Raw genomic sequence first — 72089 nt, forward strand, 5'->3', positions numbered from 1 at the left:
AAGGTGCGTGCGTGTGTGCGTGCGAGCGAGTCTGTGTGTGTGTGTGTGTGTGTGTGTGTGGTTGCCCTTCATCTTTTTGTTTTTGAGACAGCGACTATCATTGAACCTGGAGCTTTCTGATTCAAACAGACCCGGCTACCAGCAAACCCCAGGGCTGCCCTGTGCTGTCTCCTCAGGTCTGGGATTACAGGCCTCTCCTACAGTACCTGCTTCCTAAATGGTGCTGGAGACTGACCTCGGGCCCTCCTACCTCACACAGGGGTGAACACTTTACCAACTAAGCCGTCCCCCGTCCCTTAGAGAACACTTCTTCTGTTCCTTTTTGTTTGTTTAATGGCGTCACTTTACTTAACATTGTTTTCACATGTCATTCCTTCCAGGGAATCTGGAGTCCTCAGAAGATCCCTAACCCCGATTATTTTGAGGATGACCACCCATTCCTTCTGACTTCTTTCAGTGCTCTGGGCTTAGAGCTTTGGTCCATGACTCCCAACATCTACTTTGATAATTTTATCATCTGTTCAGAAAAGGAGGTGGCAGATCGCTGGGCTGCAGATGGCTGGGAACTGAAGATAATGGTGGCAAATGCTAACGAGGTACAGCAGTGACTCGGGACGCGCACAGATGCAGTGGCCACTGAAGGCCAAGGAGATGGACTTGCACTCATTCTACAGACTGTCCAGATTGAACTCAGCATGCACCTGAGTCCAAGTCCTCATTTCACTTGTTAAATTATGAAAGCTCTAATGAGATTCAAAGCCTACTTGTGGCTTACAGCAATAAGAAATACTTCTTTGCCGGGGTGGTGGTGGCACATGCCTTTAATCCCAGCACTCGGGAGGCAGAGGCAGGTGGATCTCTGTGAGTTCGAGGCCAGCCTGGTCTACAGAGTGAGTTCCAGGAAAGGCGCAAAGCTACACAGAGAAACCCTGTCTCGAAAAACAAAACAAAACAAGAAATACTTCTTTGTGTTTTGATGTTGGCAGTGCAAGCCTAAGTTTTAACATTAAACTATACACATTTCAAGTATTTTCAATTAGAGAAATACCAAGAACTCTAAATTCCACGCCATTGTTCATCTCTAGTGCGGTGTTGTGCATGGCAGGCTAGCTGGCCTGTGAGCCTCCAGAAACTGTCTCCACCTCCCACTGCACCATGGGGGCTCTGGTTATTGATGCGGGCCACTGCATCCAGCATTTTCTGCAGGTGCTGGGAATGGAGCTGCATGTTAGACACCTTTATCTGCTGAACCATTCACCCACCCCATTTGGTTCCTTTAGACACATGATTATCACAAGTAAAATATATTGTGACCTCAGACTTTATGTTAGTAAAATAAAACTCATGCACAAGGGCTGCTTGTGGAATTGTTCATATGAAAAGAAAAAGGAAAAACAATAATCCCTGGGTGATTTTACTAGTAAGTTCTTTAAATAACAGAACATATTATCAAAGGGGTCTTTTTCTTCTTTTTCATTTTTGGTGTAGATGTGTAGTATAGTGGTGTGTGTGTGTGTGTGTGTGTGTGTGTGTGTGTGTGTGTGTGTGATTAAAATGTACATAGTCTGTATTTCTCAGTGGAAGTTTGTAAAGGTTCTGTGCTGGTTTCTCCCACAGCCTGGTGTGCTCAAACAGCTAACCACAGCAGCAGAGGAGCGTCCATGGCTCTGGCTCATGTACCTTGTGATGGCTGGGTTGCCCATAGCATTAGTTACTTCATTTTGTTGGCCAAGAAAAGTAAAGGTAAAGAAAACATACTTTTTCCAACTTGGTTTTTCAGACTTGCTTGTGTTCCAGAGTTGTAAGAATCAGGCAGTGTAATGAAGCCAATGTAGATGCAATAAATTCATTTTCCTGTAAGACTTAATGAAAGTTTATTATGTACCTTGTCAGTTAGTGAAAAAAAAAGGTAGATAAACGTTATGATGAAGAGGACACACATTGTCCACTAATTTCAGTAATTAGTGTCTGTGCACTAAAAAAAAATAAATAAATTTAAAATAGCGCTTTGCTTTTAGTAAAAACATTTTGTTAAACCACCACAGAAAAAATATGAAGACATGGGTCCTAAGACAACTGACGTATGTAAACCGCAGACCAAGGCAGCTCTGGAACAAGGGGTAGAGGAAGAGAAGGCCCCGGAGAAGCCAGAAGATTTGGAAGAGGAAAAGAAGCCCAGCGACGGTGACATCGTCCTCGTTGAAAAGGGTGAGGTTGTGCTGTGACCTGTGACAGATACTGTCCTGCTGGCGCTGACAGATGACTGCCAGCCCTGCACATCTGAACCACCAAGAGCAGGTGGCTGGCAGTGTGGACCAGCAGTCCTCTGAGAGAGGGACGGCCCTTGAGCAGCCCTGTCTCCACTGCTTGTCCCCAGCCCCAGCCTGCTGTGCTTCTGAGACTCCTTGACTCTGAGAGTAGAGATGAGCTACTGTTTACACACAATTGCTGTGTGACCAGACGTACCCTCACCCCAGCTGGGGCACCTACAGTACCACAAGGTTCCCCCAAGTCTAGCTAGTGCATTACTGGGGTTCTTAACAGGCACATGGGTGACTCAAAGGCAGTGTACATGTGTGTGCATGTGTATGTCATGGACCACACATGGAAGTCAGAGGACAACTTGCAGGACTAAGTTCTTTAAAAAGAGTGTGTGTGTGTGTGTGTGTGTGTGTGTGTGTGTGTGTGTGAGTGAGAGAGAGAGAGAGAGACAGAGACAGAGACAGAGACAGAGACAGAGACAGAGACGGGTGTTTGTGAATTCTTTAGGCTGTAAGTTCTCAGAGTCTTTGTAACCTTATTTTAGAAGGCAGTTTCGAATTTCCCCACTGTCCACACTATGCATGTGGACATGCGTGTGGAAGGCAGAGGTGACATGTACCACCTTCTATTTCCTCAAACCTAATTTTTGGTAAAGTGAGTTTTTACTTTATACACTCTCAAGACATGCTCTCTTTTTTGTGTGAGGTGTCCTCCTCCTCTCTGTCCGCCCCTCCCCCCTCTCCACTTCCTGTCTTCTCATAATGACAGTGGCAAAGTTGGAGATTTGGCTAAAGACAATCCCCAGGAGAATCAGTGGATGAAAAGGCGGATGGCAAGGCCTGCAGGGTACAAGATAATTCAGACAGCAAGCTGGGGACGCTGGGGTCACCTCAGTGAAGACGTGTCACTGAGACATGCCTACTAGACAGCTGAGAATTATTTGGGCTTTGTATATTATATAATAGTAATTTTAGAAACTTGTCCTTTGCTTCAAAAAGATGATTCATTTATAAGTATTTACAATTAGCTAGGTTTATTCTTTTCAGTTTGAAGGGTAGAAGCTGCTTTTTAATTGTAGAATTAAATTAATTTCCTTTAATTGTTCTTAAAACTTTTCAGTAGCAAAATCCTAACTCATGGGGTCTCTGGCTTTATTGAAATCTGTATTCTAGTGGAGGAAGTTGGTGAGCCGGAAGAGAAGAGTGAAGGACGAGAAACCATAGAAGGGCAGGAGGAAATGAGCAAACTGAGTAAATCTGGATCAGAGGACGAGGTAAGCCTCGTGACAGGAACAAGCTTCCACCATGCTCCCCATTTCCTTGACTAACTAAATGCCTCCTGACATTTGAAAACAAACTGATAGAGAAGGCAGAAAACGGCTGTGACATGTTGTCATCTTGACATGTGGTGGAGGAGCACTCCACCTGAGCCGCACACGATGGAAAACCAGCACTGGTAAAAAGGACCCTAACTCTCTAGGTAAAGATGGACGGACGAGGTCACGAGCGCTTAAAAGGCAGCCCTCCTGCTGAAAAACCTGTTGTCCCAGTCCACCCTCCAGTCTTTCCGTTTCTTGTGTGCCTTTGTCAGTAAGCTAAACTATGTTTGAGTCACATGATTTGGTGGGATGACTCAGTGTGCTGCTGCAGAACTGTGAAGTGACTCCAGCTGCATACTGCCATGCATGCTTCTTGTTCTTAAAGTTTGATGTTAGCCACAAACACATTCTGAAAAGTAAAGAAAGGAAGCTGTGAAGACACTGCGCTTTTTTCCTCTCCTAACTTTTCTGGAAGCTTTTATTCCAGAAGTTCTGATCTCTGTAAAGCTAGCTCAGGGTTCATTACTCACAGAAGCAGTGTGTGAGCAGTTTAATCCCTCAGCGGGAATCACACAACTATTTCCTATGCGATTGAGACCGTGTTCTGAGTCATAAATAAAACACTGCAGGAGCAGGCAGAAGTGGCCTTTGCCACATGCTTATTTGATAAGAAGGGTTATTTTGAAAATGTCATCAGGCCAGCTGTAAATAAATAAGACATCAAGGCAGCTTCATGAAGTACAGGAGCCTGTGTAACACAGCATTGGATGGCTAGAGCACACATTTGAAAGAATGAGAAATAAGCGTACTACTGCCGACTAGTTAAGGACATGTGAAAGGAAACCTTTCCTCGTTCACTGTTTTCCAGATGAAAGAAGCTGACGAAAGCACAGGGTCTGGAGACGCACCAGTGAAGTCATTACGCAAGCGGAGGGTACGGAAGGACTGACGTGTGTCAAGTACTCCAAACCCCTGAGATAGAGAGCTGGCATTCTAAAGTTAATGTGCCCAAAAGACAGTGAATCCATCTGCACAAACTCTTTCTAAATATCTAGCAATGTTACTTTTTCAGATACTTCTTTCTTTCTTTTTTGGGGGGGAAAGTAACTTTGAAGTTAACTGGTCTTTGAATTTAGAATAAAGGAAAAGTGGCACATTCCATGAGATCCAAGAGATTAATATCCTTAGAAGTTACAGCTTTAATAGTTGGAGGATAGGTTTGGTATTGTAGAGCAAAATCACGTGTAGCCATCACACCTGCTATTGGAAATGTCAACTATTGGACTTTCCGTTTAAATAGCTATGGAGGAAGATACAGGTTAGTTTTATAAAATTCAAGTATGTTCTGTTGTACAGACTGAAGGTAACCAAGCTCCTGGATGATCGTTTGATGCTGTTGGATGTGACCACATTCACCTTGCCTGTATCACACTGTAGTTAGGGTCAGTTCACACAGAGATTCCTTGACAAGGTGCTGTGTTTGTAAGTAAACTGCAAAAACTGTGGGTTTGGTGCCCCGGGTTTTGGCACCAAATGTAAGTAAACAAACTGCAAAAACTCTGGGTTTGGTGTCCTGGGTTTCAGCACTAAAATGTTAGTAAATTGATGGCTGAAACTCCAAGGAGACAGTTCAGCCCTAGAGGGCGAGGTATCCCGGACACCTCGAGCTACTCAGAACAAGAGCTCTGCCAGGGGGGTCCCCCCCTCTCAGAAAGAGCTCTGCCTGAAGGTGTCTGGACCTGGAGCTGTTCAGCACAGCTGTGATGGCTGGGTCTGCAAAGAAACAGCCCAACCTTGGAAAAGAAGGTTTTCTGACTTCTCGGGAGAGTCAGGCCTGGAATTGCTTCAGCAAGGAAGGGTATCCTAACTCTTCTGGAAAGTCAGGATATACCTGGTGTGATGGGGAATGGTCTCCCCGCAGGACACAGCAATCCTGCTCCTCTCCTGGAGAGCCACAATCTCTGGCTCATGTTACCAGCTCTTTCTCGCTTTGTCCACTACGGGACATCCCAGCAAGGTTCTTCTGCTCAGCTCCCCCTGCTCAGTCCACTATGGGACGCCCCAGCAAGGTTCTTCTGCTCAGCTCCCCTTGCTCAGTCCACTATGGACCGTCCCAGCAAGGTTCTTCTGCTCAGCTCCCCCTTGCTCAGTCCACTATGGGGACTGCCCCAGCAAGGTTCTTCTGCTCAGCTCCCCCTTGCTCAGTCCACTATGGGAATGCCCCAGTAAGGTTCTTCTGCTCCAGCTTCCCCCCTGCTCAGTCCCACTATGGGGACGTCCCAGCAAGGTTCTTTCTGCTGCAGCTCCCCCTTGCCCTCAGTCCACCATGGGATGTCCCATGCAAGGCCTCTTCTGCTCAGCTCCCCCTGCTCAGTCCACTATGGGACGTCCCAGCAAGGTTCTTCTGCTCAGCTCCCCCTGCTCAGTCCACTATGGGACTGTCCCAGCAAGGTTCTTCTGCTCAGCTCCCCTGCTCAGTCCACTATAGGACATCCCAGCAAGGTTCTTCTGCTCAGCTCCCCCTTGCTCAGTCCACTATGGGACGTCCCAGCAAGGTTCTTCTGCTCAGCTCCCCCTGCTCAGTCCACTATGGGACGTCCCAGCAAGGTTCTTCTGCTCAGCTCCCCCTGCTCAGTCCACTATGGGACGTCCCAGCAAGGTTCTTCTGCTCAGCTCCCCCTGCTCAGTCCACTATGGGACGTCCCAGCAAGGTTCTTCTGCTCAGCTCCCCCTTGCTCAGTCCACTATGGGACATCCCAGCAAGGTTCTTCTGCTCAGCTCCCCCTTGCTCAGTCCACTATGGACATCCCAGCAAGGTTCTTCTGCTCACCAGTCAATGAAGGTCTTCACCCAATACTCTTTTGAGAAAGAGGTTTATTTGGGAAGGAGGAGTCCAGGAGAGTAGCTGCCTCTACCAGAGTGGAGAGAACAGCTCACAACTGACCCAGCAGGGCGGTTTATATAGGATGTCTAGGGGCGGAGTCAACTGTGATTGGTTAGTTTATTTTCTGCCCAGGGATTGGCCAGTTTTGTGAGCAAGGGGCAGAGATGGCCCTGATTTCAGTGCCAAACTGTGTTTCTTTCACTGGCCTTTCTTGGCTTTTTGACACTATCTCTAAGGCCAGAGCACATTTCTTTCACTGACTCTGATTCTAGGGGCCAAGAGTGTTATTTTGGTACTAGTTTCAGAGTCAGGGCATATTTCTTGGGTTCTGGGTTTGGGGATAAAGTGCTCATTTCTCTGGCTCAGGTCCCAAACACAGAATGTGTTTCTTTTCCTGGCCCTGGGCCCTAGGTCCAGGATTCTACTGTCCTGCTCTGTGATTGGTTGATTTCACAAGTCAGTTGGACAGGAACAGAGATGGCTCTGATCTAAGCTAAACTGTGTTTCTCTCACTGGCTTTATCTGAGCCATCTTTCCCTAATTCTGGGCTCCAGGGTCAGGGTGGGTTTCTCTAGCCAGCCCCTTTCCCTACAGTGTTGACAGGCATGTCAACTGAACAAATGGTTAAGGGTCACTAATGCAATCACTGGGTAACATGCAAGCATATTCTACATGTGAACACAAGATAAGAGGCTTGTCAAAACCAAATAATGTACAGATTTTTGTTGAAGCTTTTGTAGCCACTTCATGCCCGAATGGCTTATCTCAGTCACAAAACTGTGTGCACACACTGCTCTTGAAAATAAAATTTAAATATTTTTCTCATTTAGTTTTTTTTTTGTTTGTTTGTTTTGTTTTGTTTTTTCAAAAAGGGTTTCTTCTGTGTAGCTATGACCATCCTGGAACTCACTCTGTAGACCAGGCTGTCCTCAAATTCACACCTTTTATGGGTTGGGGTTTGTTTTGTAGACATGCACACCCCACCTTTCAACAGCTCCCTTGGATAGATAGGTATGTTCAGAACTCACACACTGGAACTCCACCTTAGCTTTATTTACCTAAAGGAGACTGAGCAGAGCCAGTAAGACTGTTTACATCTTTCAGAGAGTTGTGAAAGTAGAGTGACTTTTCCCCATGGCCATGTTCTAACATTCATAAACTCTTCATAAACTCTTGGGTGGACTTTTTGTTTGTTTGTTTCTGGTTTTAGAGACAGGGTGGGTTTCTCTATGTAGCTTTGCACCTTTCCTGGAACTCACTTTGGAGCCCAGGCTGGCCTCAAACTCACAGAGATCTGCCTGGCTCTGCCTCCTGAGTGCTGGGATTAAAGGCATGAACCACCACCACCAGGCTTTTGGGTGGACTTTTAACATGTGTGCAGTTCCCCTGGAGACCCAGAGAGAGCATTGGATGTCTTGGAACTGGAGTTACAGGAGGTCATGAGCTTCCATGTTGGTCCTGGGAACTGAACGTGGGTCCTCTGCAAGAGCAGCTCATGCTTAATGGCTGAGCCAGCTTTCCAGCCTCTGCTTCTTTTCCTTGAAAATACTCTTCAGTGGGGCTCACTTCATTGACCCTTTCTCTGGGATGACATCAGTGTCGTTAGTGTCAGTCTCCATTGGAGGGACACAGTGGAAGCATTAGTGTGAGATGAGCTGCTGTGGTGGATGCAGTGCACCAGAGAATCTAGAATTCTCAAAACAGCTTCACTGGGTCAAGGGGGTGGTGCTGGGGGTAAAAGTGCATGCCATGTGGGCAAGTGACTTGAGACCAATCCAAGGATCTAAAAGTGCAAAGAGGAGAGATCTATGTCCTCTGAAGAAGCACACTCATGAGTGTGTGTTTACACATGAGTGTAAAATAATTTTGTCTACAGTAGAAACTGTTCAGAACGGTCAACATATAACTCACACTCTGGACACCTGCCTGTGAGGTTCTTGCTTAGATTTTCGCTGTATGTTTTACATTTAGCAAGATGTAAAGATGAGGTATTAGCTGACTTAGACAATTTCTCTAAATCTGTTATATAAATAATTTATATAAAACATATTTCAAACCATCTCAATCATTTATTCCCAAATCATATAGGTCTTATCCTTTCCTATAGTATGATGAGGTTAGGAGATGAAGCTGACTTCCTTTTTCTACTGCTGTGATAAGACATGGCCAAGGAAATTTACAAAAGAGTTTAATTTGGGTTTAGGGTTTCTGAGGATCACAGGCCATGATTTCAGGGCAAAGGCATGGCACCAGGATCAGCTGAAGTAGGAGGCAGAGAGTATACTGGGAATGGCACACATCTCAGGGTTTCTATTGCTGCGACAAAACACCACAACCAAAAAGCAAGTTGGGAAGGGAAAGGTTTACTCGGCTTACACGTCAGCATTGCTGTTCATCACTGAAGCAAGTCAGGACAGGAACTCAAACAGGGCAGGATCCTGGATTCAGAAACTGATTCGGAGGCCATGGAGGGGTGCTGCTTACTGGCTTGCTTTACCTGGCTTGCTCAGCCTGCTTTCCTATGGAACCCAGGACCAGCAGCCCAGGGATGGCACCACCCACCATGGGCAGGGCCCTCCCTCATTGATCACTGAGAAAATGCCTTACAGCTGGATCTCACAGAGACATTTCCTCAGCAGAGGCTCCTTCCTCTGATGACTCTAGCTTGTGTCAAGTTGACACACAGAACCAGCCAGCGCAGCACAAGTCTTTTGAAACCTCAAATCCCACTTCCCTGTGACACACCTCCTAATCCTTCCCAAACAGTTCCACCATCTGAGGACCAAGTATTCAAAAATGTATGCTTTTGGGGGCTGTTCTCATTCAAACCACCACAGAAACCATCTCCCCTTGACAGGTTAGACGAAGCAAGCTGATGGGAGAAAACATACACTTAGAAACATATTTAAAGACTTTTTTAGTTATGCATATTTCTGCATGGGATAACAAGTACCTGGGAACGCCCTGGAGCTATGGCTACAGGAGATTGTGAGATCCCATGCAAGTGCTGGGAACTTTGCAAGAATGGTGTGAGCTTAGCCACTAAGCCTTTTTTTTCTCCACCCCCTTTGGAAACATTGAGTCTGTCTCTAAGACCCTAGTGCACAGAACAGTAAGGGCAGTCCTGAAAATGATAGGCTAGGCACTAGGACAACTAGAAAACCATCTTTATAGTAACAGACATTTGATGAATCGTCTGGAAACCTTAAAACAAGATAAACACTGTTGAACTGATCACGTTGTGTGACTCCAGTCCTAGTCCTTTCCCTATGTCATAAGACAAACTCTGAGCTGAGTATGATGGCACATGCCTAAAATATCAGCACTTGGGAGACAGACATAGGGGTATCTCTGTGCATTTGAGGCCACTCTGGTCTACACAGTGAGTTCTAGACCAGCCAGGGCTACATTGAGAGACCTTGTCATAGAGTCAACGTAAGTCTTTGTTATAGTAAACTTGTCATTTAAATTCCATTAATCTCTGATTTTAGTGGAGTTAATTGTAGTTTGTTTTCTAGATGAAGTAGCTAAGAGGCAATGATATTCTTTTGTCCATGTCTTAAACAGCTGTCCATGTAACAGTCTCTCTTTACAAGCAAGCTTAAGAATAAAAATAACCTCTTATCATCGGAGCCATGTCTCCCCGGCCTGCCTGTTCCCAAATTCCCATCAACCACTTCTCAAATTACCATACTGAGGCTTATATTAATTATGTTTGGCTGATTGCTCAGGCTTATTACTAACTAGCTCTTACATTTAAATTAACCCATCTCTATTTCTCTATGTATTGCCACATGGCCGTGACTTTACCGGTCCTCTGGCATCTTGCTTCTTGGGTAGATGGCTCAAGTCTCCCCGACTCTGCCCCTCCTCATCCAAATCCTCAGTTTGATTGTTCCACCTAACCTTATCCTGCCTGGCTATTGGTCAAACAGCTTTATTAATAACTAATGAGAGTGATGTACATTCACAGCATACAAACTCTGAGACTTGGTGGTGGTCGTCTTGGTTAGGACAGCATTGAGAAGGTCCTGGTGACAATCAGGAGTGGCATTAACTCAAGGTTAACTTGAAGCACCATTGGGCAAAGGAAAGCTTACGGCTAAAGAATTAAGACCCACTTCTCCTTACTTCTGACCAATTAATCTTAGGTCCCAAAATTCTACTCTCACTTTTTTCTTTTGGCTTTCTGAGATACAGTTTCTCTGTGTAGCCCTGGCTGTCCCGGAACTCACTTTATAGACCAGGTTGGCCTTGAACTCACAGAGATCCGCCTGCCTCTGCCTCCCAAGTGCTGGGATTAAAGGTGTGCGCCACCACTGCCACTGTACTCTGACTTTTATGCTATGAAAGAACCACATATTAAAGGGGGAGAACTGGCCAAGAATAAAGGTGGGGTGTTGAGACCTGTGGAAGGAGGTCCCCAAGTGATATCAGCTACTTCTATATCACAAGAGTTTGTTCCTTTAAGGACAGTTCCAGAAGAAAAGTCAATCTCTGTACAAGTAAGTCCACCACTTTGACACCAAAACTCACTTGGCAGCCCACCCTAACCTCCCAGGTAAGCTTTCATATGTACTTGCTCTTTATCCCATTTATCACTAATTCTCATAGATTCTGACGCAGAAACAAACTGCCCCAATGTGTACCCCTATATAAATCATAACATTTTATAAAATCTGAAAAATGCCAAGTTCTGAAGCATCTGGCCCTAGAAGTTCCAAATAAAGGATTGTGGTGTACAGTATTCTACTGTAAATAGTGGGCAGCAGGAATATAAGTCAAATGCTGGGTGGGATGGTAGTGTCAATATTAAAGGATGCTCTTCTTTGGGACCTGGTGGGGAGGTGTAACCATCTATCTGGCTGCCATAATGAAATAATTACAGCCTAGGTGGCTTCTAAACAAAATAAAAATAAAAACCATTTCTCACAGTCCTGAAAACAAGATAAGGCCAAGGCACCTGTGCAGCTGGGTTCTAACACGGGCCCTCCTCCCAAGTTCTGACTGTGGGCTTTTCCTGGGTCCTTAAGTGGCGAGAGGCTTCTCTGGGGTCTATTTATAATCCCACATGTGAAAGCTCCACCTTCATCATGTGCTTATCTCCGCAGTGTGTGTGCTAGGATTTCAGTGTCTGCAGAGGCAGCATGCTGCTTCCCCTCAGTCATGCTCACCGACGTGGAGAGCTAGAAAGGACAGAGAAAAAGCTGTTCTAATGCCATTGGCAGCTGATGGGTGTCGAGACTGTGGCAACTGCTAAGAAAGCTCTCGGCTACTAGTATAGCAAAGACAGCCATCGGTGAGCTGGAGGATCGGGGATGGAGACACACTAAGCAGAGGCATCGGTAAGGGAATTGTTGCTAAAGTCACTGCTGAAGGCCGGCCAAGGTGGTCACCTGTGGTAGGTGAGGGACTCTGAGCTGATTTAGCAGAATTCTTCTGGACTAGGCAAATGATACGATTAGTTGAAAACTCAGAAGGTCTGTTGGCCATTGAACCGAGGAAAGTCTGGGTCAGAAATAGACACTATGTGGTTTCCCACCTATATTTTGCGTGTGGTGCCCAAGTGTGTTCACATGACAGTGTGTGCCTGCATGTGGAAAAGCCCCAGGTCAATGTTTGGTGGCTGCCTCTGCCACTCTCCTCCTAATTTAGGGGACAGGTCTCTCACTGAACCTAGAGCCCATCTATTGGCTAGACTGGCTGGCTTGAGAGCTCTAGGGGGCCACCGTCTCTGCCCACAGTCCCATCCCCAAGGCTAGGGTTACAGACATGCTGATCATGTATGTCCAGCTTTTAGGAAGATGCTGGGATCCACACTCAGGTCTCCATGCTTATTCACACTTACCCTTTTTTGCTGTTTCACTAATTATGGTTTACTTATTTGCCTGTTTTGAAAATGCTTTCTAAAGAAAGAGGAAGAGCCAGGCAGTGGTGGCAAACACCTTTAATCTCAACACTCAGGAGGCAGAGGCAGGTGGATCTCTGTGAGTTCAAGGCCAGCCTGGTCTACAGAGGGGGTTCTAGCAGTCAGGACTATACAGAGAAACCTGTCTCAAAAAAAAAAAAAAAAAAAAAAAAAAAAGCCAAAAACAAAACAAAGAAAAGAAAAAGAAAGGTATGGAGTTGGATGAGCAGGAGGTGGAGGATCTGAGGGACATGGGAGGGGAAACTGATCATAATATATTGAAGGAGTTTTCAATTTAAAAACTATCACAAAAAAAGGGGTGGGGGGCTGGAGAGATGGCTCAGAGGTTAAGAGCACCGACTGTTCTTCCAGAGGTCCTGAGTTCAATTCCCAGCAACCACATGGTGGCTCACAACCATCTGTAATAAGATCTTCTGTGTATATAATAAATAAGTCTTTAAAAAAAAAAAAAAACCCTATGGAAAAAGACAAATTTCTCTGGTACTTCTTGCACCCAAGGGAGCTGCCCTCCAACCCATGGCCCTGCTCTGGCAACAGCATCCCCAGAGCTGTCTTCCAAGCATCAGTTGGTTCCCAGGTAGTCCGCCAGGAAGTCAAGTCCTAGGGAAAGAACAGGTCAAGGCTAGAAGAGAGCTTGACTGTCCAACACAGGCCAAGAGCAGACAACCACCTGAGCTTGGTCCCCAGAACCCACATGGTGGAAGGAGACGACAGACTCCTGCAGATTGACCTCTGACCTCTGTGCAGTCAAACAGATGGAATAAATGTAAACTAGGTAAAAGGCTTCAGGTTTGTTTGAGAAAGTTATACTAGCAAAAGGAAAAAGAAAACAAAAAACTTGAGGTTGACTTAAAAAAATGGGCAACAAGTGAGCTGGTTTCACAGCCTGAGGGGTGGAGGTGTGTGTGTGTGGGGGGGGATAACTTCCGAGAGGGGACGCACAGGAGTTGTTGAGAAAGGAAAACCTTTATCAGAGTCAGGGCCCACAGCAAGGGACTTGTCTCCAAGTAGCATTCCACAATTGCCTCAAATCTGAGGATGTATTTCTACCCCACTTTCCATACTGAGAACTTTTCCTTGGCCACCCTGTCCCATAATACTCTAGATGGGGAAGAGTAAGAACAGATTAAACCCAGGGACCTCAAGAGAGATCTTGGATTTTGAGCTTAATGTTTAACTGGATAGTGGGTGCTGGAATGCATTTCTGTGAGAGTAGTTCCAGATACTTTGTAGCAAAAGATTAAGCTGGGGGCTGGAGAGATGGCTCAGAGGTTAAGAGCACTGGCTGTTCTTCCAGAGGTCCTGAGTTCAATTCCCAGCAACCACACATGGTGGCTCACAACCATCTGTAATGAGATCTGGTGCCCTCTTCTAGCCTGCAGGCCAAACACTCACTGTATACATAATAAATAAATAATTTTTTTTTTTTAAAAAGATCAAGCTGGGGCTGGGGCTGCTAGTGACAAGTCTGTCACCTCCTACCACAGGGCTAAGCTGTAGCCACATGTCTTCCCAGGCAAGAAATCATTTATTGGCCATCCCAGGCTTTGGATGTAAAGAGGCCTGGGCAGAGCCCACCACACCTAGACTGCACACTCGCATGCCCTTTCCTGCAAATGGAACAGTGCAACTGGTGATGCAGAAGCCATGGCTAAAAAACGACTGAACCTCCTATACAGCAGGGCCAGCTAGCCTGGGGACAAGAAGGTGAGGAGCCTAGCCCAAACACAGCTCCCTCCCTGGAACTTTAACTAGAGTAACCTCCTGCACACTGTTAATAAAATTAAAAGGTTACTGCTGTCACAGTCTTGGATGTTTAAGTAAGATACACTATTACACTGTGGCACTGCAAACCCTGGCTACCCACTGCACGTTTACTTAGCAGCCGTATCAAAACACACAACCTCTGAAACAGCTTTTTATTAAACAGCAAAGCAGAACTCTTTTTGAACACAACTTTAAATATCTGTAAAGCAGTCACAAAGGGGTTGCAAAATATCTGCAATGTGAGGATTACATGTCATACAGCTAATGTCACTAATACATTAGATGATTCCACAAGTCAACACAGCCCAATCTAAGAGCCATCAGCTGCATTAGTGGATCTTTCCTATTATAACATTTGATATCAATTCCTTTATCAAACAGAAGCTACAAACTAAATTTTTTAAAACTGTTAAAAAGAAATGACTAAAATTCTGCAAGTGTTGAGTTTACAGAAATTCTGGGAAAACAACTGAGATAAAATACTAAGGTTAACAATTATCACATATACAAAACTCTCTTATATTCATGATTCTGATACTAATATACTCTCAATTTTGCAAAAGTTCATCTCCTGGGTACAAACAAACCTTGAGACCAAACTCTTAACCGGTCTCTCTGACATGTGGCTTACTTAATCCGCTTATGTCAGACTTAGTCCCCTTTCACACTGTCCCAAAAGTGCAGCTGTGAGCCAGAGCTAACACACATCTGGAGGGAAAACATGGAGTTGGTTACTTCTGTTTATCCAGTTTCCTATTTCTTTCCTCAAGGTTTTCTATTTCTCACATACATGTGACCAGCACTTTTATCTTTTCAACACCAAATGGGCTATTTTGTGCAAAAGGGAGTTTTTAGCTTCTCAATATGACAATTTACATTTCAAAGAAAACCCTTCATTTTTTTATAGCTTCAATCTATTTTCAATTGATTACAGAGAAACCAGCAATCCTATCTTATAACTAAGTATCACAAATGGCAAGCCTTAGCTAAGAAAGTGTCTTATTTTGGTTAAGTGTCAACAATTACAGTTCAGGTTAATCTGGTAGTGACATCTACTGAAGTTACTGTCAGGGAGATGGGGAGGGAGAGGCACAAGATGGTGGGCAAGGTACAGAGGCTGTGCATTCAGTACATGGTTTTGGTCACTTTTTCACAACATGGTTATTTTCTTGTATATTTTACTAGATAGGCATATGCTAAAAGACAGTGCTAAACATATATATATATACATATATATATATATGCAAATTGGCAAAACATTCATCTTCAAGTTTCTTCATAAATATCTGTAATTCTAATTATAAAGTCTCTACATTTGCACATTTTCATAGACTAACTTAATACATAGAATGTTAAGGATGTTTCCTGTTAAGCAGTTAATATTACCTAGATCTGGCATTCTCTTTATAAAGACTCAAGGAAGCAAAGGGAGATACTGTAACTTTTGGCTCACACCCAAGCTTTAAGGAACAAAGCAGCCACTCGGCAGGAGGGGAGGCGAGCCTTTACTTCCTTCTGCTCTTCGTATCCGTTGTCTGGAAAACACTAGAAGCAGACATGAGGTTTTCTATGTATTGTCCAAGAACTTGATTTTCCGATTTTAGCTTCAGGTTTTCTTCCTTAACTGCATCTACTCTTGCCGAAAGATCTGTATATAAAAAACAAAACCAAAAATACAATTATCAATAAAATCATGGCAGTGATTCCATGTTATGAAATGCAAGATTCAGTCTTAACCTCTGAGCCATCTCTCCAGGGCCAAGATTCAGTCTTACAAGACTGAGACCAGGCTGAGGGTGTGGCCCAATGGTGCAGCCCTTGCTGACACATGTGACACCTGGATTTGGCCCAGAGCACTGCCAATTATTTATAAATACAATTCGTAAATTTTCTGTTTTTCAATTCAGATTATGGGGGTAAATGCTTAAGTAAAAACAATTTACTGAGGACAAAGATGGTGACTGTTGACAGCATTTCCCATGGGACTCAGTCTGTTGAGCATTTATGTTAACTCTTACAGAGGTTAGGAAACATTGTGTTGATAAAGTGTCCATGTCCAACCACATGAAACTACAATGTCTTTACTGGAAATAATCCGCAGCTTAACGCAACTGGATTCCTACACTGGGCGTGAGATCCAAGCAGTAGTCAAACATCAGTTAAAAATTCAAAAGATGCAGGTCTTAATAAACAAGTGAAAATGATCTCCATCCATACATTTAACCAGTGTATAATGACCAACAGAAGCAGGCACCATCCTACAGCAACAGTGAACACAGTTACATGTGGGCACACGTGCATTCGGTAACATGGGCACCCAGGTGGATCGGGAGTAAACATTAAGCATATCAATACACAATATGCCATACTTTTTCTGGAGAAAAAGCAAACTGGTTAATGGTCACGAAAGCAGATGGGAAGTGTTTATTAGAGCTAACTCTTGCTCTCCGAGGAACTGAAGAGATGGGCCCACAGACACGTAACTAGAGCAGGAGAAATGAAGCAGAAGGAAAGCAACAGCCTGTTGACTGCTACTGTCAAGGGAGAAGCTGGTGCTCATTCTGTGCCCCAAACAAAAAAATAATACTTAATGGCATTAAACACCAAAAGACAGGTCGGTGTGAGTGTTAATTTTATGGAAGGAAGGTAGGAAATGAAAACCAATCTATGGTCAGTCTGAATCTCTGGAGGTAATGAATGCTTTTTTCCATTTTAACAGAGCTTTCCTGAAGCAGGCTTAGTAACACACTGCCACATGTAGAGTTCTCAGGCTAAGCCAGCATCCTGCTGACACCTTGAAAAGGATGTGTCAGAGCAGTGACTGATCCTACCGAGGCAAATCTGTCCTTCAGTCCACCAGCCAAGGCTGTAGACAACAGAAAGAGAGAAAACAACTGAGGCCAGAAACATGGCTCACTGGGTAAAGACAACAGCAACCCAAACCTGATGACCCGAGTTCAGTCCCAAGATCCACATGCTGGAAGGAGAGAATGTTCCCACACGTCAGCTGCTGACTTCCACAAGAGGGTCCTGGCACATACACCCGTCCACACATACAAATAACAGTCATTTTTTCTTTTTACAAAATAACAAAACCAAAAACCAGAAACCCCTAACTATTCCATGGACTTTGACGCTAAATGGATGTCATTCAGGAGAACTACAAAGTGTAACCTAACCTTCAAGCGTGTGCTGGAGTTCCAACACCTGATTGATAAGCCGAGTCTTTTCTTCCAGTTCCACCTGATTCTCAGCATCCACTGCTGTAAGAAAAAGTGTTCAATTTCTTACTAATAAACACTGTACCAGTTTTGGCATGCAGCACTTAACATTCTGCAGAACATTTCATAACCATTGTCTTAAGAACTGTGTATACAGAGCCTCTACTCCAGGGCAGGCAGGGCATTAAGCTAAACTTGCCATACAGTTTCAGAATGGAAGCTACCGAGTGTGCTTTCTAAAGTCAACAGGAAAGTAGCCACACTTAAACCTTCTCTGTGTTACAGCCCTGGCTGTCCTGGAACTCTCTCTGTAGCCCAGGCTGGTCTCAAACTCTCTTTGTAGACCAGGCTGTCCTCGAACTTGGAGATCCACCTGCCTCTGCCTCCCAAGTGCTGGGACTAAAGGCGTGCGTTGTCACCACCTAGACCTTCTAAAGACTGTCTACTCTTTCCACTGCTTAATAAAGCAGAACCATACAGAAAGCAGAGTCCACAGAAAAGGATCTTACCATCCATGTCAGCGTTCATCATCTTGGGCAACAGACTTTCAGCTCTTGAATGCACACTCTTTGATGAATGGTCTGCAACAAAAGAAACAGACCTAACAGTAAGATATAAGCTTGTTTTTCAAAAGACAAAGTAGTTCAAGGATGTGAACCAGAGGACCCCTCCCATGCCTTACTGCTTTGAAGTGCACATGGGTAGATAAGCAAAGGACACACACAGTACATACTTTAAAAAAAGACTCAGAATCACTGTGGATCTTTTACAGAGAGGAGGAAGGTAAATACATAAAAACCCTTCAGAGACAGAATGCCCAGTGTGCAAATGTAAAAGCAGACTCTCAGGCAGCTCCCAGGATGAAAGCTACTGAGCACTACTAAAGAGCTGTCAAATTAAGCATGCTCCCAAGCAGCACAGAAAGCCTGCTTTCTCATGTCTTCTACCTCAGTTTTACAGAGATTCTCTGCACGTCAGAGAAAGTGGATTACTAGATATTGTTTCAAAACTGTTTTTAAAGTTATTCAAGCTATTATAGTATTTGAAGATCAACCAAACAAACGTATGACAATGTAAGGAAACTACACTGCACGGTAATTTAAAAAATATTCCTCTCCATTTAAACAACGTTCAATTTTTAAACTGACATAAAGCTGTCTTGTGTGTATGTATGTCTGTGTACACATGTATGTGCATGCCTGTGTGCACGTGTGGGGGCCAAAGGTCAACTCTGGGTGTCTCCCTTAGTCCCTTTCCACCTTATTTTTGAAGCCAGATTTTGGTTGAAGCTGGAACTCACCAATTCCATTAGATGGTTTTAGAGCAAGCTCCAGAGGTCCTACCTCCATCTCCCAAGCACTGGGGTAGCATACACACTGCCACGCCTGTGATTTGTGGGGTCACTGAACAATGACACACATGTCACACACACACACACACACACACACACACACACACACACACACACACACAACCTTCTAGTTATTTTGTGACTTACCAGCTGCCCTGGCTCTGAAAATGACATGATTCTCTGAGATTCTCTATGTCAGAGCTTTAAAAACTTTTCTTTGAAAATCACAGGAAATCCCAGTGCCTGTGTATACGTATCTTGTTAGTGAATGAGAGTCTGTAACCTTCTATACTTTAAATCCAGGAAGTGGAAAGGGTAAAGAGAGTAAGGCTTAGGGATATGACAAACCGCAGGCCAGGATTAATTTAAACTACTGATACATGCTCACACCGTTCCTTCTAAGACCTCCTCTCAAGAAGATATTTATTTAGCACAGTGATTAAAAACACAGATTTGGATGATCACTACTTAAACCCTCACTCTGTAGTACAGGCTCTGAAATTTAAAAATCTCAGTCACAGTGTCCTTACTCATAAAATGGAGCTAATAATTATACATCTCTTGGGTTTGTTCTGGGAATTTAATGAGTTCAAATCTGTGTATTTCGTAAGCAAGCAATAGATGGTAACATAGAGGGTACCCTCTCATCTCTACGCTCTTGTTTGGACCACAGAAGAAACTTCAGAAAAACCATGTGGCCAAATGCCTCATATTAGAACTCAGGGCCAAAAATGAGAGTGGCCTAATCCACATCAGGGTGGTTACCCAGTGTCAAGGCTACAGTCATGTCCAGTCTGTGTGTGTGTGTGTGTGTGTCCGTCCATCGTCGGTGTCCGTCGGCCATTCCACCTCAGCCCGGCTTAACGTCTCAGATGTGAGTTTGACATTTCCCTAACATCCATCCAAACTCCAGCACGAGACTTTCTGCATGGGCAACTTACGTCTCTCAGCTGTTACCCACTCACCAGGACGCTGGTGTTCTTAAAGATTAAGAGTCCAATGCACTAAACATTTCACATACATAGTTTTATCAAAACAGAAGAAAACTGCAATTCACAGATGTGGATACTAAACCGTTTCACAGCCAAGACATAATTAAGGTCCTAATCTGAGTTTGTCAAATGTTTTGAAAAAATCGACTCCTTTGGCATTTCCACAAACTAAACAACCAAAGATGAATTTCATTTAGTCCAAGCTGCATCACTCGAGTGTGATGGTTCTCTCTGTCCATGTTCTGCTTTGACATATTTGGGGTCTCAAATTCTATAGAAACCAAGCAACTACGTGGCCAATAAGTATTTCTGATTTAACTGGATCTCCAGAGAGTTAGCTGCATCCAGTTTAACTAGTGGCGCACACAGACACCAGGAATCCCACGCACAGCTTTGAGTCTCGGAAACAGATAACGGTTCGGGGACATCTGTCTTATGGCTATTACACCGTCAGAGTCGGGCAGTCTAACAGAAGAACGTGTGTTTTCTCCTTCCCAAACCTTACTCCCCAATATTTGCTCCACAGGATGCTTGAGAAAAGCTGACAAAGAAACAAACCCGGGCGCAAGCAAAGATGTCCCCCTCCCCCCCCCGTCAGGCGTGGGCCACCACCCCAGAAATCCAACCCTAGCGTTCGGGAGGCTGAGGCAGGAGGACTGCGGCGAGCTGAAGGGTAGATCAGGCTGCAGGGCGTCGTCCCCCAGCACCTGGGTCCCACCGCACCGCCACAGCGTCGCGTCCCGCACCGCCACAGCGTCGCGTCCCGCACCGCCACAGCGTCGCGTCCCGCACCGCCAGGCTCTTCCCACGGAGCCCGCAGCGTGCGGCCGGGAAGGCGGCTGCGCAGGGCTCGGCGGGGCGTCGGGCCTCGCGGCCCCGCGATCGAGTGCCCGGGCCACCGCCCCGCTCCCCGCCCCGCCCCGCCGGCAGGGCCCGGCGGTCCCCAGACCCACGCTGCCCCGGGCCGCCTCACCTTGCGTCGGAGGCGCCGGGAGGGGGCGGGATGCGGAGGACGCCTCAGGCCGCGGCTCTCCGACCAACTGACAGCGGCAGCCCCGCCCTTCCCGCCCACCGAGCGTGCGCCGAGCGAGGAGGCGGCCTCCCACCAATCCGAACTCGAGATTGCACGCCTGCGCGCTGGCCGCCGGCCGCCCCGACAGGCCGCGGCGGAGCAGCGGGGTCCACCTTTGCCCTAACAAAAGGGCATTGACGCCCAATCAGGACTGCTGGGCGTGTCCTGGGCAGGCAGCGACCAATCACCACGCGGAAGGGATGACGTACCCAAGAAAGCGGCCCCCGCTGAGCGGCTTTTGTCTCGCCCGGATCCTGATGAGTGCGGTTCGAAGTCATGCTGGGTAAAACCAGTATTCTGGAAATTGATACAGCCGGACTCTGGGCGGCAGACATCCGATCACATTCAAAACAGAGTGAGCAGAACAGTACAGGCTGCCGTCCCTCCTTTCCAAAAGCACATTTTCCTTTTTTTTTTAATTTCTAAAATCAGAAAACGCAAGAAGCGTACACCATTAATGGATGTTTCTCTTAGTACCCCACCCAATCCTGGCGATATTTAAGTTTTCAGTTCGCCTGGCCACTTCATGATGCCTTAGATCAGCATTCTCCTGGTCTCATTCGATCTCACAGAAAACCTGAGACTAAGAGGCCCGACTCTGAGGTGCCACATGGTCTTCTCATTCTAACCTCACTTTGACCACCGACTGTTTCCCGACCTGCAAAGCGTTCTTGCTTTGACTTTAACAAAACCTGAGCTGTAGAGGTGCGCTTACATATACACATATGATTTTATTTTTAATTTTCTTTTTATGTAACATTTTTAATTGCGTGAATATGTGGCTGTGTGTGTGTGTGTGTGTGTGTGTGTGTGTGTGTGCGCGCGCGCGCGCGCGCGCGCGCGCAGTTGCCACACATGCCAGAAGAGGGAATCAGTCAGATCCCTGAACTGGGATTACAGGAGGTTGTCAACCAGCTGATGTGGATGCTGAGAACCCAGCTCAGTGTCCTATGCAAGAGCATTAAGTGCTCTTAACTGCTGAGCCATTTCTACAACCCCCAGGATTTTGTGAGCAGTGGTGCTAAACTCAAGTTCTCTACAAGATGGACAGTTCATAACCATCTCTTCAGACCCCAAAATGGTCTCTTGCCAGAAAAGACACATCAATAAAGTTAAAATAACTTACATAATTGGAATCATACAAATTATTTTCTCTACCCACTGAGAAATTAAGTTTGAAATCAGTAGGAGAAAGATATTTTGAAATTCCTAAATAATTGGAATCAAAATATACACTTCAAACAAACTGAGTCACAGGGACAGTCATGAGAAAATATGTCAATTAAGTTTAAATATGAACATATCAAACGTATTTCATGTGAACAACCAACATATTAATTTTAAGTGTAAACATCAAAATTGGTGGATGCAGCTGGAGGAATGCTTGGGGACTTCGTTACTATTACAGGCTCACTTACACAGTCTAAGTATTGTGTGTGTGTGTTTCCTGATGGTGAACTAAAGGCTTCAGGAAAGCTAAGCATGTGCTCTACCACTGAGTTACAAAGATTATTTTCAAGAAATGGTAAAATTTAAACTCAAGGAAGATTTGTGCAGAAAGAGAGAGGAGAATATTATAAATTACAACATCAGGGATGAAAGCCAGGGTCTCACCGTTGGGCCAGTAGATGTTAAAGGTGATATGCTATGTCAGTCTTAGCAGCAGGGTGCAGAACTTGGATAAAACTGACAGTTCTTTGAAAGAAAATGCAACACAAAAGCTCACAGGAACAGATGACATCCAGAGCCTCTGTCTCTATTTCAAATTCTCAATTATCTGTTCCCACAAAGGATATCCCAGATCCAGGAGGATCTGTGGTAACATTTTCCAAATATTTTAATAAAATTCAATTTTATCCAGACTCTCCCAGGAAACAGGAAAGACCAGCCTTCCTCTAAGAGCTGACATGGAAGATACAAAGCAGAGCAGACACAAAAGGCCTTGAGAAATGATCTGGAAATCCTGCAGGTAGACAGCCGGAACCCCTGGGGTTCTTGCCATGCATTCTAGGAGATTAAGGTCTAAAGCTGTAAACTCTGCAAGTCCATGAAGTACTAAGGATCTAGAGTGGACAAAACAGTTTGGTGAAGATAGCAGAGGGCATACCTTACATTACTTCAATGCTTATTTTTAAGCTAAACCATTAGGATCAATATGCTGGTATAAAGATGGTCACACAGATAAACAAAACAGGACAGGGTCAAGAAGAAGGCCACACATTGACTCATATAGCCAACTGATTTTCACAGTGGTACCAAAGGAGTTTCATCAAGAGAGACGTGTCTTCAACAGCAGTGTTGAACAACTAGATATGAATATTGGGGGATAAGCCTTAACTCCGACCTCACAGCATACACAAAGTGTCAATTCAAAATGGACATAGTCTAAAATGAAAGGACAGAAGAAGACAGAGAAATCTTTATTAGCTTTGTATCGGCAAATACTTTTTAAGTCATAAAAAATATAAAAAATTAACTTGACAAAAACTAAAATATTAGCTCTTTGGAAACATACTAATGGGAAGATGGAAATGAAAGCTCACAAATTTGAAAATGTTTGATTCTGTCATTTAACATACAGCTGAGTTCACAATGGAAAGCCCAAAACACAGCTGTTACCCGGTCATGTGTTATATGAGAAAGAAATTATTCCAAATCAAGTCCAGAAGTTCCAAGACCATTGTCATCGGGCTAAAGAGCTGGCTGAGCAGTAAGGAGCACTGGCTTCTCTTGCAGAGGACCCAGGTTCAGTTCCCAGCACCCACATGGAGGTTCACAAGTACCCATGATTCCAGCTTCAGGGGCTCCAATACTAGCTCCTGTCCTCCATGGGCATTTCATGCAGGTGGTGTACATGCATACATTCAAGCAAAATAGTCATATACAAAAATAATTAAGGGGCTGGGGGATGGCTCAGAGGATGGCTCCTGAGTTCAAGTCTCAGCAACCACATGGTGACTCACAACCATCTATAAGGAGATCTGTCACCCCCTTTATGCAGGCAGAACTCTGTATACATAATAAATTAATATTTTTTTAAAAAATAATTAATTTTAAAAAAATCACCTTGACCTTCTAGCCTGATACATTCTTACAATGCACACAAAGACTTGCCATAAGTAGAGGGATCCTAACCACGCTGGACGTTTTAAGGTGGAATATGCTAGAGGGTGGCATTTTGGTGCTTTTAAGTGCAGCCAGGTGTGTCCTCTGATACTTTAAACTCATGAGTTCCCAACCCATGCTTCATCTCGTTTCTCAATAAGAACTCACGTTTTCTTTTTTGCTAATTCTTTTTTTCTCTTGCAAGGTTAGTAAATTCACAGGAGAGTGAGCACTGTCTTGAATTCAGTGACTGAAGACTGTATACTGCTTGCTGAAACTTGGTTTCAAAACCAGACTTAATAGTATATTCTGGAATAGAGTACTATGCTTAGCAGTGAGCCATATTGCCGGTTGGTAAATTAAGTTAGTTATGTGTACTTCTCTTGGGTTTGGCTAATTTGATGATTTTTTTTCATTTATTTTTCAGGGCAAGTATGATGGTTGCCACTGTATTTTTTTAGAGAGCTTTTCAAAGAATTAAAGATTTCAAGATCTACCTGGCATTAAACTTTGAACTTTAGTGGGGGAAAAAAGAAAATAATATATAGTTATGTTGATTTTTCCTCACAAGTGTTTTCTAATCAGATTTTCTTCCAAATTAGTTTATACCTCTATTGGTATAAGAAACACAACATGTTTCTTTATAATGTAAAATATAAAAATAACATAATTGTGGTGATATATGGTGTACACTAATAAAATTTGCCTAAAGATCAGAGGACAGAGCAAGCCACTAGATTAAACACAGAGGCCAAGCAGTGGTGGTATACACCTTTAATCCTAGCACTCGGGAGGCAGAGATCTGTCTGGATCTCTGTGAGTTCAAAGCCACCCTGGACTACATGAGATTGACTCAGTCTAGGAGAGAAACAGAGCCAGGCAGTGGTGGCACACACTTTTAATCCCAGTACTGTGAAGCACACACGCCTTTAATCCCAGGGATTAAATGATGGGCAGAGTAAGGTATATAAGGCCTGAGGAGACAGAGCTAGAAGGCTTTTTGGCTGAGGAAGCTCATTCAGCTAGAGGCTTTTCAGGATAAGGAGTCCTAGAGGGAAGAGGTGTCTGTGGCTTGTTCCTTTGTCTGTCTGATCTTTCAGCATTTACCCCAATTTCTGGTTCGGGTTTTTTATTAAAAGACCTATTAGAAATTCATGTTACACATAATTAGACCTTCATTTGCAGATGTGGCTGCTTAGGAAAAGCCAAATTCATTAATTATTTCAAAGGCTATTATTGCAAAAGTGTCAATGTAGGTATGCAAATAATTTGGAAAAACCTAATAAAAAGTGCAACAAAACTGCTATGGTGTTGTATCCCTATAATTCCACAGAGGGAGGCACAGGCAAGAAACTGGCTCCAAGTTCAAGGCCAGCCTGGGCTATAGAATAGGTTCTGGGCCAGCCTGGGCTATGGAGTAGGGTCTGGGCCAGCCTGGGCTATGGAGTAGGGTCCAGGCCAGCCTGGAAGCCTGAGTATATTTTTTTTAGCAGGTTATCTTCCACTGTTCACAATTTCATGACTCAGTCCTTCTCACAATTACACATGCACATCAATATACATCATGAATCATTTCAGGAGAGTAACACATTCCACTGAGTTTTATAGAAATAATCTGGCTTTAAAGTCAAGATTAATCATTTGAATATAGTAGCATTAAGAAAATTCTGGCTGTTCTGTTTTGTTTTGTTGGTGGCGCACACCTTTAATCCAAGCACTCAGGAGGCAGAGGCAGTTAGATCTCTGTGAGTTTGAGGCTAGCCTGGTCTACATAGTGAATTGTAGCATAGTCAGGGCTACAAAGAGAAACCTTGTCTCTAAAGAAAAAAAAAAAGGAAAAAATAAATTTCTGGGTTTTTGTTTTGTTTTGGTTTTTCCAGACAGGGTTTCTCTGTGTAGCTTTGCGCCTTTCCTGGAACTCACGTTGTAGATCAGGCTGGCCTGGAACTCACAGAGATCCACCTGCCCCTGCCTCCCGAGTGTTGAGATTATAGGCGTGTGCCACCACCGCCCAGCAAATTTCTGTTTTGTAGTAAGTATAAACTATGGCCAGGTGGTGGTGGCATACGCCTTTAATCCCAGCACTAGGGAGGCAAAAGCGGGGGAATCTCTGAGTTTGAGGCTAGCCTGGTCTATGGAGCGAAGGAGTTCCAGGAAGGCCAAAGCTGCACAGAGAAACCTTGTCTCAAAAAACAAATAAAACGTAGGAAGCGATGCTTTGAAGAGGACAGAGAAGCCAGGGTTACAATTTTGTAACAGAATGGTCCCCAGAGGGCAGCAAAGCTCTAAAATGCTACATGGTTTTCTTCAAATTGCCCTAATTCTGGTAGCTGTCTGTTATCCCAGTAACCCTTTATGATAAAAGGGGTCCGTTTGGGGGCTTTCCTCGTTTTCTGTCAGGATCTGGGATCTTAAAGCACTTGCAAGCTGGTGCATGTCTTGTTTTATGGATGCTGACAGGTGGTGAGATGCCTGGGTCAGAGTCTCAGCCTCCTCCACTCACACCCACCCCTGCATAAACTTCATTCTGTGTCGCTTTCCCCCGAGTCTCAGGGTGTGGGGAAGCTGCAATAGTGTCTACATATGCACCATGCTGTGGTGCAGGGGCAGAGCACTGACATTGGATATCTATTGCTTCTAGAGAAAGCGAAGCAAGCTTTTTCTGGGCCAGGGCGGTATTACCTGGCCACTCCAAAAACACAGTCCATCCAATCCAGGAAAGTGGCTCATATTCTTGGCATGGCCACAGAAAATACAGTGACCCCCTCCCCAGGGTCCATGGCAGCAGCTCTCTCAGGAACCTCCTACCCAAGTTGTCTTCACTTCTGTGGCAAATTCCTGCTCCCCACCTCTCCACCCCACTATATAAATATCTCTAGGGAAATATCTCCAAATGTCTCAGAAAGCCCGGGTGGGTTCCTTCAGGTTCAAAAGGGAAGAAAAGTCCACTAGCTGGAGGCTGAAAAAGTCTCAGCAGAAGTCAGAACACTTGAGGAATGTCTGCAGTACAAATGGGGCATTTTGTGGCTTACACCAGACCTTTCTTTTTCACAGTTTAACCTAACTTCTCCACAGTTCCTCGTAAGAACGAGGGCTGGGGAGAGAGCTCAGGTGATCATTCACCATGGTGCCGATTTTAATTCCCTTTTCAGGGAGGTGAAGATGACCAAGTCTCCTGGGTTTGCTGGTCAGTCTAACTGAACTGCTGAGTCCCAGCCAGCGAGAGACCCTGTCTCAAAAACACCAGATAGGATAGGCATCCTGAGGAATGACTCCCAAGGTTGACCTGTGGCCTCTACCAACACATGTGCACATGCAACAACAACAACAACACACACACACACACACACACACACACATACATACACACACACACATACATACACACACATACACACTCATGGGGTGGAGGGAAGTAAAGAAAAACCTACATGTGATTTGCTTTAAAATAAAGCAAAACTGACTAAATTGATAATTTCTCGGATAACTACATTGGTCATAGGGAAGCAGGGCCAGGCCCCCTCTGCTTGTCCCAACAAAGGCAAAAGGTTCTGGAAAGCCACTAGGAGGCCAAGGCTGGTCTAATAGCCAGTGGCAACTAGTTTAAGTCAGTTCAAGGGACCTTAAGCTATAGGAAAAATCATTCCTGACGTTTACGCAGAACCAGGTGTGTCTCTGATTCATCCTGACAACAGCCATGAACTCTGGGTTTTCCTGTAACAACATGATGTAGATTACAAACAAGCTCACCGGGAAGATCTTAGCCCATTTCCAGGACACACATTCATTCACTGGAGCTCCTTCATTCATTCACAGATGTCAAAGGACATCTGCGTGGGTCTTTTTGTTCCTGCTGTTCATTTCTTTGGCACACTGTCTTTCCATCCAAAGAGTTTTGTGCCAAAATAAATGTTAATAGATATTTCCTAACAGACCTCAAAGGCCACCATCCAATCAGCATTTTAACATTTCATATCTTTATGGTGTGAAAGACCTCTAATGTCCCCTTAGTATCACATTAGAGAATGACAGCCCCGGCCTCAGGCAGACACGTGCCGTAATCCCAGGGCTGGGGAGACGCAGATTCAGGACCCGCATAGACCAAATCTCAAGACCCTGTCTTAAAAGAAGCTTGTTGGCCTTTGCTGTGCTGTGAGGGTTTGACTACAGAAACAGAATCCTGGTTTTGTACTGTGTGTTGGCAGGGAAGAGGAACAATGAACAGGAGGGAAAGGCTTGCTGAGTACCCACTGGAGCTGAGCGGAAATGCCCTGCATTTGATTTCTTGTATTCCTTGAGGGCAGCAACCGCGTTCTGTCCACAAATGGCGCTCCAGTGCCCAGCACCGTGCCTAGATGCAGGTCCGTAAACTCTGGCTGTCTGTCCTGGGGTCCTCACTCTTCTGTGTTGACAGAAGAGATAGATGTGTTTGCCATGAAAGGACAGCACTCGGTGGCCATAGCGTCTTTTCACCTCAGAGTTCAAACTGCTTTCTACCAAATACCTCACTGCTTCTCATCACACTGGCAGAGGCAGAGGGCTCCAACGGTAGTGACTCTGAGGTGGCGGCTCCCCACACATCATAGCGCATTCTTGGAACGGCACCTAGAGTGCCAACCAGTAGCACTTCCTGATGATGTACGTTTCTGACGACTATGAGAAGATAAACCCACAAATGGCAGATCCTATGACTTCCACGTGGGGGCCCCAGTTAGCAGAATTTAGAGAAGGCGGCTCATTAGTCTCCTTGAGATGGTACACTAGTGACCTCTAGTGATGAAACCGATTCAAAATAGGTTTCTCCTTCACACAGAAAAATCACTTACTGCTCCATAATTTATTATATCCTTAGTGACATTTTCTGCTTCTTAAATGACCTTACCGATACACGGTGATTTGTGTATCTTTGTAGTCAAAAACATGGTTTTGACATTTCTTATAGAGTATCTTAGCTGAAGAGTTGTCAAAAAGGTTTGTAGGGTTTGGGGTTTTATGTTTGTTTCCGTCCTATGTAGGGAAGAAGGTCAGAGGAATAAAGTCCCTGACTTCCTCTGCAAGATTGATGCTGAAATGCCTTAGGGTCTAACGATTCTTCCACTGTGGCTCCCACTGGCCAGCCACTGTAAGAGAAATGACCTTACTTACACATTGCCACTGTCCTTCCCTGGTGACCATTGTACGTGGGGGTGGAGCACAAATCTGTTTCCCTAACTCACATAGCCTCTGGTAGACAGACTGGCATTCTTCTGGACAGAGCCAGAAGGACTGTGTATGCCTGTGGGTCTGCACCCATGACCCCACTTCTTGAGCCTGCACATGACATCATACTGGCAGAGACTTCAAAGGGAGGATGTTTGAAGAAGCTGAGTGTATTCTGAATTTGGAAGGATGTAAACATCCTTTTCAGCATGTCTAGAGGACCAACTAAGTAAATGGACAGTAAATTCTTTGGAATCCTCTCAAGCTTATATTCCTTCCCCCTTTGAATCTGAACAGGTTTGGATTACTTCCTCCCATGGACTTGCTCTGGGTGAAACTCATAAACAAGAAGAAAGAACTTGCCAGAGGCCATTGTCCTGAAAAGGCCATGTTTGGGGGCTCTGATTGACAGCTCAACAATCAGGCAACAACAGCATCCAATCCTGGCCGTATATAGGCCATCATGGAGGCCCATATAGCTTCAGATGACTTTAGCCAGGACTCCAGCCACCCGAGAGCCCCACAAGGGAATGGCCAGCTAACCAGCTCCTGGATCTCAGAACTCCACCAGCAATGGAGTTGCTTTATAACAGTGTGGGAACCCATGCTATTATACATACAATAGTATGTTGCTACACGGAAGTGGTATTCAGGACAAAAAAAAAAAGTTTATTTATTAAGGAATTTCCTCTCATTCTGTAAGCATACCAAATGAAAAATGCAGAATAAAGTACCTCTCTCAAACATTGGCATAATCTGTTGATCTAATCGTAGGCATTAATAGCTGTTAATATAAGAAAGCACAGCGGTCTGGTCCGAATGAACAGACACTGTAAGTGAAATGAGTATGTCATCCCTCCTAAGATGGGCTCATCACTTTGGGGGCTTCATGCAGCTTCTACAGTGGGTTTTGGGCACAGCTATCACATCCTTTTCAACAAGCTCTCACCAAACAAATCTCAAAGACAGGAAAAGATTCAAGTGACTTGGCTGTTGCCAGAGGGTGCTGTGTAACCAGAACCCTCATTGCCTCCAGCTGACCCCACTGAAGGGCTTACTTCCCACTTGTACTGGAGAGGGACTAGAAGATGCTGGTAGTACAGCATGCCATGCAATTTGTTGTCAGCTGGATGGGGGAACTGATGTTTGGAAGGGCTGAGTAACTTCCCAACATTAGTTGCCACAGCTAGCTGAAGCAGTATTTGCTCCCAAGGACTTCAGCTCCAGCACTTGTAACTATTACCATTACTCAGTGCTTTCCCCTGGGAAAGGCATAGCCTGTGACCAAACGATGGCAATGGAAACATTACTGACAGAGTGACGTGAATGTCTAAAGCACTTACTTGCCATGATTTAAACCAGCACTTTAAAAAAATAAAGTTAAAACTCTCTCTCAAAATTACTGCTCTCCAATTAGTCAAGTGTTTCCTTATCCCTAAGACCAGATAACATCACTACCTTAGGATACCTGTGGTCTCCACAAATATCCTGCATGTCAGATATTTACATCATGATTCATAACAATAGCAAAATTACAGTTATGAAGTAGCTATGAAATGATGTTATGGTTGGGGGTCACCACAACAGGAGGAGCTGTACTGAAGGGCTGTAGCATTGGGAAGGCTGAGAACCACTGACTTGGGCGGTGTTCAGCAAGCATGCCAGAGAGACAAAATGTTGGTGTCAGGACTTATACCCATTACTTTCCCCTCTGCTATGACCACACACCTGATAAGAAACAACTTATGAGAATAAGAGTTGATTTCAGCTTTCAGTTCAAGGGGAAGCCCATCATGGTGAGAAGGGAGGCAGCTGATCCCATTATATCTTTGGAGAGTGAACAGAGAGCAGGGCTGGACTATGAAAACTCCAGATCCAGCCCTAGTGATCCTGAGCCTTTTCCAGCCAGGACCCACCTCTTAACGGTTGCATAATGGTCCAAAACAGCACCACAGCTGGAGACCAAGGGTTCAAACACATGAGCCTGAGGAAGCAACTTTACATCCAAACCACAACAGGTATAAAATCCCTTAAGAGGAGGGCTGAGGGCCCATGGGTGTGAGAGGAGAGAGAATGTGGAGACAAGGCCACAGAGGGCAGCTGAGAGAGTCTAAGGGGTCAGAGCAAAGGCCAAGGAGAGTGGCCAGTCCTCTGTGAAGTGAGGGGGTGGGGCTGAGGCATTTCCCACACTTACAATGAGTTATTCACCAGTCTCCATTAGGAGGAGACCAAATGGGGTGAAATATTGTCCTTAAAAGAAATGCAGGCCAAGCCTGAGACACAGCCATCAAGCCAGATGATCTGAGTTCAATCCTGAGAGACCCACATAGTGGGAGAAGTGATTTCCAAAAGGTTGTTTTGTTTGTTTGTTTGTTTTTAAGATTTACATATTTATTATGTATACAGTGTTCTGCCTGCATGTCTGCATGCAGGCCAGAAGAGGGCACCAGATCTCATTACGGATGGTTGTGAGCCACCATGTGGATGCTGGAAATTGAACTCAGGACTTCTGGAAGAACAGCCAGTGCTCTTAACTGCTGAGCCATCTCTCCAGCCCAACTTCCAAAAGTTTTACTCTGTCCTCCACACATGTGCCACATGCATGTGTGTGTGCGTGCGCATGCACACACACACAGGAGCACATGTGCACATGCACATAAAAATAAATAGTAAGTGTTAAAACATGTAGAAGAAGGTTTAGGGAAAGCAAGCAAAATGACAACTCACTTCTACACCACTACTTTCTCTGAGTCTCAGTATCTGATATGAAGATGTTATAGTCATAATCTTAACAAGAGTTCTGTTTTTGATCCATGTTGTAATGGTTTGTATATAGTATCTCCCCTGAAAGGCTCATGTGCTGAAGGCTTGGTCCACAGCTGACAGATCCAATCAATAAACAGTGATCAAATCATGAGGGCTCTGACTTCATCATTAGATTAGGCCATTAGGGTACTAAACTTGAAAGCAGTATTAGGATAGGGGCCTGACTGGGACAATTGAGCCACTGGGGTGAGGCGCTGACGATGTCCCATCCCACTTGTCTTGCTGTCTGCTTCCACAACTACACGGTGAGCAGCTTCTCCTGGTTCTCCCTGCTGTGGTGCCTCTGCTCTGCCACAGGCCCAGAAGCAATGGAGGCAGCTGACAGTAGACCAAGGTCCCTGAACTGTGACTCTAATTGAGTCTTTCTTCTTCAGACTTTACCATATGACAGGGTTGAGTTGTAAACTCCTAACTCCTGAGGGAATTAGGATAACACTGTGGGGATCCAGCCACCCAGCCTTCTTCCTCCACTCTAGGCCTGAGGCTCAACCCAGATATCTTGAATTGACCTGCTGTTCTCAAGGGCCTGGTACAAAAAAAGCTCATTAAGTATCTGTTAAGTGTGAGCCTGAATAAAGGACTATCGTACTGGTCCCTGTTGACCACCTGCCTTCTCCTTGTGGGAGAGAAACCTGGAGGCTAACCTACAGAGATGCAAACAGAAGAGCTGAACAGTTAAGGACAGCAGGTTAGAATCTCTACACACTTCTTCAAAATACAGTCTTAAAATTATAAAACATTATTTTATACATGGAAATCACATTAACAAAATTAAAGAGGTGCCAGGCAGTGGTGGTGCACACCTTTAATACCAGATGGTCATCATGTAAGTATTGGTGCTTCAAATGCTTCTCAAAGTCAGCCCACAGGTTAGAATTGATTCCTTGCTTCCATAAATTAGTTTTTACTTTTTTTAAGTATTGTACAGCAGTCACTAAGAACAAGAATTAATAAATGGGATCTCATGAAACTGAAAATCTTCTGAACAGCAAAGGAAACTGAAAGGCCATTGTAAGGGAAACAAGCCCCCCCCCCTACTAGCTCTGCTAATTGCAGATTCAGTGGGAAATACTGCACTCTGCCCCCACGCCCCATATCAGAAAAGTTATCCCACCATGCTGTGCTAACAGGATGCTTGCCAATTAACCCCTGGGGTTGTGTTTTCAAGATAAATTGCTTGAGAAGAATGCTTGCCAAATAACCCCTGGGGTTGTGTTTGCAAGATAAATTGCTTGAGAAGAATGCTTGCCAAATAACCCCTGGGGTTGTGTTTGCAAGATAAATTGCTTGAGAAGAATGCTTGCCAAATAACCCCTTGCTAGATAAGCTTGGAATTCGTTTACCTACCCAGACTCTGAGAAAGACCGTGGAGACATCTGGCGTCTAGGTGTCTACACTCTTGGTGACCCCACTCCCCTGCCCTGGTAGAACTGCCTCATAAAAGGCCTGTGAGCCTTAAACTCGGGGTCACCAGCTACTCCTCGCGCTGGTGCCCCACAAGCTCGTGCTAAAATAAAGCTTCATTTGTGACCCGATATCGGAGTGAAGCTCTCTGTTTTGTACACCGACCCTAACATTTGGAGGTCCCACCGAGATTGGTAAGGATGGTGGTGAGTCGGCAGGGAAGCAGGTGTTCAAGCGGCCCATGAGGACCCTTGGACGGTGGGGGACAGACGTGTCCTGAACCCACAGGCTACAGCTCTGGAGGACGCTCTGGAGTGTGGGGACCCTGAGACAGGGGCCCCGTCTGATTCCCTTTTGTCTAGGAGATTTTTCAGACGGCCTGGGCCAATAGACAATCTTTTGGCTTCATTTTCCCTACCATTTTGCCAGCTTGTCTTGTTTGTGTGTTGTGTCTCTATCTTTGTGTCCTTTTGTGTCGGTTTCTACTTGTTTGGAATGGGATAGTCGGCTGCCTAGTCTGCCTCCACCCCTTTGTCCCTAACCCTCTCTCATTGGTCGGCAGTGACGGACCGTGCGTTGAACCTGGCGGTTCAGGTGAGGAAGGGAAAGTGGCAGACTTTCTGTTCATCTGAATGGCCCACCTTCGGAGTCGGGTGGCCGGTAGATGGTACTTTTGATCTTAATATAATCAGAGCAGTCAAACAAAAGATTTTCATTCCAGGTTCGCACGGACACCCGGACCAGCAGGCCTACATTTGGGTATGGGAGGATCTAGTGACTGACCCTCCTAAGTGGGTCCGACCCTTCCTGACTGCTCCTATAGCACCTTCACTCACTTCTGCTCTGATTCTCGCGACAAAACCTTCCCAATCGACTCCATTACCGACTGCATCCCCTCCTCAACCCCCCTTACCTGAATCCCAGAATGACCTCATTTCATTTGCCTTAGACTGCCCACCACTGCCACGACCGCCTCCCTATCGGCCCGAACCATGACCTCCGGCAGAGATTGGGCCCGAGTCTGTCTTGGTCTCTCTGTCGGGTCCAGCACAGGGAACCCACCAGAGGAGAGCAAGGCCCACGGATGAGGCACCCCTGGCTATCACACTGCCTTTGCGCCCCATTGGGGGAACGGTCGATGATGGGGCCGGGGGTGACATGCCCGCTCTCCAATACTGGCCCTTTTCCTCCTCTGATTTATATAACTGGAAAAATAATAACCCTCCATTTTCTGAGGACCCCTCCAGATTAACAGGTCTCTTAGATTCCATCATGTATTCTCACCAACCTACTTGGGATGATTGCCAGCAGCTCCTGGGGATCCTCTTCACTACGGAAGAGAGAGAGCACATTCTCCTGGAAGCCAGGAAACTAGTCCCCGGGCCAGATGGGCGACCGACTCAACTCCCCACCCTGATTGATGAGCGCTTCCCACTAAGACGACCAACCTGGGACCCAAATACCCCGGAAGGTAGGGAGCATCTGTCCCTCTATCGCCAGACTCTAATGGCGGGTCTCCGTGCAGCGGCCAGAAGGCCCACTAATTTGGCTAAGGTAGGTGAGGTTCTCCAAGGGCCTGACGAAACCCCCTCTGCCTTCCTTGAAAGGCTCATGGAAGCATACAGGAGGTATACGCCTTTCGATCCACAGTCTGAAGAACAGAAGAGGGCAGTAGCAATGGCCTTTATAGGACAGTCAGCTGCAGACATAAGATGCAAGTTACAGAGATTAGATGGTTTGCAGGGACTGAGTTTGAGAGATTTAGTCAAGGAAGCAGAAAAGGTTTATTATAAAAGAGAAACTGCAGAGGAAAAAGAAGCCAGGTTAGAAAAAGAGAGTGAAGAAAAGGAAAGACAAAGAGAGAAGCGGCAAAATCGAAATTTATCACAGATCCTGGCAGTGGCAGTGAAAGACAACTCAGGGCCTCGAGGCAAAGGAGGTCGCCCGCCTTTAAAGCCCAACCAATGTGCATCCTGCAAGGAAGAGGGTCATTGGGCCCGAGAGTGCCCCAAAAAACAGAGAGGACGAGGCCGGTCAGTCTTGGCCCTTGAGGACTGAGGAATTCAGGGTTCAGAACCCCTCCCTGAGGTAACCTTTGAAGTGGAGGGGACCCCAGTCGACTTTGAAGTAGATACGGGAGCAGTCTTTTCAGCAATACAACAACCACTCGGGCCACTATCTTCCCGCAAGTCTCTAGTCCAAGGGGCCAATGGGAGTAGAGAGAGACCCTGGACCACTCAGAGAACAGTCAACTTGGGGAAAGGTACTGTGCAACATTCTTTTCTGGTCCTCCCTGACTTTCCCGCGCCTCTCCTGGGGAGGGATCTCCTGACAAAATTAGGAGCCCAAATAACTTTCACCGCCCAAGGACCTGAATTAAAGTTTGCCCATCCCATGGTCAGGGACCTCCGCCTCCTCACTCTAGAACTCCCAGGAACAGAGGAATATCGGCTGTATGGGACCATCATCCCCGCGGCCCAACTGACCATGGTCCCCATAGGATTGGGAAATGAAGAATGGATCCGCAGGTTCCTGGAGGCTTGGGCAGAGATGGGGGCACCTGGACTGGCAGTAGAACAGCCACCCGTTGTGGTCACCTTAAAACCCACAGCAGTTCCGGCTCAGGTAAGACAATACCCCCTCAGCCGAGAGGCCAGAGAGGGCATCAAACCCCACATAGAACAATTCCTAGAACTTGGCATACTAAGACCATGCCAATCAGATTGGAATACTCTGCTCCTGCCAGTAAGGAAGCTGGGAACTAATGATTATAGACCCATCCAAGACCTATGGGAAGTAAACACTCGAGTAATGGACATACACCCCACAGTGCCCAACCCCTACAACCTTCTAAGTACACTGCCCCCAGAACGAAATTGGTACACAGTTCTAGACCTGAAGGATGCTTTCTTTTGCCTGCCCCTTCACCTGGACTCTCAGAAACTTTTTGCCTTTGAATGGTCAGACCCCGAGAAGGGAAGAATGGGGCAGTTAACTTGGACCAGGATCCCACAGGGATTCAAGAACTCTCCAACCATCTTTGATGAGGCCTTGCATCGGGACCTCCGGGAGTTCCGAGAGACAACCCCCGAGGTCACTCTCCTCCAATACATTGATGACCTCCTACTGGCTACTAACAACCGAGATGCCTATAGGCGGGGGACAGAGAAACTACTGGGTACCTTGGCAAAATTGGGATATAGAGCATCCGCCAAGAAGGCACAAATTTGCCAGAACCGAGTCGCCTTTCTCGGCTACTCTCTTGAAGGAGGGAAAAGATGGCTGACAGACGCCCGAAAGAAAACGGTGGCCAACATCCCTGCCCCATTGGATCGCCGTCAACTGCGGGAGTTCCTAGGTGCGGCAGGGTTCTGTCACCTATGGATCCCAGGATTCGCCGCCATAACTGAGCCGTTCTCCCCCTTACTCAAGGAAAAGAACTCCTTTGTCTGGCAAAAGGAACACCAGACAGCGTTTGAGACGCTGAAGAAGGCACTCCTGTCGGCACCTGCCCACGCCCTTCCTGATGTGAGTAAGCCCTTCACTCTGTATCTCCACGAGAAAAAGGGGGTGGCGGTTGGTGTACTAGTGCAAGCTCTCGGACCTTGGAAAAGGCCCGTCGCCTACTTATCCAAACTACTCGACCCAGTGGCTAGAGGGTGGCCCACTTGCCTACAGGCAGTGGCAGCAGCGGCTACTCTGGTGAGAGACGCGGACAAATTGACTCTGGGGGCAGCACCTGACCATCATTGCTCCCCATGCGCTGGAGAGCATTGTTCGCCAGCCACCCGAAAGATGGCTGAGCAATGCCCGGGCCACCTATTACCAGACAACGCTACTAGACCGAGACCACATCACATTTGGGCCCCCGTCCCTTTTAAATCCGGCCACTCTCCTTCCAATCTCCTCGGAGGAGGATGAGAATGAATTAGCCCATAACTGTGAGGCCATCCTAGTTGAAAAGACCGGGGTCCGAAAGGACCTAACAGACCAGCCTGTAGCCCATTCTGATCTGATATGGTATACGGATGGCAGCAGCTTCCTGAGTGAGGGGCAGAGGAAAGCGGGAACAGCCGTAGTGGACAAAAATCAGGTAATTTGTCCTAGTAGCCTCCCGGAAGGAACTTCAGCCCAGAAAGCAGAATTGACCGCGCTCACGCGAGCTCTCACCATGGCTGCAGGGAAACGGGCCACAATCTATACTGACAGCCGGTATGCGTTCACAACAGCGCATGTGCATGGGGCAATATATCGAAAAAGGGGGCTACTAACATCGGCCAGAAGAGAAATTAAAAATAAAAGAAAAATTGAGGCCCTATTGGAGGCTGTAATGTTGCCCCGAGAGCTGGCCATCATACACTGCCCTGGGCACCAAAAAGGGGACTCCCCAGTGGCCTCGGGAAACAGGAAGGCCAATCAAGAGGCAAAGGAGGCTGCCCTCTGGGATCCAAGGAGCCTGGCCATTCACGCCTCAACTCTGGAGGATCCAGCTCCTAAAGAGGCTCCACCCCCAGAACTTCTGAAAGACACTCTGGAAAGGATCCACAAATTAACCCATCTGGGCAGCAGAAAATTGATCCAGCTGACTACAGAAGATAAGACTCTCTCCCCATCTGAGAAGAAACAAATGGCAGAGAAGGTGGTAGCTGCTTGCCGGGCCTGCCAGCAGGTAAATGCATATCCTGGGAAACTGGTCCCCGGAAAAAGACTATGAGGAACCCGCCCTGGCCAGCATTGGGAAGTAGACTTCACTGAGGTAAAGCCAGCTAAGTATGGCCTAAAGTACCTGCTAGTGTTTGTAGATACCTTTACAGGATGGGTAGAAGCCTACCCCACCAAAAAGGAGACTGCAGCAATAGTCACTAAAAAAATCCTGGAAGAAATCTTCCCAAGATTTGGACTGCCTCAGGTAATTGGGTCAGATAATGGCCCAGCATTCATGGCCCAGGTAAGTCAGGGACTGACAAAAATACTGGGGATGGATTGGAAGCTGCATTGTGCATACAGACCCCAGAGCTCTGGACAGGTAGAATGAACCAACAGGACCATTAAGGAGACCTTAACCAAATTGACCATGGAGACTGGCTCTAGAGATTGGACGATGCTCCTACCGTATGCCCTCTTTAGAGCTAGAAATACCCCTTCCTTCATGGGTCTTACCCCCTTTGAACTGCTCTTTGGGTGTGCACCCCCAGTTAAGAACCTAACCATCCAGCAAGGAGAAATCATGCCTTCCCCTCTGTCTGACAGGCTGCAAGCTTTAGCATCTGTCCAACATACACTGTGGAAGCAGCTGTCCGCGGCGTACCAACCCGGCGGGGACAGCGCTGCCCATCAGTTCCACGTGGGGGACTTCGTATACATCCGCAGACACCAGCATCAGACTTTGGAACCCCGGTGGAAGGGACCATACCAAGTCCTGCTGACCACCCCGACGGCAGTCAAGGTGGACGGGATTGCTGCCTGGATTCATGGCTCCCATCTCAAACCTGCCCCTGTCCCTGACCTGGAGGCTGATCTGGACTGGACTGTGGAGCGGACTGAGCATCCCCTCAAGCTCTGCATTAGGTGCAGAAGCCAGCCAGACAAACCCCCACCGGCCACAACCACAAACTTGGCAAATGATATCTGGGACGGGAAATGTGGTATGGACAGTGTCTAGCTCAAGCCACCCGTTGGGAGCTTGGTGGCCAACTCTCCAACCAGACATCTGCCAATTGGTAGCCGGACTAGATACCTGGGACCTACCGGAACAGGAACCTGGTAGCGTCCTTCCCCTAACAGTTAGAGGGGGAATGTTTAATGATTTGCTGACCAGGGGAAGGATTCAGGGATGTGCCACCCCCTGAGGAGGTGTCTCCTTAACTATTTACCTTTCTATGTATGCCCCCGAGATGGTAGAAAAAGAGGGGGGATTCATAGGTGCAGGGGACCAGAATCCCTATACTGTAAGGCTTGGGGGTGCAAAACCACTGGAACCACATACTGGAAACCTAGCTCTAGTTGGGATTGGATCTGGGTAGGCCGAAATATCACTCATCCTGAACCAGCTAGCTGCCCTTTTGGCCCCCACAATCCCTGTCCCCCTGGGAACCTTGAATCGTAGGGTAGACATGTCATTGGATGCCAGAGCACCCCTTTATGCAATGTGCTAAACATAACTTTCACCACTGAAGGGAAAAAGTCCACATCCTTAGCCGACTGGTATAGGGGCCGAACCTGGGGTCTGAGATTCTATGCCCATGGAGATGATTTCGGGCTCCTCTTTAAGATAAGGTTAAATAAGGATAGTATGCTAACACGCACAGCTGTTGGCCCAAACACAGTCCTTATGGACCAAAAGGGATTCCCACCTAAGGTCTATCAACAAACGGTCCAACCTCACACCCCTACGTCCCAGACCCTCCAACCCGAGGTCCACCCCTCGCCACAGGATATCCCAGACCCTCCAGTGAATCTCTCATCCCCGGGGTCAGGAGAGAGACTCGTGGACTTAATAAGAGGAGGATACCAGGCTTTAAATTCGACCTACCCCAATCTCACTAAGTCCTGTTGGCTCTGTCTTCAAGCTAGCCCCCCTTACTATGAGGGAATGGCTATAGATGAAAAATTCACTTACAATACCTCGACTAGCTGTAATTGGGGGACAAAACACATGTTAACTTTACCTGAAGTGACTGGCTTGGGAACTTGTCTGGGACACCCCACTGCTTCAGAGAGAAATCTCTGCACCCAAACAGAAAGCATCACCTCCACAGATCAGTCTCTTTTCCTTGTCCCAGCCCCTGGTCTTTACTGGGCATGCAACACAGGACTCACCCCATGTGTCTCGGTTGCTAATTTCAACCAGTCCCGAGACTTTTGCATCCTTGTCCGAGTCTATCCAAGGCTAGTCTATTACCCAGCTGAAGAGTTCGAGGAGCATTTTGCGGGCAGGACTCGGTTCCCCAGAGAACCTGTCAGTGTCACCCTAGCCATGTTGCTAGGAGCAGGAGCGCTAGCCGGGGTAGGAACCAGAGCAGCAGCATTAATTGAAGGCCCTAGGCAGTTGGGGATCCTAGAAGTGGCAGCAGTCCAACAAGACCTGAGAGCAATTGAGACCTCCATTATAGCCCTAGAGAAGTCTTTAACTTCGTTATCGGAAGTGGTCCTGCAAAATAGATGAGGACTGGACTTACTGTTCTTAAAGGAAGGTGGTCTGTGCGCTGCCCTGAAGGAAAACTGTTGCTTCTACACGGATCATACAGGTGTGGTAAGGGAATCGATGACTAAACTTAGAGAAAGATTAGATGCCAGAGAAAAGAACTTATGAGGCACTCAAAGCTGGCTTGAGGGATGGTATAATCAATCCCCATGGCTAACTACATTATTGTCAGCCCTCACAGGACCACTTGTTGTATTAATTCTTATCCTCATGATTGGACCATTTATCCTCAATCGAATCTCGGCTTTCGTACGATCCCAGGTAAAAGGGGTTAAGATGATGGTCCTGAGACAACGATACCAGCCGGTATCTGGCAGTGACCTTTAGGATTAAAGGCCGGCACAAGAGAAAGGGTGGAATGAAAGGCCATTGTAAGGGAAACAAGGCCCCCCCACTAGCTCTGCTAATTGCAGATTCAGTGGGAAATATTGCACTCTGCCCCCACGTCCCATATCAGAAAAGTTAGCCCACCATGCTGTGCTAACAGGATGCTTGCCAAATAACCCCTGGGGTTGTGTTTGCAAGATAAATTGCTTGAGAAGAATGCTTGCCAAATAACCCCTTGCTAGATAAGCTTGGAATTCGTTTACCTACCCAGACATCTGGCGTCTAGGTGTCTACACTCTGGGTGACCCCACTCCCCTGCCCTGGTAGAACTGTCTCATAAAAGGCCTGTGAGCCTTAAACTCGGGGTCACCAGCTACTCCTTGCACTGGTGCCCCACGAGCTCGTGCTAAAATAAAGCTTCATTTGTGACCTGATATCGGAGTGAAGCTCTCTGTTTTGTACGCTGACCCTAACTGAAACTACCATTCAGACAAGGTGACAGAATTGGAAAAGACTTTTTACCAACTTCACATCCAATATAGGGCTAATATCTAAAATATATAAACAACTCAAAAAAAAAAAAAAAAAAAAACAACCAAAAAACTGGACATCAAGAAAACAAGGAACCCAATTTAAAAACAGGGTACAGAACTAAGCAGAGAATTCTCAGAAGAGGAAACTCAAATGACTCTTAAAGAAATGTTCAACATCCTTAGTCATCATGGAAATGTAAATCAAAAATATTTTGAAATTTCATCTCACACCAATCAGAATGGCCAAGATCAATAAAACAAATGACAGCTCATGGTGGTAAGGATGTGGAGTAAGAAGAGCACTCCTCCATTGCTGGTGGGAGTGCAAACTTGTACCATCACTAGGAATTCTGTGAGTGCTCTTCAGGAAACTGGGAATGTTCAATACCTCAAGATCCACCTATACTCAAAGGACTCTACATCCTACTACAGAGACACCTGCTGAACAGTGTTCATAGCTGCTCTATTCATACCCAGAAATTGGAAACAACCTAGAGGTCTATCAACAAATGAATGAATAAAGAAAATATGATACATTTTATACAACAGAATATTACTCAGCCATTAAAATAATGAAATTGCTGGGCGGTGGTGGCACACGCCTTTAATCCCAGCATTCAGGAGACAAAGGCAGGCGGATCTCTGTGAGTTTGAGGCCAGCCTGGTCTACAGAGTGAGATCCAGGACAGACACCAAAACTACACAGAGAAACTCTGTCTCAAAAAACAAAAAACAAAAAAAACAAGAAAGAATGAAATTCTCAGGTAAATGGATGGAACAAGAAAAAAATCATCCTGAGTGAGGTCACTCAGTTGCAGAAAGACAAATATGGTGTGTAGGAACTTTTATGTGGATGTCAGCTGTTAAGTCATTGATAAACAAGCTATGGTCTTTATAACCACAGAGGTTAGGAAGAGAAGAAGGGTCTGGGGACAGGGGGATTGATCTCCCTAGGGAAGGAAAATAGAATACATAGTTATGGATGGATAGGGGCCACTGTAACAAAAGGATCAAACAGGGAGAGGAAGGGAAGAGGGGTAGAGGAAGGAATATGGAAGAGGCAGCTAAAACTAAAGGCCATGTGAGAATTTATAAGGAAACATAATACAACAGAAGCTTCCTAAACTATATACATACATTGCTGTGCCCAGGTCACAAGACCCCCAAGCAAGACCACCACAGAGCTATTATCTGATGCAAGCACAGAGGTTTTTATTAACAAAACAAGCAAGCTTGGTCCACAGTCCAGCATTCAACACAGCAGTTGAGGAGAACGGCCCAGAGCATTTACTTTAAGGGGTTTATATAGGAAAAGTTTACATGCAGCTTGGGATTGGACAAGGGAGCTAGGGGTGAGGTCAGCATAAGGTTACTAATTGCTAACATTCAGGGTATCTATAGAGACATACATTTTTACTCCCTGTATCCTGCTTTTGTTGACACATTCGGATCTATTGTTGCAGTCCTGCTCTCCTCTGAGGTCAACTTCTGGTCAGTTGAGCCCATTACTCCCCATGTCTTGTTTTGCCAAGTCCAGGATACATAGATTTATTGTCTCCGCCTTATAAGTTCAACTTCTGTTCACTTCCAAAACTGCTGGTCAGCAAATACCTTTGGAGGAGGGGAGAAGGAAGTGTCTCTCAAGATGGCTACTGATTTTTCCCTTTCAATATGAAGCAGATCTAAGTGAAATCGCCAAATAACAAGAGAGATAGAGCCCCATCTAGACATCTCATCACTAAATGAAGCTTCCAGTACCAGGACTGGTACTGCTAACTGAGCTGTGGCCAAAGGGGTTCCATGGAAACCTCCAAACAACCCAGGTTATTGTCAAGGTGTAGGGCCCTGGCCCCCCATTTTGGGTAACTGTTGCCTTGCTTGCTCACCTTGACCAGATGTCCTCCCTATGCTAATTCCCTGCCAGTTTCCTTCTTCCTGAAAGCTCATTGGAGGCTCTTTGTTCCTGTATCCTGTGTTTGGTATAAACAGCCTAGATGCAAGAATGTAGAACATCAATAGTGAACTTCTGCCCTCCAGGGTTCCTCCATTGTGCAGTAAGTCTGTATTTAAGGTTTCCTCCCTCCTTCAATAAACGACATTCGGCATCCTGCTGAGGCAAATGACCCGCTGTCTCTTGTCTCTGTTTTTTGATCCACAGTCCCTCACTCCAACATGGTGAACAATGGTGATAGTGTGGGTGTTACTGCTACATCAAGGCTGTTGGTTGCTCTATGTGTCATATCCAGAGTCCCTCAAAGACCACCAAGAGACCAAATCCAATGCAAAAGCAAAGAGTCTTTTTACTATGATTTAACTTGGGACTCTCTATCCATCTGATACAGCAGCAGAGCAGGAGAGACCCCAATTAGCAATGGGGCAGGTGTAAGGATTATGTCCTTAATTATGTCACCAGCCTGGGACAGTGTCCCAGTCTAAAAAGCAGGCTTGCTCTCTCTATGTCCATTCTTTCTGCACTCTCTCCTGTATTGTCTTCCCTCCACATGGTCTCTCTGTCTCTTGGTCTCTCTCTCTCTCTCTCTTTCTCTCTCTCTCTCTCTCAATAAAGCTCAAGAAAGGTAACCATGGCTTGTGACTCTTCCAGCACTCTCTTCTGTTGGCATGGCTGCTGTGGGTGGGGGCCAGCCACGAGCACCGCCACTTAACCAACATTTGGTGCCATTCAGACTCAGATAGACCATCAAGGACCTGCTGTAACCTTGCTACTTGCCGCCTCCTGCCCCATTCAGGGAGATAGCAAGACTGCGAGACCGTGAGCGCGTCCCTCAACTCTACTGGACTCCCACACAGCTACCACTACTGCTACTGCCATGATTCATCACCACAGTGAGTGAGTCCACCATTCTCTCGGCTGTAGTCTGAGCTATATTCTTTGCGACAGACACCCCAGGGGTTGTCCTCGGGCTGTGCTGACAATGGCAGGCCTATTTTCACTCCTGATGAGGGGATAAATGTTATCTTGAGTCCACTGTGGACCAACTGCAGCATAGCTGCAGCCCTTCCCATCCCTTGACAAAGAGGATGGGTAACTTGAGCTGATTCTTAGATCTCTCTCCACTCTTTGGGGATGCCCGAGATTGGAGTCTGATCCAGATTTGTTATTTTAATTTTTTATTTTTCTCTCAGCTACAGCCATGGGACAAAGGGGTGGATACATTTACCACCTACATTGGTGATAGGGGCAGGTACCAGTAAATCTGGCCACATAATAGCATCGCGGGAACTTCTGCCAGCCAATGAGCAAATAAAAAGTTACTTTATCTCCAAGCTTTCTGCTAAAGCTCTAAACCCTTCTCCCTCCCCATTTCTGCGTCTGCCAAGTGCAGTCTTTTCTGTCTGACTTCCACCGGCAGTGGGCGGGCTCAAATGGGCGGGCTTGGGCGGCTTCTACTGACTCTAGCCCTAACTCACCTTAACTCCACCCACTCATTCTCAAACTGCCTTGGGAGACACAGACGGATCTGGAAGCAGCTAAGATCCATACAAATAAGTTTACATAGTCAGGATGGCTCCTAAGCCAAAAATCAGCTTATAGCCTCAGACAAGTCTTCCAAAAGGATCGGTTTACAGTCTGCCTCCTGGCAGATCTTCCAAAAGCTGTCCTTAAGCCATCAATCATCAGGAAAAAAAATTCAGGACACGAAGTAAAATCTGTCCCTTGTTCCCCAGACCTCCCCAACTAAAACTTAAACATCTGGATAGCAAGGCTCCTGACCCCACAGGCAAAAGAGTCAGCTGTGGCATTTAAGGTGTGCCAGGGAAGAGATAAAAGCACAAAAACAAAATTGCCAAGTGCTGGCACTCGCTGACTCCCAAAAGTTGTTGGGTCCCTGTTTTAAGTGAGGAAAAAGGCCACAGGCTAGTGAATGCCCTGCCAGGCCATCAACAGCCTTGTTAAAAGTGCTACCTAGAAAGATAACCAGTCAGCTGACTGCCCCCAGGCACCAAGACCCATGGGTACATTAAGCTAAGACCTCCAGCAGACCTAGGCTTGACTACAGTCATGGCAGGGAACCCAGAACACAGCAGGGAAGCGATCTGTTTCTTTCCTTCTGGACACCAAAACCACTGACTCAGTCCTGGGAGTTTTGGGGTGTCACCTCTCCTTTCTCTATTGTCAGATATGGAGGACAGTCTTACCTACCTCACCAGATTTAATTGTACTTTCAAAGTTACTTAATAGAAAAAGATTTCCAGCTAAGATAAGAGCTCATTGTCTCACTCCAGATCTACTGCCCATGTTTCTCACATGCATACAGACAGGGCCCTGATCTTTGCCTTATCCCTAATTCCAAAAAGTAAATTCTCATACACCACAAGCTTTTCTCTTCCCAGTTCCCTGTTCTAACTCACTGTTCAGCCAATGATACAGGACCACCACAGAACCGGAGTTCAGAGATCATCAAGTAAGAAACTGTAACAGCTAAAAGGTATTTACACCCACAGACCCCAAAGCATCTGGGTGCTACAAAAAAGACTTTAATGTAAACATCTATTACTGTAAGATGCTTTTAACAATTGATTACCTCTCTCCTGGATGCTAAACTAGTAAAGGAAACAGGCGCTTTAAAATAATCTGTCTCTGATAAAGCTTAACATGTTTCAAAATCCATCTGGACAGGCCGGATGTACATCAGATAAATGTCAACATAAAATAATGATTCTTTTCTCTCTAAGCTTTTTTCTATGTCACCAGCATCTTGTCAGACAGAAGGTTCCCAGCCACAGCCAAGAGGGATACATGTTTCCAGGGCAAACGGATGGCTGACAGTATCCCACAACGCCTGTCTACCCCTAAAGACTCTACTTCCCCATTCCTCCAAGAGCCAACCGACACCCAATAGTCAGCTGGAAGCAGTTTTTGAGAGAAACGATGCCCCTATTTCCATCTACCTGCTTTTTTTAATAAGAGAAAGTCTGAGATGTAAGGATTATGTCTTTAATTATGTCATCAGCCTGTGACAGCGTCCCAGCCTAAAAAGCAGGTGTGCTCTCTCTGTGCCTTCCCTTTCCACATTCTTCTTCTGTATTCTCTTCCCTCCACATGGTCTCTCTCTCTCTCTCTCTCTCTCTCTCTCTCTCTCTCTCTCTCACTCACACACACACACACACACACACACACACACACACACACTCTATCTCAATAAAACTCTAGAAAGGTAACCATGGCTTGTGATTCTTCCACAACTGCAATATCCGTCGGCATGGCCACCACTTAACCAACAGCAGGGTGTTTATAGGGAGTAGAGCAAAGGGGTGAAGCAAGGGGGTTTGGGGGTCTATTGGCTATGTAGGAGCAGACTCAGGTTTGATGCTTTTCTTTCATCTGGAGGTGCTTTCCTTAGTTTACAGCTGCAAGAAAACTCTTTTCTCTTTTAGCAGTTGTTGTGGCTACTACATGTTTTCTTTATCCTGACCTTGCTGGCTGTAACTTTTCATTGGCATCTGTTACTGTATGAGGACATCTGGTGGTGTTTTTCTATAACCAGAGCTAGACTCAAGGTTGGGGGCTCAAGGGCATATTATGCTGTGCCAGGGGCCTACATTCTGTTGGGTATTTTTCATAGCCTGTCATGACTGCAGAATAGTCAAGTCAGGGCTCTGGGAAGGAACTTGGGTTCCTTACCACACAAACTGACAGTAGAGCCCTATGTAACTCATTGAGCATGGAGAAGTGGAGCTGGTGCCTACCTAGAGCCTTCTCTCCTAAGACTAATGTTCATGGTACTGGAATGTACTCTGCACTTTACCAAGGAGAAAGGTACAGTGGTGACCTGCCTGCAAGATAAGCTTGTGCAGCAGTAGCACAAATCTTGTGGGAATAACCAACCAATAAATGATTTGTGTTAAGGCCCACTCTGTGAGATAAAACCCATACACAACAATGCTTGGGTGGCCAAGAACTGAGACTAGATAGGCTGGGGACCTAGGGTAAAACCAAAGACTACTGTTCTGTTCTAGGAGTGTAGCAATAAAATGACTCCCAATGACATTCTGCTAGACTCACAGATCAGTGCCTTCCTTGCTCAGCCATCATAAGAGAAACTTACTCCTGCAGCAGATGGCAGCAAATACAGAGACCTTCAGCCAGTCAATATGCAGGCAGAGAGAGACCTTGGAACACTCAGCCCTAAAGGGGATGTTGCCATCAAATCCCACCCCTCAAGGCTCAGGGAACTAACTCTGTGCAAGAGGAGGTAGGAAGAGTGTAAGAGCCAACTCCCCAGCCCCATGCACTCACTTCTTAGTAAATGTTTCTCATTATCAACATTTATCTAAGAGACACATGACTAGCTAACAAAACATGCATTTACTTCAGATATTTGCTTTTGTGACTTCCTTCCTTTTGTGATGAGTTTTGTTTTTGTTTGTTTGTTTTCAATATGGTAACAAGTTATCTGCATTTCTAAAGAAGCCAACAGATTTCCTAGTTGTCAACAGAACCCAGGACCTCCAGGGAAATTGACCAGATGAGTCATCATTCTGCAAGACCTGCCTGGGTGTTTCTGCCTGTCTTAGAGGGTGTTTGGTTGGTTAGTTGGTTTTTGTTGTTGTTGTTGTTGTTGTTTTGTTTTTCAAGACAGGATTTCTCTGTGTCACCATGGCTATCTGGGAACTTGCTCTGTAGACCAGGTTGGCCTTGAACTCATAGAGATTCACCTGCCTCTGCCTCCCAAATGCTAGAATTAAAGGTATGTGCCACCACCACCTGGTAAAAGTTTAATTTAAGAAAACAAACAAACAAAAAACACTAAAAAGAACCTCCAGAATATAGTCATGGGAATATGGCAGCATCTGCTAGCTATGAATTCACCTACTTTCTCTCCATCAAATGATTACACATTAGGGAAAAATGATAATGTCCCAAATTACAAAGTGGACTAATAAAAGTATTAGAATTTATGTTAGTTTTAAAATAACATGATGTACAAGAATTGTTCTTGGAGAATCACTTTGAAATATAGGCTCACCCTGGGCAATTCTCTAGACATTCACTGGCTGGGAAATTGACTCTTTTGAGATCAACAGTCAGATAGATATACATCAGAATCATTTCTGTGAAAGGGCTCAAAGCAAGAACAGAAACCCACCATGCAGGTACTATTTAAGGGGCTTCACAGCAGCAGGGAGGGCAAGCCATTCAGTATTTCAAAAGAATTTTAAAGTGATAAGAAACATGGTTTAAAAAAAATTCTTGCAATTGTTCTTTTAGGCAAATAAAGCTTTCTGAATACTTAGCATGACCTTGATGGTGGTGCTGGGGGTGCCCAAGCTAAATGTTAACATGGAAGAGAGAATAATTGCAGAGCCCTTGTCTGCCAAGAGGTAGGGATGGCCCTGAGCAGGGGCAGGAAGAGCATAAGCTACTCCTAACTGCTTCCACAGCAAAAGGAGTCACACATGCACACTCAGGTGGAAAGGGAGAGAGGAAGCTCTATGGATCCTACTCCCTTTATGTCTCACTGTTAAGGGTTCATAATGAATACCAGACTCTGGTAGCAAAACACCACTTTCTCTGCTGGGTGGTGGTGACACACACCTTTAATCCCAGCACTCAGGAGGCAAAGGCAGGTGGATCTCTGTGAGTTCAAGGCCAGCATGGTCTACAAAGTGAGATCCAGGACAGCCAGGGCTACACAGAAAAACCCTGTCTCAGTTAGGGTTTCTACTGATATGATGAAATACCATGACCAAAAAGCAAGTTGGGGAGGAAAGGGTTTATTAGGCTTACTCTTCAGCATTGCTGTTCATCACTGAAGGAAGTCAGGACAGGAACTCAAACAGGGCAGGAACCTGGAGGTAAGAGCTGATAGAGAGGCCATGGAGGGGTGCTCTTACTGGCTTGCTTCCCCTGGTTTGCTTGGCCTGCTTTCTTATAGAACCCGCGACCACCAGTCCAGGCATGGCTACACCCACCATGGCAGGGCCCTCCCTCATTGATCACCAAATGAGAAAATACCTTACAGCTGGATCTCATGGAGGCATTTGCTCAACTGAGATTCTTTCCTCTCTGATGACTAGCTTCAAGCTGACACACAAAAACAGCCATACAAATCCTGTCTCAAAAAACCAAAAATAAAGAATAAAACCACATGGCTTTCTGGAAAAACTTTTAGCGTGACTCATATTCTCTCTCTCCCCCTCCCTCCCTCCTTCTCCTTCCCCCTCTCTCCTCTCTCCCTCTCCCCTCTCTCTTTCTCTCTCTACCCATCTCTCCCTTCATCCCTTCCTCCAGCTTCCCATCCAGGACCCAGAAGCAAGGTTAGGGGATGTGTTGAAGTAAATAAAACCTCTAGGGTTTCTCCCCTGGGCGGGGGGGGGGGGGGGGGGGGGATGTATCACCATTGGTGATTCTGAGTAAATCAACATGAAAAGAACTCCAACCTCTGCTTTTGTTCATTGTTGCGAATCTAGTGAAGAGAAAAAGACCCTGTTGCTGTGAGGAGACTGACCACGGTTTTGTCTTTTAAAGGAAGAGCCAAAAACATTAATACTTACCTTCTGGTGAGAAAATGAGGGGTGTTCCAGATTACTAAAAGTATTTAGATGCTGCCACAGCAGTCCATTTCTTAAGCTTGTTTGTTAGGCTAAATTTTAAAAATTGTGTAGCTCGATTGTTTCAGTAGGACTTCTATGACTGAAGCTATTTCTTTGGAGAAAGGATGTAAGAAAGCATAGTGATGCATCAGAGACCCTGAGCTGGGCACCGTCAGTGCTGCTGGCAGCCAGCTAACCCCTTCTTAAATGCCTTGTGCTGAGTCTCTAAGACATGTTTTCCCAGACCTGGGAGAAATTCCTAATGCCACCATCCATATTATCTTCAGCTTAGAGGGACAGATGTCTCACTTATGGTGATACCACCATTCATACTCAGAGAGACTCAGATGCTAGTTGAGCACACTGAGACTTTCTGCCATGCTAAATGTGATGAATATACTCATTTGTTTTGGAGGAAGACAGCATGTTCCTCCTTAGAACAGATGGCCTTTCTGACACCCTTAAAGGTATCTGGATATCTCCATACATGGCATACAACTTGACACACTATGCCAAAAAAATGGAAAAACTGTAGCCCTAACCAGTCCCTGACAGCCTTAGCCAATTAGAATATACTAATATCCACTTGCTTAAGCCAATCACATCTGAAATGACCTAACTGCCCTAGGAACTCCCATTGGCTATGCTTAAAAGGAGCCTGGTGATCTCGGGTCATTGGTTGCCTTTGTGTGGGATGGCCAGCCCCAGCATGCTGGAAGCTTTCTTGAGATAATAAATGCTCTGGCTGGAATGATGGTCTTTTGTGGAACTTCTCTGGACACTAACACTGACATCACTGTCTACATTATGTGCTGAGACAGCATCTCTCACTCAAGCTGAAGACCACTGACTAGGTAAGACTAGCTAGCCAGCAAGCCCCAAGAACCATACTGTCTGGGGTTACAGACACATGCTGCTTTGCCTTGTCTGGTGCTTTTTTTTTTCTTTTTTCTTTTGTAGACAGTCTCACTATGTAGTCCAGGAACTCACTCTGTAGACCAGGCTGGCTTTAAACTCACTGGGATCTGCCTGCCTCCCTCCTGAGAGCTGGGATTAAGGCTACACTACCATGCCAGACCCATGGCTGGGTTTTTTACATCACTGCATGGGATCAGAATTCAGATCCTCATATTTGCATAGTGTATTGGTTATTTTCTGTTACTGTGGTAAAGCACTGAACAAAAGCAACTCAAAAAGGGGTTTATTTGGCTTATACTTCCACTTCACAGTCTATCATTGAGGGGAGTCAGGGCAGAAATTCAAGGAAGGAACTTGAAGCAGAAACCACAGAAGAATGCTGCTTACTGACATGTTCTCCGTGGATTGTGCAGCTTGCTGACCCACCCAAGGAGAGCACCAACCCACCACCTACGGGGAGCACCACCCACAGTGGTCTGAACCCTCCCACATCAATCATTAGTCAAGGAAAATGTTTCCGCAGACTTGCCCACAGACCAATCCGATGGAGGCAGTTCCTCAATTGAGGTCTGCTCTTCTCAGGTGACTCTGGTTGTGGCAAGCTGGCCAAAATCTAACCACTGCACATGTGGCAGTCACTTTACTGACTGAGCTACCTCCCCAGCTCCCTGAATCATCTTTTAAGTTACTGTTCATCTGTTCCCTATGATGGGATACCTTGCTCAGCCTTGAGGCAGGGGGAGGAGCTTGGTCCTGCCTCAACTTGAGATGCCAGCCTGTGTTGACTCCCATGGGAGGCCTTTCCCTTTCTGTGGAGTAGATGGGAGAGGAGAGTAAAAAGGAGGTGGGGATGGGATGAGAGGAGGGAGGGGAAACTGGTTGGTATGTAAAATAAATACAAACAGTTACCGTTCATGACCAAATTCACTAGGGGGTGTAAACAGACACAACACAGGGAATGCCACTAATCTGGCCAGCACCCCACCCTGCCACATACCAGTGTGCATGTGTATACGCGTGGATGACATTCTCCACATCCTAAGAACTTGTCCAGTAATATGTCCACTCCAGAACTCTCCTCAGCATAGTTGACTCCCAGGGTGTCCACTGTAACCCAGGAAAGCTGTTTATACTGTTTATAGCCACACCGCAGACACGGGAGTGAGATGCTGGCTACAAATGCTGACTCCCTTTAGCACCAGAAAAGAAGGGCTCTGCACGTACAGGACTCCTCTTAGGGCCCAGGACTTCTCTAGGCTGGGCAGCCACAAATCTATTTCCCTCTTTAGCTCATATTAAAATGATAGGTGAGAGGAAAAGGAACCCAGACCCTTGCTACCTTTTCCTTGGAACCTTAGTTAATGTCTGATCTGCTTGGCCATGGAGACAGCAGAAGGCCTCTGAAAGCTTTTCCAACCTGGCCATTCTGAGCAGTCGTGAGGGGCTACAGCAACTCCTTCTGCGTGGTGGGAGGAAGTGGTACAGAACACATAGCAAGTAACAATTGTGTCACTTGTCTGAGAAGCACATTACAACCTGACAGTGGGGGCTAACTGGCTGATGCCGAAAGCAGCTTTGAATATGATTCAGGAGAGGTTCAGAAAACAGGGTCAGAAAGCAGGCTGAGGCATAAAGGGAGGCGCAGTGGAAGGACACGGAAGGGTGACAGAGAGTAAGGGGGCTTTATTGTGAGGAAAGAACTGTGTTCTTGTGTGAGGAGCACATCCACCTTCCCTCTGTCCCTCCCCAAGCCTCTTTATCAGGACCAGTCAAAGCCAGTCCAGGTTTACAGTACAGAGTCCACACTACACTGTGGTTACCATGAGAACTATGGAACTTTGCTGGGAGCTCCTTGAAGTGGGAGCAGAGGAGCTGAAATGTGCTGGCTGGGTGACAAGCTGATTCCAGACACCTTCATTATCATCTGGATCCTCAAAGGGATTCTGAGGCATTTTCTTAGGGTCACTTTGCATCTGAAGAGCTGAGGCTAAGCAATGCTCACTAATGGCTCAGAGCCTTGCAGAGTCAAATCCTGGCATCTCCAGAGCACAGGCCTTTCCTGCCACACCACCCCATGACAGCTCTGCAGCTAAGCAGGTCCCATCCACTGCCCAGCAGATGAGAGTCAGTACTCAGTATTTCCTGAGAGCAGAGTGAAACTGATCCAAAGGTACAGGAAAGAGGCTCAAAAAAAACCTACAGAAATAACTTAGGAATGGCTGCCTGCCTGACTTTTTCTCAATGGAACATACATGAATCTAGTCTGAATTTTGTGGAAGGAATGTATCAAGTGCCCATTACATGCCAGGCACTGTGCTACATGCCTGAGGGACAGACATGTAAAGTCCGGGTTGTGTCTTCTAGATGCTCATAGTCTATTGCATGAGATATACACATACATTGTGTGCATATACAATATGCTTATATTGGTTACTTTTCTTATTGTTAGAGCAAATAGCTGATGAGACACAGCTGAAGGGCGAAGGTGTGTTTGCTTCATCCTGGTGAAGGCAGGGACCGTAGCAGGAACAGGAGGTGGCTGATCACGGGCCATCGGCAATCAGGAAGCTGAGAGACATGCTCAGCTCACTTTCTCCTTTTTATTCAGTCTGTGACTCCAGACTGTGGAATGCTGCCACTCACATTTAGGGTGGGGGTTCCTGCTTCAGTTAACCCAATTTAGAACCTTCCTCGTAGACATGCCTCGAGGGTTGTCTCACAGGTGGGTCAAGATCCTGGCGAGGGATATCACAATGCTACTCAGCAATACTAATAAGGGGCATTCAAAGTCCTTAAGGAGAAAAGAGGAAAGTAGCAGCCTGAGGAGATCAAGGAGGGCTTTCTGGAGGAGACACTGCCTGAGTGAGATCTTACGGGAAAGTAGGAGTTAGCCAGGGAAGACAGAAGTAGGTGTATTATTTCAAGTAATCAGAGGAATCACTCAGAGCCTAGACATGAAATAGGAATTGTGGACAGGGAATACTAAGTGTCTCCCGCTGAGCCCATACAAGGTGGCAGGAAATGACACTGAAGGGACAAGTGGAGACAGGAAATAGAAACTGAGTAACAACTGAATTCAGTCAATAGGGATGGGACGGGCAGATACCAAGAGTGAAAAGTCAGACTAGTAAGGACAGCAGAAAGGTTGGTGCTGTGGCTACTGGAAGGGGGTGGTGGGCGAAGTGGGGGACCTGTGCTAGGACCAGTGTACAGAGCTGGGAATCGACCTGAGAGCCGGAGGACCTGTTGATAGCCGGATTAATTAAGGTGGCACACGTTAATAATGAAATAGTGTTCTGCCTAAGGGAAGGAGATTCCACCAGCTCTGTGAACATGGGTGAGCTCGGGGGTTGTCGTGTTGAGTGAAATAAGCCAGACACAGTTACCCTCTCTTGCTTATAGAGGGAATCTAAGGATGCCAAGTTTACTGGAACAGAGAACAGAAATAGGAGTTAATGGAGGCTGGGAGCCAGAAAGCTCAGGGGAGATGCTGGATAAAAGATAAAAAATATTATGTAAGTAATAGATAAATAAATTCAAGAAATCTACTGAGGATCTTGCTGACTGTAGTTCATAACAACATATTATATACTCCAAATTACAGAGAGGGTGGTTTTAAGTGTTCTCATAAAAACACACTAAACATCTGGTTTTTAACATATTTATGTAATATTTTTATTTGTATATAATAATTAGGGTGTGGCTGAGTGCATAAATAAAGAGCGGGGGTGTCTCAGAAAGTCTCCCTTCTCTCAGCCCACTTCACAATGCACAGAAGAGTGTGACTTGGCTGTGTCCAGGTGCTCCAGAGCAGTCGCCAGGATCAGAGAGTATAGGACTTGGCATGCACCATTGCTGTCACCCAGACTTCCAGAAGCCAAGGAACAGACTTTCTTCTCTGCTTTTGTTTCCTTCGCTGCTTTCTTTCCTCAGCACTATGAAAGGTGGCACACAGCACCCTAGTCCATCCTCAGCCCTGCGACTTGTACCTTTCCTCTCCTAGGAAGGCTAGAAATACTCCTGGAATTCCCAAGACCCCAGAACATCTGTAGCAGGCCTCCCCTGGAGCCCACTGGCAGTCTGTGTTAACTGTCTGGCAGGCTGCATACCAGAAAAACACATTTTGAATTTTAATATTCAGGGAGAAAGCAGAGAAGCTTGGCTGCATGAACAAGCCATTGATGTGAAGTATTCATGCTTTGCTTCCATGCTGATCACAGACAGTAACCTCCATAGCTAAGCTGCGGTCCTGCTGGCTTCTTACACTGACTGTGCTACAGAGACTTAGAAAACCATCACACAAACACAAGGGCATAACCATGCGCACACACACACACAAACACACACACACACACACACACACACACGAGGGCTTGTGGTTCTGGAGAGCTCCAGCAATTCACAGTTCAGCAATGTCTCTTTTCTCTGAGACACTGGATGAGTGAGAATTCTGAGATCCCTTCTCCTATGTTAAATTCTGCAAAATTTGTCCTTGCTTAAAACTAAACATTTCTGACACAGGTCTTAAAACTAGTCGGAGCATATTCTAGGTCACTTTTCAGAAATAATAAAAATTCTTGGATAAAGTAGAGAAGAAATGAACAAAAGAACATTAACAATACCATAGATTTAGGAATAACTTTGAGGTCATGTTTCCTGAACTAGAAAATGAACACTTCATATTTTTCTTTGTTGATTTATTTTTTAAAGCCCATCTAATGTAGCCACAGGAACCTTGGCTATCACTTAACTTAAAAGGAAGAAGAAAAACTGACATTTGAAGCTATGCTTTTTCAAATCTTCTCCAACAAGTATGCTTTGCTGTTATAATAAAGGTAATAAAGGTTTTTCTTTCCAAGCACCTAGCAGTCAGAGAGCTGCCTGAGCATGCATGCACACCTTCCTTACCTGCGTCATCTGTTAGCGAGATGCTGGTGAACTCACCGTCTTCCTCCTCTGTGCTTGCCCCCTCCATCTTGCTCACGAGGAGCCTGTGAGGAGCAGCAGTTGCTCTACATGCTCAGCCTTGTTGAATCATTAATAAGCACCCAGCAGGTGTTATCTGACCTCCACCCCGTCAGCCTCTCTCTGTTCCACTTGAGCTTTGTATTCTCAACCAGAAACAACCCAAGTTAAAGAGTTACAGCGCTTTACCCGACACTGACAGGCGCTGCGGCTGTAGCCTGGGTCCAGTGGCGCCAAGCTTTCTGTTCCCAGTGATGGTACTGTGGGCTGACTACAGAAATTATCCAGAAAGGATTGGGATGAAGTTGAAGGGAAGATACTGAGCTTGTATGATTGACATCTTTTGGATACCTATTATAAACTTCTCAAGGACCTAATGGAGGAACTTGGCTGAAAAGTCACTTGGCCTGCATGGAACACGGGGCTAAGTCCATTGCAAGGAATGGATTAAAAGTGACTGATAGACAATGTGAGATTGGTAAGTGGCATTGGTGCATGCTGGAGCATTCACGTGCATGTAGCTTGCATGTGGTGACCAAAGAGCAACAATGGATGTCTTCCTCAGTCTGTCTCCATCTTATATTTTTGAGGCAGGGTCTCTCACCTGGAGACCACCAATTGGCTAAAAGGGTTGGCCAGTGTGGTAGTTTGAATGTAATCGGCCCCCATGAGCTCATAGGGAGTGGCACTATCAGGAGGTGTGGCTTTGTTAGAGTAGGTGTGGCCTTGTTGAAGGAAGTATGTCACTATAGGAGTAGGCTTTGAGGTTTCCTTTGCTCAGGATACTGCCCAGTATCACAGTCAACTTCCTGTTGCCTGCAAGATGTACTCTCAGCTAATACTCCAGCACCACATCTATCTGCACACCACCACACTTCCAGCCATGATGACAATGGACTGAACCTATGAAACTATAAGGGAGCCACCCCAATTAAATGTTTTCCTTTATAAGAGTTGCTGTGGTCATGGTGTCTCTTCTCAGATAGAACCCTAACTAAGACGCCCTGTGAACTCCTGGGATCTGCTGGCCCTCACCCTACCGCAGTGCACACTGCCACAGCCAGCTTTCAAGTTGTCAGGAGGAATCCTGACTCAGGCCCTCACACTTCCACAGGAAGCACTCTATCACCTGAGCCATCTCTTCTGCTCTGGAGGCAATATTCTCTTCAACTGCCTTCTCCTGGCCCACATCCATAGACATAAACAAACTGAGAACTATTTTAGAACCACATGCTGGTTTCCTCACTGAGTGCTTTGATACTTGGGATTTTCATCACTCTAGTGCATTGTTGCTACATCGAGTAAAACGAACGTGTGAGCTATAGGAAATCGTGTGTGCTAAAAATTAAATTCACTAGAATAGAATTCCCTCTAACTTTTCAGTTACATTCTCCAAACATTGAGTGCCTATTCTACACGAGCTGGAAGCAGGGGAGGACTCAGGGAAAGATTTGTTTATTGCTATGAATAAGCCCATGAAGGAGTTAGGAAGTGTGAGCCCTGGGAGTTAGAGAGAATGAGCCTGTCAAGTCTTCTGACAGTGTTACCCTCTGGGGGCCTGGCTTTAGCTCCTACCTCTAAGAATTTCGAAGGGGTAGAGAAACTGCAGAGGGAAGCAGGTAAGAAGTAGTCAGGAAATGAAAACGATGAAGAAAGGGGTCACTGGGTCAAGAGCAACCCCTTGCCAGAAAGGTAGGTTGCAAACAGCAGTACAAATGCCTACTTCCATGGCCCCAGGAAAACCCATAGCATTGCCATAGGCAGAGCTCAAAGCTGCATTCTACCTGGCAGAGGGCAGCTGGGCAGTTGGTCTTGGAGCGTTTCACAGGAGATTAAGAAAACATCCTCAACAAGTCATGGTGGCGCATGCCTTTAATCCCAGTACTCAGGAGACAGAGGCACTCTGTTCACCCAGACCTTCTGTGTATCCTTTTCTGTTTTGCATATATAACATATTATTTACATACAAATAATGTAAGCCCTGCATAGATATAATGCAAACTATAGTTTTGTTTGTTTGTTTGTTTGTTTGTGTTTCTTTTGGTTTCTCGAGACAGGGTTTCTCTGTGTAGTTTTGGTGCCTGTCCTGTATCTCACTCTGTAGACCAGGCTGACCTCGAACTCACAGAGATCCTCCTGTCTGCCTCCCGAGTGCTGGAATTAAAGGTGTGTGCCACCAGTGCCCCCAAACTATAGTTTTATCTCCACTAGCCATGAACTGTATTTACAAATTAAAACCTTTGTATGACATTGCAAATGATTGCCAGCTTTCAAGTCTCCAGTGAAAAATAATGTTTTTCAAGGGTGAGCTACTCTTAGTCAGTGTCTGTTTTCTTACTAGACACGCATTAGTTTGCACCTTCAAAGTCACATTAAACACACTTGCTGTTGAGAAAAATCAAACCATACCTTAAATCTAGCCTCAGGAAAATTGCTCACACACTTGGAACCAAGCAATTGTTTCCCGTTTATATCTAAGGTTTGTGTCTGTATTAGTCAGTGTTCTCTAGGATAATCAACCTAAAGAATGAATCTCTACATAGAGAGAGAAAGGATGCTGAATAGAAGGACTTACAGGCCACAGTCTGGCTAATCTAACAATGGTGGATTATGAATGGCAAGTCCAAGAATCCAGCAGTTGTTCAGTCTACAAGGCTGGATGTCTCAGCTGGCCTTCTTATACTTGGGAACCCCAAGGAAGTATGTGCTAATGTCAGTGAAGGAATAGACTTGCTAGGCAGCTAAGGGCAAGTAGTGAAGAGCAAAAGCTTCCCTCTTCCATGTCCTTATACAGGCTTCCAGCAGAAGCTGTGGCCAGATTAGAGGTGTGTCTTCCCACCTCAAGATCTAGAGATCCAGATTAGAAGTGGCTCCTCCTACTTCAAATTAAGAAGAAAAAAAAATCCTCCATGGGTGTGCCCTCCATTTTGGGGTTATCCAGATTTAGTCAAGTTGACAACCAAGAGTACATCACATAGTCCCAGCCTGAAAACCTTTGTTTGAGGCTGGTAACAGTCAGCTTGTTCCTATTACTCTGGCCTTGTTGGCTGCTCCAGTGAATAAATGATGTGAACATTAATTTTGGGTGTTCTTTTACAAAAATCTCCTAGGATTTTGAAGCACTGGGGAGCTTTACTTATTCAAAGTGAATACCAAGAGATGCCTGTGGTTCTATGATAAGTGGGTGGGTGTCAACTTGGGAGAGGAGCAATGATGAAACTAAACGTGTGTGTGTGTGTGTGTGTGTGTGTGTGTGTGTGTGTGTGTGTGTAGGGGTGGGCAGTATGTGTGTGAGTGTAGGTGTAGGCAGAGTATGTGTGTAAATGTGATGTGTGTGTATGTGCATGTGCATGTGTGTGTGGGTGCATGTGTGTGTGCCCATGTGTGTGAAGGGAAGAGGTCAATATTGGATGTCTTTGTCAATCATGCTCCACATTATTTTCTTTAAGATGGCCTTTCCCTGGACCTGGAACTCTGTGGTGCAGTTAGACTGGCTGAGCAGCAGGCCCCAGGGGTCCTCTTGTCTCTCTTTTCCTAGTGCCATGATTGTGGGAACACACTCCATACCTGACTTTTACATGGGAGCTGGGGACAAAACTCAGGTCCTCATGGGTGTGCAATGGCTACTCTGCTATCTGAGCTGTCTCCTCATTCCTGACTTAAAATTTTCTATGTTGAGGTCTGAAATGAAAGAGGAAAATTATGCAATTTACAAGATTACAAACATATAATATACATCCAACACTGAGATCAAAAGCATTTCCAGTCCCTCAGAGGAAGAGGTTGGAAAGCTGAGATATAACATGTTAAATGCATTGAGTCAAGAACATGTGAGCACAGGCTTTCCTCACTCCCAAGCTGTGGTAATATATTGTGTATTAAATAAAGCTTCCCTGCAGATCAGAGGACAGACAGCCACTAGATTAAACATGGAGGCCAGATAGTGGAGGCACACACCTTTAATCCCAGCACTAGGAAGGCAGCGATATGGCTGGGCAAAGAAAGGTGTGTAAGGTGTGAGGAGACAGGAACTAGGCCCCTTTCAGCTGAAGACTCAGAGACTTTCAAACAGAGGATTCGTGGAGTTGGAGAGGTGAGAGGTAGCTGTGACATGTTCCTTTGTCTCTCTGATCTTTCAGCATTTACCCCAATATCTGGCTTCAGGTTCATATTAAAAGACCATTTAAGGTTCGAGCATCACCAAGTGAAAATCTTTTTTTCTGTCCCTTTGCTTGGGCGTCTCTGTCACTTTGCTCTTCCCCAGAACAATTTTCAATCCTGTTTCCTCATCTGTTCAGAACATATGGACTGGGTGTTGGATGCTCAAGACTCTGAGTACAGATTAGTAATTGTGGTTCTTGTCTCTCTGAAACTTGGAAATTAGTTGAATTTAAAGCAGAAATAGGAGATGAGTGACTAGTCCAGTGGCTAAGAATGACCCCGTCACATTCTGACCCTGCCTCTCTGTGTGTCACCTGTGGATGGAAACAACATGGCTTCATTCTGCTCTTCCAGATTCTCTGGCAGAGACACAAATTAAATCACTAAATATGTGTGTTTTCTTGAAGTCCCATAAATTCAAGACTCAAAAGAGAAAGTTAGACAATGATACTCACATAGTGTCTGAACCACTGAAGGACTCAGGGTGAGTGGTGTACCTCCATTATCAGAGGACAAGGGGACTCTCTGGTGACCGATGGTGGTCTCTTTACATGCAGGCCTTCCTCAGCAGAAGGGCCCAACCTTCTAGGTGTGGTTCAGGCTCTGGCCACCTCTCCTGGCTCTTCCCTGGCTGACAGATTCGTCGGGAGGGAATTCAAGACAACAATTGATTCTTTCAGAGGATCAATCCTTTGGCAGGTCAGGGAGCCCAGAAAAAGCTGCTACCTGGACATATGAACACAAGCATGAACATATGAGCACACACAGACCCATGCACATGTAAACATGTATGGGGAACATGTGAGTATGTCTGAGTATAAGAATATGAGTGTGTGTATGTGTGTGAGGGTATGAGCATGTATGTGAGCATGTGTGAGCATGTTTATGTGTTTAGTGTGCTAATACGTGGGAAGGGGTGTAAGTGTGTGAATGTGTGTGTGTATTTGTGTCTGATGTTAGTCTATATGTTACAGGCCATCCTAGGTCATAGAGCAAAACCTTTTCTCAAAAATAAACATAAGCAACAACAAAAATACATTTTTTTAATCAAAAAGTCCAGAAAGAGGGCAGCATGCCGGCACACACCTGTAATTCCAACTTTCAAGAGGCTGAGGTGGGGGTGGGAAGTTCAAGGCCAGCCTGGGCTGTATGGTCAGAACTTGTCTCAGCAGCCCTGCTCCCAAATCTTAGTAGGAAGTAGGTTGCAAAGTCAAGAACATGTTTTCTTTTTTTTTTTTTTAAGTATATTCTTTTATATATATATATGATCTTTATTGACAGATAATTCACATAGTATACAATTTTCCTGTTTGCACAATTTGATAGACTTTAGTCCAGCATCCTCATAGGCCCATGACACCATCACCACTTCCTTTTTTAGAACATCACTGTCTTCAATTTCTCACACTTCCCCCCCCCCCACTTTTTTTTTGAATGCTGAATGCTGTTTATTGAAGGAGGAAGGAGGTCTTAAATACAGGCTTACAGCACAATGGGAGAACCCTGGAGGGCAGAAGTTTGCTTCTGATGTTTTACAATCTTGCATCTAAGCTAAGAACACGCTTTCTTATCGTGAGCTGCATTAGCTCTTTAAACCAAATAAGTCAAAGATCTGGCTCACACACAAACCCCAGATTTTGCTGAGTAAAGAAAATAAATGAAAAGAAAAAGTTGGAGACTAGAGAGATAGTTCAGTGGTTAAGAGCACTGGCTGCTCTTCCAGAGGACTTGGGTTCAATTCTCAGCACCCACATGGCAGCTCACAACAGTCTGTACCTCTAGTCCCATGGGATCTGACACCCTCTCCTCAGGCGTTACATGCACATGGTACACAGACATTCCTGCAAGCAAAACCCACTTATAGACAAAATAAAATATTTTAAAAGCAAAATCTGCCCAGAAACATTAGAAATGTAGAAACAGACAAGTAAAATCCAAAGAAACTTCCTATAACCTTGATAACATATGAAACTAAATTCTGTGCCAAAGACAAGACAAGCTGTGCTATCCTGAGTCTTCACCAGGACAGTTTACTTGTATGCATATGTCTCTGTAGATTGATTACAAGGAATTGGTTCACATCATTACAATGGATGGGCAAGTCCCAAGATTTTCTACCAGCAAGCCTAGCTATGGGATCAGCACCACAAGCTCTAATACAAAGTACTTCAGGCTTGTGACTCAAGAAGATTCCATTTAAGTTTGATGTTCCTTTTAAAGGCTGTTAGATGGCAGGTCCGCCCTTTTTCTCAGCCTGTTTTATTTCTATTCAAGGTGTCAAAGGATTTCTCGAGGCTGTCCCATTTAGGGCAGGCACTCTGCTTTACTCAGTCCACCCATTCAGGTATCAATCTGACCCCCAGGCACCCTCTCAGACACACATAGCATACTGTTTAAGCAAATATCTGGGCATCCCATGCTTCAGTCACATTGACACAAAAACCAAAGAATGAAACACCCACCCAACAAAAATAAGACCATACATCAACATCTAGAGTCACATCAATCATCCCAGCCCCAGATGCCTAGACACAACCACAAAAGTACAAACATTAACAGCCAAGACAACATGCACTCACTGGAACCCAGTAACCCTACTACAGTAGGCCTGAAAATGGAAACAGCTGAAGCACAAGACAAGGACTTCAAATGACTGAATACTAATATGTTCAAGAACCTTAGAGGATATGAACAAATCCCTTAAGAAGTCTGTGAAAACACAAGCAGTATAATGAAATAATAAAAACAATTCATGAAATGAAAGTAGAATTTAACAAAGAAATAGAATCACTAAAGAAAACCCAAACTGAAATAAAACTAGGAATGAAAAATTAAGAATGTCAAGCAAAAACCTCAAAGGTAAGCTTCACCAATAGGTTATAAGACATGGAAGAAAGACTCTTAGGTGTTAAAGACAAGGTAGAAGAAATAGATATCTCAGTCAAAGAAAATGTCAAGACTTACAAAAGATAAAAATAAAAAAATAAAAACCTAAGAAATCAGGGATACCATGATCAAATTTATGAAGCACAGGGGTAGAGAAAAGAGAAGAAACACAGAGCAAAGGCACAGAAAATATTTTCAACAAAATCATGGAAGAAAAATTTTCTAGCCTAAAGGAGGTCACAATCAAGGTACAAGAAGCATAATCAACACCAAATAGACAGGTCCAGAAAAGAAATTCTTCATAACACAAAATAACCAAAACACTAAGTATATACAACAAAGAAAGAATTTTAAAAGCTGCAAAGGGAAAGACCAAGTAACATATAAAGGCAGACCATTAGAATTACACCCAACTTCTCAATGGAGACTGAAAGTCAGAAGGGCCTGAATGGATATTCTTCAAACTCTAAGGGGCCACAGATGCCAATCCAGACTACTATACCCAGCAAAACTATCAAACACAGTAGACTGAAAAAGAAAAACATTCCATGGTAAAACTAAATTTAAGCAGTATCTATCTACAAACCCAGATCTACAGAAGGCACTCGAAAGAAAGCTTCAACCTGAAGAGATTAACCACATCCAAGAAAACACAAGGAATAAATAACCCCAGGCCAGGAATTAAAAGACAGAGGGAAATCCCATACCATAACAAAAATAAACAATCAAAAACAGGAATCAGTAAACAACAAGCATTGATAACTCTCAACATTAGTGGTCTTGATTTCACCAATAAAAATATACAGACTAACTGGTTGTATTAGTAAACAGGGTCCATTCTTCTGCTGCATCCAAGAAGAACACTTTACTATTAAGGATAGACATCACCTCAAGGTAAAAGAATAGGAAAAGATATTCCAATCAAATGGATTCACAGAGCAAGCAGGCATAGCCATTTTAATAGCTGACCAAATAGACTTCAAACCAAAACTAATCAGAAGAGATAGTGAAGGACACTTATAGGAAACCAGATCAGCCCAAGACCTTAGAGGTCCTTATAAAAGGACATAGGGAACTTTAGACTGTGTCTTTATCCAGGGATGGTCTTGACAAGGCCTGTCTGAAGACCCAATTCTTCCCTGAGGCTGTGGTTATCAATCTCTAGACAGCTGAAGTGTCTCCCACTCTTTTTGCCAACATTGTCTGACTTACCTCTCTGTTAACCCTGGTTGTTTTTCCCTCTGAAAATAGTATATATGATACTGTACTTCTTAATAAACTTGCTTGGCATAAGTCATCAGCTTGTGAAAGATCTCCAGGTCCCAGACATTGTTTGTATTTTTTATTTCTTGTCTTCTTTATTTCTCATACCCAGTCCTCCACTCAACACATCATTGTTTATGTCCCTTATTCCTACTGGTGTGAGGAAATGGCACCCAACATGGGGCATAAGTGCATGAAAAGTCATTAAGAATGAGAACAGCCATGATCACAGCACAGAGTAGGAGAGTCAGATCTGGGGACCACCGGAAATAACAAGGAAATAAGTAGAATAGATGTTTTAAAAGGAAAAGGAGGAGGAATTCTGGGAGTAAAATGGGACAGCTGGATTATTAAGAGCATTCACTCTCTTTCCTTCAGAAGCTTCGTGGCTTCTGCACTCTCTTTCTTGTAATGTATTGCTAAAGCACTTAGAGAAAATCTTTACTTTCATTAAAAAAAAAAAAAATCTGCCCTTGGTCCCCAAAGAATGTTCTTGTTAATTTAAAGATAGGAGTGTGGGTGTTTGGTTTTGTATAAGTCCATGGAAGAAATAGGGACACTCCAGGATGAATTTTGGCTTAGCAGTAGCAGAGAAACTAATTTCTGATTAAATGACTATGTTGTTTCACAAAAGGCATTTTTTGTTATACAATTTACACCTTAGCAAGTTAATTTCCACATACTGAAACCTCTTATCTGAATCTCCCTGAAGAAAACAAATGCCTGAGCAATTCTTAGTCATGGGACCTCTCAGCTTTCCAAGTTCTCCCACAACCAAGTTTTGAATCCTTCAGGAAGAACTCAGATAAGATTCAAACACTTCAGACAAAGGGTAGTGGACACAAAAAGGTGACATTAAAAAAGGCGGATCAAATCCGAGTGCTAACACTCTGAAATACAAATCAGCTACAATGCTCTGTGGGATTTCCTGCTACATGTGGGAACACAAAAGTTTAAAGAACTCCATTGACTAATGCTAAAACTTTGAATTTTTGAAGTCTAGTATAACAGTAGCATAGAATTTATATTTATAGACCTTAAGTCATTTCCTTAGATGCTCATAACTTAGTTAGACATTTTATATCCTCAGATGTTTACAATTTAAACTATTTTGGGATTTTTATAATTTATATAAGCCTTAAACTTTTTATCCAGTTATTTACCATTAGACATATATGTGGTGGATTACTGAGAGCAGCCTTTGGAAAGCAAGTTCCTTTAAATAGTAAAAGTGACATCTGAAACCTGTTTGTCCTTTAATATGAAGCCTGTTAGTAAGGCAAACCTGTCTGTGAGTTTGCCTTTTTATCAGGTGACCTAATAATGCTAGAAAAGTAAGGAGTGGGATTTATATGTGGATGCATTGATCACAGTTGCTGCTAAATTGATGAAGCTACAGTTAGCCTTCAATACCATCAGAAACTTGAGAAAGTTATAGCAGGAAGTATGATCCAAATGGCATATGTATCAGTTAAAATGACAGACTTACTTATGCCTAGACAGTTACCCTAGGCTCCCTCGGTCTCCATGGCTTCATTGGGGACAGCAGTTATAGGTCTTCAGCTATACAGGATAGTTGTAGGACAGTAGTTGTAGGTGGGTCATACAGGATAGCATTAAATCTTCGGCTGCCACACAGGGTAGCATCATCCTTTGGCTGCCAGACCCATGTCTGAAAGATTTTCCTGTAGAGGAGGAACCTGAGTGACTGACTTACTTTGACAAGGCAGAATAAAACAGCCCACCCAGCAGTGTCCACTGTTTGTACAGGGCCCTGGCATTAAGCAAGACATGGGGCAGTTTTTCATAGTGGTTTGTGTTACACAATCCAGGTGGAGTGGTTGTGCACCATATGTCTTCTTTGGAGACCTAGGATTTCCACAAGGAACTGGGATCTCTGTCTGTTACAGTGAGTTTTTCCCAGTAAACATTTTAAATGCCATACTCAGCAGATTTCTGAAAAGTTTTGAGGGCTGTCTATTAAGTATAACTGATTTTAAATAAATGTTACTTGTTTTTAGTTACTTGTTCTAGGTTCAACTTTGAATAAGATTTGCACAGAATTTGATCATTTATAAGGTGACTATTAATCTTCATATCTTTATTGTATTTAACAGTTTTCAAGTTAGTAGCTTTTATAAGACTAGGATTCTACAGTTTTGTCTCTGATAGTTTAGCTTTAAAAAATTAAAATTCTTTAATTGAAGCTTTTTAAATATCAAAATAAAACTTTAAATCATAACTACAGTCCACAGGGAAACTGGTAACTTCATTTTCCTGGCCCTTTCATAGTAAACCATTGTAGAATATAATAGTTTCTTGTATGACTCAGTTTATCAAAACAGCTAAAGCTCTAACAAAGTTAGCAAAGACAAGAAGTCTTGACATATTGTCTTAAATCAGTCTCTATTAGCCTAAATAGACCTGAGGTAAGGAGAGACATTTTACAGGCTTTTTGTATGACTGCTTGGGTCACTGCCTTGCTGCATTGTAAAACAGGAATATCCTAGTGTTTAGTAGCTATGGCCCTAGTTTTAGCTGACCAGTGACTACGCCGGGTGTTTGCAATTCCAGGGTAGCCTTAAGCCTTTCTCAGGGTGAGCCTTTAAGCATAAAAACCACATTTTGGGTTGATATATTTCAGTTAACAAGAACAATTATTCAGAAGCAGAACTAGAGATATTAAAAAACAAGGTTATCATTTGAATATTTGTCCAGAATCATAGACAATGATAGACTAGGCTTTTGTTTTAAGATTACCTATGTAGTCTTTGAATTAGCAGTGGTGGATTTGGGCCTGGGCAGGGTAAGTGTGCAGAAGGTGCACACAGGGTGGCATTCCGGGGTGGGGGGGTGCCTATATTGCCCCAGCCTGGCAGTGTTTGAGTAGTTCCAGCTAGAGCCTGGTCTGGCTCTCAAGTTCACCTGTAATTGGCATAGAAACACACATAACAGATGGAGAAAGCAAAAATGAAATGAATACAAAGAACTCACCTTAGACCTAACACACAAAGAAAAGCAAGATACAAGACAAAAGGCAAAATAAAAACAGAGATAATGACAATAATTGGGGTCATTCAGAGGTTTACCAATTTGACCAAAGAAATTCTCTTAACAAACAGGAGGCTTTTTTTCCAGTTGCCTTCCCACACAACCCAGACAACCAGATATAACTGGACATTTTCTGTCCCAACCACCCAGTCCCAAATAACTAACTCAGAGGCTGAATATTAATTGGAGATCAGCCCTCTGTCAGATGTGGGGTTGGTGAAAATCTTTTCCCATTATGTACGCTGTCATTTTGTCTTATTTACTGTGTCCTTTGCCTTACAGAAGCTTCTCAGTTTCTGGAGGTCCCATTTATTAATTGTTGTGCTCAGTGTCTGTGCTACTGCTATTATATTTAGGAAGTGATCTCCTGTGCCAATTCATTCAAGACTATTTTCTACTTTCTCTTCTTTCAGGTTCAGTGTAACTAGTTTTATATTGAGGTCTTTGATCCACTTGGACTTGAGTTTTGTGCACAGTGACAGATATGCATCTATTTGCATTCTTCTACATGTTGACATCCAGTTATGCCAGCATCATTTGTTGAAGATGCTTTCTTTTTTCCATTGTACAGTTTTGGCTTCTTTGTCAAAAATCAGATGTTCATAGGTGTGTGGATTAATGTTAGGGTCTTCAATTTGATTCCATTGGTCCACATGTTGGTTTTTATGTCTGTACCAAGCTGTTTTTATTACCATAGCTCTATATTAGAGCTTGAAGTCAGGGATTGTGATGCCTCCAGAGGTTGTTTTATTGTACAGGATTCTTTTAGCTATCCTAGGTTTTTTATTTTTCCAAATAAAGTTGAGTATTGTTCTTTCCAGGTCTGTGAAGAATTGTGTTGGGATTTTGATGGGGATTACATTAAATCTATAGATTGCTTTTGGTAAGATTGCCATTTTTACTATGTTAATCCTTCCTATCCATGACCATAGGAGAACTTTCCATTTATCTGACATCCTCTTAAATTTCTTTCTTCAGAGACTTAAACTTGTTATACAGGTCTTTCACTTGCTTAGTTAGAGTTACTCCAAGGTATTTTATATTTGTGGCTATTGTAAAGAATGATTGCTGTGGATATCACTCTTCATAAATAAAATGCTGTTTGGCCAGTGACCAGGCAGGAAGTATAGGTGGGACAAGAGAGAAGAGAATTCTGGGAAGTAAAGGCTGGGGTGGAGAGATAAGGCCAGCCACCGCCATGAGTAGGAGGATGTAAGGTAATGGTAAGCCACAAGCCACGTGGCAAAGTATAGATTAATAGAAATGGGTTAATTTAAGATAGAAGAAGTAGATAACAAGAAGCCTGCCACGGCCATACAGTTTCTAAACAATGTAAGTCTCTGTGTGCTTATTTGGTTGGGTCTGAGCGTCTATGGGCCTGGCGGGTGAGAGAGATCTGTCCTGACTATGGGCCAGGCAGGAAAACTCTAACTACAGATGATGTTTCTGATTTCCTTCTCAGCCCATTTGCCATTTGTATATAGGAAGGCTACTGATTTTTTGAGTTAATCTTGTATCCTGCCACATTACTGAAGGTGTTTATCAGCTATAAGAGTTCCTTGGTTGAATTTTTGGGGTCACTTATATGTACTATCATATCATCTGCAAATAGTGAAAGTTTGACTTCTTCCTTTCTAATTTGTATCCCCTTGATCTCCTTTTGCTGTCTTATTGCTCTGGCTAGAACTTCAAGTACTATATTGAATAAATATGGCAAGAGCAGACAGCCTTGTTTTGTTCCTGATTTTAGTGGAATCTCTTTGAGTTTCTCTTCATTTAATTTGATTGTGGATGTTGGCTTCCTGTAAATTGTCTTTATTATGTTTAGGTATGTTCCCTGTATTCCTTGTATCTCTCCAAGACCTTTATCATGAAGGAGTGTTGGATTTTGTCAAAGGTTTTCTCAATATCTAATGAAATGATCATGTGTGGTTTGGTTTTTTTTCTTTCAGGTTGTTTATATGGTGTATTACATTGACAGACTTTCGTATGTTGAACCATCCTTGCATCTCTGGGATAAAGCCTACTTGATCATGGTGGATAATGTTTTTGTGTTCTTGGAATTGATTTGCCAATATTTTATTGAGTATTTTTGCATCAATGTTCATGAGGGATATTGGTCTGTAATTCTCTTTCTTTGTTGCATTTTGTGTGGCTTGGGAATCATGGTAATTGTAGCCTCATAAAAAAAGTTTGGTAATGTTCCTTCTGTTTCATTGTGTGGAACAATTTGAAGAATATTGGTATTAACTCTTCTTTGAAAATCTGGTAGAATTCTGCATGAAAACCATCTGGTCCTGGGCTTTTTTTGATTGGGAGACTTAATGACTGTTTCAATTTCCTTAGGGGTTATTGGTCTATTTAAATAGTTTATCTGGTCTTGATTTAACTTTGGTATGTTGATACCTATCCAGAAAATTGTCCATTTCTTTAGATTTTCCAATTCGTGGAGTACATGTTTTTGAAGTATGACCTTGCTGTGGGATGTTCTATATGTCAAATGTGTTTCTATGATTGGTTAATAAATAAAACACTGATTGGCCAGTAGCCAGGCAGGAAGAATAGGCAGGACAAGAGAGAAGAGAATTCTGGGAAGTGGAAGGCTGAGGGAGAGAGACGCTGCCAGCTGCCACCATGACAAGTGAGATGTAAGGTACTGGTAAGCCATGAGCCATGTGGCAACTTATAGACTAATAGAAATGGGCTAATTTAAGATAGAAGAACTAGAAAAGAAGCCTGCCATGGCCATACAGTTTATAAGTAATGTAAGTCTCTGTGTGTTTACTCAGTTGGGTCTGAGCAACTGCGGGGCTAGCAAGTGAGAGAGATTTGTCCTGACTGTGGGCCAGGTAGGACCAGAAAAACTCCAGCTACAAATGGCACCCAATGGGTTGGCAAGAGCTTCCACCTAAAACCTGAGGAAAAAAAGATTCTAAAATGGAGCTAAAAACAGCTTACTAGTTGTCTCTCTCAAGTTGGCAGGTTCCTGGCATGCGTGTTTGACCAGCAATATGGCAGGAATGAGGTATCTACAAATGACACATGTGTGGTAGATTTAGTCTTTGCTAGTACAAAAAAAAAAAAGAGGTTTCTGGGCTACACACTGCTTTGATAGAGGCATAGAACCACTGTGTCTGGGAGTTGATGGCTCCCACAGCTGGCAGTAAACATACCACTTCCATGTTGGGAAGCTGAGGTGGGCAGAGCCACCAGCCAAAGCTGCTGTTTTAGCCCTAGTAATGCTGCAGTTTAAAACAATAATTCACAGTAAGACACATTCAGACGGAACAAGACTTTAAATGCTTTAAAAATGTGTGTAAAAATGTACGTAGGCTTGGAAGAGAGGAAAAAAGAAATATATACAGTTATATAAAGAAATATATAGTTTTTAAAAATAAAGTCTTTAAAGAGACAGTAAAGGTAGTATAAAAAAATAAGCCATGTAAAGATGGATATTACACAGAGAATCTGGATTGTCTTTGGGATTTTTAACTGCACAAAAACATTTGATTGTAAAAGATGTTGAGTTAAGCCAATATGAATATTTTAAAGATGCCTTGACTTCAAAATTTGGATGTAAAGATATGTTGCTTTGGAAAGGAGGCTCTGCTTTTGTTTCCACAGAAAGCCAGAGGCTATGGATTTGTTCCAGATTAAGATACATCAGGGTTGACCAACCAAGACCCCTTGAAAGGTCTCTGATGACACTATGGCCCAGATGATCCAACATCCAGAATGGTTTCAAGGAAATTGGCTCAGACAATACACCCTCACAGACTACTCCATAATCCTAAAATTTTCTTTGTGTCCCCATAAGATACAGCGCCCCCCTCCAGCAGGAAGTAGTAAGAGAAGCGATGCCCAAATTCCCAAATATACCAAGCTGGCTTTGGAGATGTAATTGGCTCACTCCTTCTCTAAACCCAGGCATATTGCTAAAAAAATAAAAAATAAAAAAATAAAAAAAAAAAAAAAATAAAAAAGTTAAAAGATTCTTGTGTTCCATATCAGAAGAGCCCTCTGGTGTGGGACAGAGAAAAAAACCAATATTTTTATTTAAAACAGGTTGATTATAAATGCAATCTCTTTCTAAAGAAAAAAAAAAGAGGATATGCTATAGATATGATAGGATTAAAGGGTAGATTATTGAATCTACTATTAAAGAACAATTTTTTAAAAATGTTTCATATTGTTATGGATTTTAGTTTATTGATACAAGTTTAAACTTAATTTTGTTATACTGTATATATATTTCTATTCTATTGAGGTATTATGTTTATATAACTCATTTAAAATTGTAATGGATAATTATGAAATAGATTAATAATTAGTCTATGATATTCAAACTTACAGTCAAGTTATTTTCTTGGTATATATAGATATAATTCAATTGTGTAGGTAATCTTCAAACACTTCAAGGACCTACATAATATGACATTTAAAATGTTTTTAAAAATTTACACTTTCTGGACAATGAGACATGTCTGCTCCCGGCAGCACTGATTTACTTCAGAGATGAGGATGGGCATCAAAGACACTCTACATGGAGTTTATCTTTGCATTGGCAAAAATAGCCATTTGGGCAAGAAACTGTTTTTGCCTGGACTGCTTGATCAACTGGACATGCAGGACCCATAGGAAGGTGACCACTGAATTTTGCTTGGAAAAATGGTCCTTCAGGTTCCTGCTTCACAGAGGAAACTGCCAGACATTCTACAGGACACTGAGAGAAGTGACTGAGAGCGTCTAGACCTGTGGGCTAAAGACAGATACCCCAACTTTACAGAAGAACTTTGGATGACTATCCAGGCAGGCAGCTGTCTCTGTTGTTTCTAGAGTTTTGAAAGTTGCTTACAATACTCTCCCTGTTTACTTAGGTAATATTATATCCTTCC

The 72089-nt window shown here is 44.5% G+C and overlaps 3 protein-coding genes across 3 annotated transcripts in view; 2 read left to right on the forward strand and 1 right to left on the reverse strand.

Annotated features, from left to right (window-relative positions):
- The window catches only part of Clgn (calmegin), a 32707-nt gene extending 27968 nt beyond the window's left edge, over nt 1–4739 (forward strand). Inside the window, exons 11-15 of the mRNA XM_036187952.1 lie at nt 381–596; nt 1618–1743; nt 2046–2208; nt 3435–3535; nt 4449–4739. Coding sequence (XP_036043845.1) covers nt 381–596; nt 1618–1743; nt 2046–2208; nt 3435–3535; nt 4449–4529 — 687 coding nt within the window. The 3' untranslated portion in view covers nt 4530–4739. The remainder of the gene's footprint in view (nt 1–380; nt 597–1617; nt 1744–2045; nt 2209–3434; nt 3536–4448) is intronic.
- Nucleotides 4740–14294: 9555 nt separating this feature from the next.
- Nucleotides 14295–20628, reverse strand: Scoc (short coiled-coil protein). The gene is made up of 4 exons (XM_036189087.1): nt 20432–20628; nt 17891–17962; nt 17340–17423; nt 14295–15808 (listed from the first exon to the last, which is right to left on the reverse strand). The coding sequence occupies exons 2-4, from the start codon at nt 17910–17912 to the stop codon at nt 15666–15668; spliced, it is 249 nt and encodes an 82-aa protein (XP_036044980.1). The 5' UTR covers nt 17913–17962; nt 20432–20628; the 3' UTR covers nt 14295–15665.
- Nucleotides 20629–32126: 11498 nt separating this feature from the next.
- LOC118583869 lies at nt 32127–38884 on the forward strand (the record flags this gene model as incomplete). The annotated part of the gene is given in 4 exon segments (XM_036187596.1): nt 32127–32171; nt 33847–34182; nt 34504–37059; nt 37061–38884. Coding segments are annotated over 4 exon segments (4761 nt in total), but the record flags the coding sequence as incomplete, so codon positions are not given.
- Between the last annotated feature and the right edge of the window lie 33205 nt (nt 38885–72089).

Source organism: Onychomys torridus, chromosome 5 (assembly GCF_903995425.1).
Source record: "Onychomys torridus chromosome 5, mOncTor1.1, whole genome shotgun sequence".
Taxonomy (NCBI): Eukaryota; Metazoa; Chordata; class Mammalia; order Rodentia; family Cricetidae; genus Onychomys; species Onychomys torridus.

Bases quoted from the DNA above. Each gene is read 5' to 3' on its own strand.
- Scoc (XM_036189087.1), bottom strand. From the start codon at position 17,912: ATGATGAACGCTGACATGGATG. The intron at 17,424-17,890 runs GTAAGATCCTTT...TTTTTCTTACAG, and splicing joins GATGAACGCTGACATGGATG to CAGTGGATGCTGAGAATCAG. The intron at 15,809-17,339 runs GTTAGGTTACAC...TTTTATATACAG, and splicing joins ACTCCAGCACACGCTTGAAG to ATCTTTCGGCAAGAGTAGAT.